General features: G+C 43.6%; 4 protein-coding genes and 1 non-coding gene across 5 annotated transcripts; 3 read left to right on the forward strand and 2 right to left on the reverse strand.

The window, feature by feature from the left end:
• Nucleotides 1–7,911: 7,911 nt before the first annotated feature.
• Nucleotides 7,912–11,341, forward strand: LOC115168239 (troponin C, slow skeletal and cardiac muscles). The gene is made up of 6 exons (XM_029723326.1): nucleotides 7,912–8,060; nucleotides 9,764–9,794; nucleotides 9,935–10,081; nucleotides 10,319–10,433; nucleotides 10,577–10,713; nucleotides 10,920–11,341. The coding sequence occupies exons 1-6, from the start codon at nucleotides 8,037–8,039 to the stop codon at nucleotides 10,949–10,951; spliced, it is 486 nt and encodes a 161-aa protein (XP_029579186.1). The 5' UTR covers nucleotides 7,912–8,036; the 3' UTR covers nucleotides 10,952–11,341.
• A 10,358-nt stretch (nucleotides 11,342–21,699) lies between these two features.
• LOC115168240 (rho-related GTP-binding protein RhoA-C) lies at nucleotides 21,700–31,990 on the reverse strand. The gene is made up of 5 exons (XM_029723327.1): nucleotides 31,890–31,990; nucleotides 24,048–24,203; nucleotides 23,749–23,869; nucleotides 23,511–23,641; nucleotides 21,700–23,159 (listed from the first exon to the last, which is right to left on the reverse strand). The coding sequence occupies exons 2-5, from the start codon at nucleotides 24,201–24,203 to the stop codon at nucleotides 22,986–22,988; spliced, it is 582 nt and encodes a 193-aa protein (XP_029579187.1). The 5' UTR covers nucleotides 31,890–31,990; the 3' UTR covers nucleotides 21,700–22,985.
• A 1,433-nt stretch (nucleotides 31,991–33,423) lies between these two features.
• On the reverse strand, nucleotides 33,424–39,368 carry LOC115168241 (NADH dehydrogenase [ubiquinone] 1 beta subcomplex subunit 11, mitochondrial). Its single transcript, XM_029723328.1, has 3 exons — nucleotides 39,118–39,368; nucleotides 38,752–38,882; nucleotides 33,424–33,644 (listed from the first exon to the last, which is right to left on the reverse strand). The coding sequence occupies exons 1-3, from the start codon at nucleotides 39,301–39,303 to the stop codon at nucleotides 33,515–33,517; spliced, it is 447 nt and encodes a 148-aa protein (XP_029579188.1). The 5' UTR covers nucleotides 39,304–39,368; the 3' UTR covers nucleotides 33,424–33,514.
• Nucleotides 39,369–40,792: 1,424 nt separating this feature from the next.
• On the forward strand, nucleotides 40,793–44,412 carry LOC115168242 (properdin). Its single transcript, XM_029723329.1, has 10 exons — nucleotides 40,793–40,980; nucleotides 41,188–41,326; nucleotides 41,408–41,589; nucleotides 41,689–41,859; nucleotides 41,975–42,169; nucleotides 42,315–42,488; nucleotides 43,256–43,444; nucleotides 43,624–43,735; nucleotides 43,971–44,097; nucleotides 44,199–44,412. Exons 1-9 carry the CDS (start codon nucleotides 40,926–40,928, stop codon nucleotides 44,095–44,097), a joined length of 1,344 nt encoding a protein of 447 aa, XP_029579189.1. The 5' UTR covers nucleotides 40,793–40,925; the 3' UTR covers nucleotides 44,199–44,412.
• Nucleotides 44,413–55,624: 11,212 nt separating this feature from the next.
• On the forward strand, nucleotides 55,625–55,697 carry trnaf-gaa (transfer RNA phenylalanine (anticodon GAA)). Its single transcript has one exon. It is a non-coding gene; the product is annotated as a tRNA-Phe (tRNA).
• The last annotated feature ends 5,251 nt before the right edge of the window (nucleotides 55,698–60,948 follow it).

Below are 60,948 nucleotides of genomic sequence, written 5' to 3' on the forward strand. Positions count from 1 at the left end.
GACCAAGGCGCAGCGTGATTGGAGTTCCACATCTTTTATTACTGTGAAACTTAAACAAACCAAGAAACAAACAACGACCGTGAAGTACCGTAGTGCTACATGCACTCACTCAAAACAATATCCCACAAAACACAGGTGGGAAAAAGGCTACCTAAATATGATCCCCAATTAGAGGCAACAATTACCAGCTGCCTCTAATTGGGAACCATACAACTCACCAACATAGAAATACAATGACTAGAACACCCCCCTAGTCACGCTCTGACCTAAACACCATAGAGAACCAAGGGCTCTCTATGGTCAGGGCGTGACAGTACCCCCCCAAAGGTGCGGACTCCGGCCGCAAAACCTGAAAACAAATGGGGAAGGTAGGGGGGGTGCCTAGTGTCGGTGGCGGCTCCGGTGTGAGTCGTAGCCCCCGCCCAGACCCCGGATCCGGACATGGCGCCGGGCTGAACGCCGTGCCTGGACTGGGCATCGGCGCAGAGGAAGGCTCCGGCCTTGGAGCGGTACTGGATGCCGTGCCTGGACTGGGCACCGGCGCAGAGGAAGGCTCCGGCCTTGGAGCGGGACTGGACGCTCTGGACTGTGAACCATCGCTGGAAGCTCTGGACTGTGAACCGTCGCTGGAAGCTCTGGATTGTAAACCTTCACCGGAAGTTCTGGGCTGTAGAGGTGCACTGGAGGCCTAGTGCGGGAGCCGGCACAGGACGTACCGGGCTGGGGAGGCGCACTGGAGGCCTGGTGCGTGGAGCCGGCACAGGTGGCACCGGACTGGTGACACGCACTTCAGGGTGAGTGCGGGGAGCAGGCACAGGATGTACCAGACTGGGGAGGTGCACTGGAGGCCTGGTGGTGTGTGGAGCCGGCACAGGTGTCACCGGACTGGTGACACGCACTTCCGGGAGGGTGCGGGGAGCTGGCCCATGACGCACCAGACTGCTGACAGGATCTTCAGGTCGAATGTTGTGCAGAACACACCTGACCAACATCTCTCTCATCTCTCTCTCTCCCAACTTATCCATTTCCTCCCTGGCGGTCTCTGGCTCTTCAGGACAAGTGTGGGGATCTGGCACAGGACGTACCGGACTGGGGAGGCGCACTGGAGGACTGGTGCGTGGAGCCGGCACAGGTTTCACCAAACTGATGACACACTCCTCCTAACGCCTGCGTTGCCGCATACTCCTTGCTAACCCCTCTCTCCGGTATCCTTCCTCACACTGTTCGACTCCCAGGAGGGCTCTGGCACTTCCCGCTGCTCAGTCGACCACCCCTCGTGCCCCCCCCCAAAAAAAAATATCTTGGAGTTTCTGTGGCCGCGGTCCCCGGCATCGTCGCTGTCCTTCCTGCGTCCTCTGCGACTCCCGCCAAGGAAGGGTCTCGTGTCCTCCCATGATCTCCTCCCATGTCCAAAACTCCTTTACCTCATGAATACACTGCTTGATCCTTGCTTGGTGGCATATTCTGTCACGGACGTGATGAGAGACGGACTAAGGTGCAGCGTGATTGGAGTTCCACATCTTTTATTACTGTGAAACTTAAACAAACCAAGAAACAAACAACAACCGTGAAGTACCATAGTGCTACATGCACTCACTCAAAACAATATCCCACAAAACACAGGTGGGAAAAAGGCTACCTAAATATGATCCCCAATTAGAGGCAACGATTACCAGCTGCCTCTAATTGGGAACCATAAAACTCACCAACATAGAAATACAATGATTCTAAACATGTATATTATTATTTCTAAAATATTGTAGACTAAATACTCACAGTTAAAATGAAGACTTGTTCCCTTTTAAAAATGTGTTAAGTTTTTTTCACGCTCTGACCTAAACACCATAGAGAACCAAGGGCTCTCTATGGTCAGGGCGTGACACATGGACTTACTCTGTATGCAATAATAATATTTAACATGATTATTGAATGACTACCTCATCTCTGTACCCCACATATACAATTATCTGTAAGGTCCCTGTAAGAACCAACGCTGGAGATGAGAAGCAGGTACAGGGAGTTGAACATTTAATGAAGTGACAGAACAGGAACAGCGTCAGAACAGGGGGAACAAAACGACAATAATACTGAAGCGGGGAACAACCTCGGGAAGAAACAGATATAGGGGAGGTAATGAAAGCAGGTGATTGAGTCCAGTTGAGTCCAATGAATCGCTGATGCACGTGACGAGGGAAACAGGTGTGCGTAATGATGGTGGAAGGAGTGCGTAGTGCAGGGCAGCCTGGCACCCTCGAGTGCCAGGGCGGGAGAGCTGGAGTAGGCGTGACAGTACCCCCCCTCTAGGGGCGCCACCCGGTGTCCCACCTTAGCGAGCATGAGGGGCCTGCCGAAGCATGGGCGCTGGAAAGCCGGCTGGGGCGTAGAAGCCAGACGAACCGGCAGACGCGTGGAAGCCTGGCGAACTGGCTGAGGTGTGGGAGCCTGACGATCCGGTTGAGGTGTGAAGCCTGATGATCCCGTTGGGATGTGGGAGCTTGATGAGCAGGCTGAGATGTGGGAGCCTGATGATCTGGCTGAGGCGTAAAACCCTGACAATCCGGGTGAGGCATGACGTGGGATGGGAGCCTGCTGAGCCAACCGGGACAAGGAAACCTCTCAAGCCAGCTAGGGCGTGGAAGCCCGACAAACCAGCTGAGGCACCCCACTGGTTCCATCGGCGGCGGCCCCGGACCCAACTTCACCACCAAGACCAAAAAGCCAGCACTCCCCGATGCTTGAAATGATGGCTTCAGCATTCTGTAAGAACCAAGGCTGGAGATGAGAAGCAGGTACAGGGAGTTGAACATTTAATGAACGGACAAGTTACAGAACAGGAACAGAGTCAGAACACGGGGAACAAAAAGACAATAATGCTGAAGCGGGGAACAACCTTGGGAACAGACAGATAAAGGGGAGGTAATGAAAGCAGGTGATTGAGTCCAGGTGAGTCAAATAAATCGCTGATGCGCGTGACGCAGGAAACAGGTGTGTGTAATGATGGTGGCAGGAGTGCGTAGTGCAGGGCAGCCAGGCGCCTTCGAGCGCCAGGGAGGGAGAGCGGGAGCAGGCGTGACAATCTCTCCGTCGAGGAGTGAATTTCAAACACAGATTCAACCACAAAGACCAGGGAGGTTTTCCATGAGCATGGTGAAGTTATTAATTACACTTTGGATGGTGTAATTAATCCAGTCACGACAAAGACACAGGTGTCCTTCCTAACTCAGTTGCCGGAGAGGAAGGAAACCGCTCAGGGATTTCCCCATCAGGGAAATAGTGACTTTAAAACAGTTTCAGAGGTTAATGACTGTGACAGGAGAAAACTGAAGATGGATCAACAACATTGTAGTTACAGTGAGGGAAAAAAGTAATTGATCCCCTGCTGATTTTGTACATTTGCCCACTGACAAAGAAATGATCAGTCTATAATTTTAATGGTAGGTTTATTTGAACAGTGAGAGACAGAAGAAGAACAAAAAAACGCATGTGAAAAATTTTATAAATTGATTTGCAATTTAAGGAGGGAAATAAGTATTTGACCCCCTCTCAATCAGAAAGATTTCTGGCTCCCAGGTGTCTTTTATACAGGCAACGAGCTGAGATTAGGAACACACTCTTAAAAGGAGTGCTCCTAATCTCAGTTTGTTACCTGTATAAAAGACACCTGTCCACAGAAGCAATAAATCAATCAGATTCCAAACTCTCCACCATGGCCAAGACCAAAGAGCTCTCCAAGGATGTCAGGGACAAGATTGTAGACCTACACAAGGCTGGAATGGGCTACAAGACCATCGCCAAGCAGCTTGGTGAGAAGGTGACAACAGTTAGTGCGATTATTCGCAAATGGAAGAAACACAAAAGAACTGTCAATCTCCCTCGGCCTGGGGCTCCATGCAAGATCTCACCTCATGAAGTTGCAATGATCATGAGAACGGTGAGGAATCAGCTCAGAACTACATGGGAGGATCTTGTCAATGATCTCAAGGCAGCTCGGACCATAGTCACCAAGAAAACAATTGGTAACACACTACGCCGTGAAGGACTGAAATCCTGCAGCGCCCGCAAGGTCACCCTGCTCAAGAAAGCACATATACATGACCGTCTGAAGTTTGCCATTGAACATCTGAATGATTCAGAGGACAACTGGGTGAAAGTGTTGTGGTCAACAGACCAAAATGGAGCTCTTCGGCATCAACTCAACTCACCGTGTTTGGAGGAGGAGGAATGCTGCCTATGACCCCAAGAACACCATCCCCACCGTCAAACATGGAGGTGGAAACATTATACTTTGGGGGTGTTTTACTGCTAAGGGGACAGGACAACTTCACCGCATCAAAGGGACGATGGACGGGGCCATGTACCGTCAAATCTTGGGTGAGAACCTCCTTCCCTCAGCCAGGGCATTGAAAATGGGTCATGGATGGGTATTCCAGCATGACAATGACCTAAAACACGCGGCCAAGGCAACAAAGGAGTAGCTCAAGAAGAAGCACATTAAGGTCCTGGAGTGGCCTAGCCAGTCTCCAGACCTTAATCCCATAGAAAATCTGTGGAGGGAGCTGAAGGTTTGAGTTGCCAAACATCAGCCTCAAAACCTTAATGACTTGGAGAAGATCTGCAAAGAGGAGTGGGACAAAATCCCTCCTGAGATGTGTGCAAATGTAACAGTATAGCTTCCGTCCCTCTCCTCGCCCCAACCTGGGCTTGAACCAGGGACCCTCTGCACACATCAAAAACTGACACCCACGAAGCATCGTTACCCATCGCGCCACAAAAGCCCAACTACAAGAAACGTCTGACCTCTGTGATTGCCAACAAGGGTTTTGCCACCAAGTACTAAGTCATGTTTTGCAGAGGGGTCAAATACTTATTTCCCTCATTAAAATGCAAATCAATTTATAAAATTTTTGACATGCGTTTTTCTGGATTTTTTTGTTGTTATTCTGTCTCTCACTGTTCAAATAAACCTACCATTAAAATTATAGACTGATCATTTCTTTGTCAGTGGGCAAACGTACAAAATCAGCAGGGGATCAAACACTTTTTCCCCTCACTGTACTCCACAATACTAACCTAATTGACAGAGTGAAAAGAAGAAAGCCTGTACAGAATAAAAATATTCCAAAACATGCCTCCTCTTTGCAACAAGGACCTAAAGTAACACTGCAAAAAAATTGGCCAATCCAATACAACACATTATTGAGTACCACTCTCCATATTTTCAAGCATAGTGGTGGCTGCATCATGTTATGAGTATGCTGGTAATCGTTAAGTACTGGGGAATTTTCAGGATAAAAAACAAATGGAATGGAGCTAAGCACAGGCAAAATCCTAGAGGAAAACCTGGTTCAGTCTGCTTTCCAACAGACACTGGGAGATGAAATAAGGATAATAACCTAAAACCTAAAACACAAGACCAAATCTTCTTACCAGAAGACAGTGATTGTTCCTGAGTGGCCAAGTTACAGTTTTGATTTAAATCTACTTGGCAATATATGGCAAGACCTGAATATGGTTGTCTAGCAATGATAAACAACAATTTTGACAGAGCTTTAAGAATTTTGAAAAGAATAATGGGCAAATGTTGCACAATCCAGGCATGGACAGCTCTTAGAGACTTACCCAGAAAGACTCACAGATGTAATTGCTGCCAAAGGTGCTTCTACAAAGTATTGACTTAGGGGTGTGAATACTTATGTAAATTAGATATTCCTGTATTTCATTTTCTAAAAATGTGCTACATTTCCAAAAAACATGTTTTACTTTGCTCTTATGGGGTATTGTTTGTAGATGGCTGAGAAAAAATATATAATTTATTCCATTTTGAATTCAGGCTACAACACAACAAAATGTGGAATACGTCAAGGGGTATGAATTCTTTGTAAAGGCACTATGGGAACGCATTGAATAACACATTCATATATGGCTAAACAAACAGTAAAAAAATAAATCATTACGAATAAGGTTTTGAAGAAAATAAAAGAAAGCTCAGGAAATATATACAGTTGAAGTCGGAAGTTTACATACACCTTAGCCAAATACATTTCAATTCAGTTTTCACAATTCCTGACATTTAATCCGAGTAAAAATTCCCTGTCTTAGGTCAGTTAGGATCACCACTTTATTTTAAGAATGTGAAATGTCAGAATAATATTAGCGAGAATGATTTATTTCAGCTTCTATTTCTTTTATCACATTCCCAGTGGGTCAGAAGTGTACATACACTCAATTAGTATTTGGTACCATTGCCTTTAAATTGTTTAACTTGGGTCAAACGTTTCGGGTAGCCCTTCCACAAACTTCCCACAATACGTTGAGTGAATTTTGGCCCATTCCTCCTGACAGAGCTGGTGTAACTGAGTCAGGTTTGTAGGCTACCTTGCTCTCACACGCTTTTTCAGTTCTGCCCACAAATTTTCTATAGGATTGAGGTCAGGGCTTTGTGATGACCACTCCAATAATTTGACTTTGTTGTCCTTAAGCCATTTTGCCACAACTTTGGAAGTATGCTTGGGGTCATTGTCCATTTGGAAGACACATTTGCGACCAAGCTTTAACTTCCTGACTGATGTCTTGAGATGTTGCTTCAATTTATCCACGTAATTTTCCTTCCTCATGATGCCATCTATTTTGTGAAGTGCACCAGTCTCTCCTGCAGCAAAGCACCCCCACAACATGATGCTGCCACCCCCGTGCTTCACGGTTGGGATGGTGTTCTTCGGCTTGCAAGCGTCCCCTTTTTTCCTCCAAACATAATGATGGCCATTATGGCCAAACAGTTATATTTTTGTTTTATCAGACGAGAGGACATTTCTCCAAAAAGTACGATCTTTGTCCCAATGTGCAGTTGCAAACCGTAGTCTGGCTTTTTTATGGCGGTTTTGGAGCAGTGGCTTCATCCTTGCTGAGTGGTCTTTCAGGTTATGTCGAAATAGGATTTGTTTTACTGTGGATATAGATACTTTTGTACCTGTTTCCTCCAGCATCTTCACAAGGTCCTTTGCTGTTGTTCTGGGATTGATTTGCATTTTTCGCACCGAAGTAAGTTCATCTCTAGGAGACAGAACGCGTCTCTTTCCTGAGCGGTATGACGGCTGTGTGGTCCCATGGTGTTTATACTTGCATACTATTGTTTGTACAGATGAACGTGGTACCTTCAGTACCTTTGGAAATTGCTCCCAAGGATGAACCAGACTTGTGGAGGTCTACAATTTTTATTCTGAGGTCTTGGCTGATTTCTTTTGATTTTCTCATGATGTCAAGCAAAGAGGCACTGAGTTTGAAGGTAGGCCTTGAAATACATCCACAGGTACAACTCCAATTGACTCAAATGATATAAATTAGCCTATCAGAAGCTTCTAAAGCCATGACATAATTTTCATAAAGTGTATGTAAACTTTCGACTTCAACTGTATATTTTTATGACACATATTTAACCCCTTTTCTATTGGCACATCTTCATACACTATTATCTCCATAGCCGAATGAGAGATAAAGGTGCAAGTACAACACATAAGAAGTGCAGGATCCCTGCTGGAAGACACTGATTCTTTCCCCACAGACCAGTGTAGAAAGGCCACCAAATCCCCAACAAACACAAAATCTTGTCTGTGAAATATCATTATTTTTCACAAAACAAATGCTCTTATGTCCAGAACAACCACAGTGGGAAAAACAAACAAGTGTATTGATTTCACATCCTTAAAAAATGTGTTCCTACTTGGAATCCCGTTTGTCCCAGATCTAGCTGGGAGACAATAGATATCACCAATTTAGGTGCTGCGGCCTAGGCTCTCCTATTGTTGGAACATCTCGGTTCTTCCTCTATTTATAGTTCTCACTCTCTCTCTCTCTCTCTTCTGATGAGAACAGTGGGATGACGCAGAGAGGGGGTCAGAAGTTTTTTTAAACACCACACGCCCCTAACAATAAAGGCTGGGGCAGGTGTTGCTTCTATCCTTTGTCCCGTGTCTGAGGCGTTTGTGGGAGCGTCAGTGTGTTCCAGTGACTGAGACAGAGAGAAAGGCAGGCCAGCAGCCATGGATGATGTATACAAAGCAGCGGTGAGTACAGACACAGGGACAAAACCTGCAGGTTGGGGGTTAGTTGACACAGGAGGATGCCAGATAGTTTTTGTCTGAGATAATAGAGTCTTTTTCACCGCACATTCACATTACAGTTAGAATCGATTGACTGAGGTCAGCTAAGAGTCTTCATCTGATATACTAGGGAGGAAGGAGGGACTAATAATCTCAATATTCATTCATTGGCGTACCTGGGTGTACTGTGGCTGAGTAAAAATCAAGGCACTGTTATGAAATCACGTGCCTTTTCTTGGCGGTTTGTTGGCTCAGGTTGTGGACGGGGTATATCTGTTGAGGCACAAGGTCAACATGAATATGTGAAAATAACGGCCCGTCATGACTGTGGTGTTATGTTTAACACATTTCACACAATGGCTATATGCTCCAGCTCACATTATATTTAGAGTACACACTCTCTGGACACAAGCCAGAGGTGAATAGAGGTTAATGGGCCCTGAGGAAAGTCATCTCTAGTTGTTCAACTGAATTAGACGTTGATGACGTCAAAAAGCCCTAATCCGCTTTCAAGAGCTGTGAGAAGCGAGAAATGGTTTTACCAGTCAACCTCAATTCAAGATATATTTCACGAGAGCTACCGAGTTGTAAATTATGATTTCAAGTAAACCCAAGGTACCTTTGACAAACCAAGCACTCGTCAAAGGAAAGGGATTGGTAGTCACATAGACATGTTCCCACCTTGACGTTGATTGGTCAAAGTAAGTGCAGTAATATTGAGTGTCAAGACCCAACTAAACATGGTCATACGATGGGAAAGCACCTCATGTGAAAGTGTCATTCAACACCATCTTTTTATAGAGGAGAGTAATCAAGAAGGGCCAGCAGAACTTTTCTGAATGTGTTGACCATTATTGTCCCTCTGAGAATAGGTCATTGTCCTTCTAAAATAAGAGTTTACAGTGTATGAAATGATCTCACCAAAAGAGTTGTAAAGTCAATGGAAATTCAACATTGTATCTTTTGAATAAACAACTAACAAGTGCCAAGATTCATCAAGGTTAAACACAAAGTTAGTCATGTTTTATGAGGACAGCTATTCTGAAAAGGTCGATTAAATGTGAACTGCACAACAAAAAGCTCATTGCCATGACATTATGAACATTTGAGCTCAGCATTATCTTTTCTGAGTACCCAGATGACGTAATGTGAGGTTAGATGGGATTTCTGGCATTTCTCTGCCTGACAACATAGAACAAAGGACAGTTAGGAAGAGGAAGAGAGTAGACAGCTGTCGGCTCAAACAAATGTCTGTCAGCGGAATCTGTGCCAGAGCCCCCCTCGCCACAATACAAGAATAGTAGGTGAAGAAAGCAGCGTGACATTTTAGTCAGACTGCACCATGGGTAGGGGGCTGTACTCGACATGTTTTGGGCTGAGTTCAACAAGAGGGAGAAGGGGCTGGGGTACTGATGGAATATATTACACACTGTGAGGGCTCAGGGGTGACTGCATACCAAGGTGAAGAGAGACAAGACAATGAGGAAATGGCCACCAATGGTCCAACTATGAGTCGTCAATTTGTCAAACAAATGTCAAAGAGGCAAACCAATCTGCATAATTTAGGCACATAAAGTAGACTAAGATGAGTTCAAAAGTACGATACCATGTCTGTCAACGTAAGTAAATTGCATACAATATGTAACTTTCCCTACTGTTCCCTTCAGGTTGAGAACTTAACAGAAGAGCAGAAAAATGGTGAGTCTTGGTTTTTGGACACAATAATTGCTCTTACAAACCATGTCTTCTTTAATTTTGCACCATTCATGTCTGTGGAGAAGCACTAGTAATACCCATAAGCTCCATTTAATCTGCTTCTCACCACTATGTCCCCACAGAGTTTAAGGCAGCCTTTGACATTGCATGTCAGGGTGCAGAGGACGGCTGCATCAGCACCAAGGAGTTGGGGAAAGTGATGAGAATGCTGGGGCAGAACCCCACCCCAGAGGAGCTGCAGGAGATGATAGATGAAGTGGATGAGGATGGTGCGTCACCATGGATACAAATATATCAACACTCAATACTACACAATACTACATCCCCTCACTTCAATATGAATTAACCTTTGGCAAAGTCATTAGGTCAGGTAGCCTGAGGGGTGGTTCATACATAGTTTTCAGACTGGTCCGAAATGTTAATTTCGAAGTCATGACATTACTATGTTTCAGCATTAAGACACCGTGTGTGTGTGTGTGTGTTGGGGGGGGGGGGGGGGGTTACAGGCAGCGGGACAGTAGACTTTGATGAGTTCCTGGTGATGATGGTGCGCTGCATGAAGGAGGAGAGCAAAGGAAAATCAGAGGAAGAGTTGGCTGAACTTTTCCGCATGTTTGACAAGTAAGGCTAATATCAAGCAAAGTACCTGCCAAAAAACATTTGTGCTTACTCTGCCAAGAACCTATAAAGACAAAAATATAGAAAACCAAAAAAGTAAGGTCAATGTTATCAGGGATATGTGTACTCATTGATGCTGCTTACAGAAACGGAGATGGCTACATTGATTTGGAGGAGCTGAAAACCATGCTGGAGTCAACTGGAGAGGCCATCACTGAGGATGACATCGAAGAGCTCATGAAGGATGGAGACAAAAATAATGATGGAAAAATTGATTATGATGGTAAGACAAGAGGTCCAACAGTAATCATTTTAGACAAAAGATCAGGCTGGGACTTCCAGAATGTGTAATTGTTCGTTTGTTTTTGTCAGCTACATGTACCAATGACACTCGTCTAGGTAATCCATTCAAAACATTTCACAGTTCAAATCCAGGCAGTCAAAAATAAATTGTCCATCATGAGCTGTGGGTGTCATTCTCTTCCACAGAGTTCCTGGAATTCATGAAGGGGGTTGAGTAAAGGACTCCAAAGATTCATGGACTCTCAGCCCGGGAAAATACTCATACCTCCTCTTAGCTCTGACCGTCACATTATTGCCTGAATACATTGGACAACATTGAAATAAAAACCTCTTTCTGCTTGGCTCCATCTACCACTAAACATGTGTTATATCCTCAATGTGTATCGGCCTTGGTTGACATCTTGTATGTGGCCTAGTTTTTATCCATAGCATTATTAAGGGACCTTAAAGACAATAGGTCTTGTTATGTCCATAAAGTGAATTTCTAAATTACAAATTGATTTAACCCCCCATAATCCTATAATATTTTATTTGAAATTTTAACCTAGGGGAGGAAACACTCTTCTCCACAATACTGTATATTTTCAATAAAGAAAGATTTTCAGTAATCCAGATGAGTCTTCAATTCAATCAAATTGATAACTACAGGATTGCTTATCACCATTGTATTGTATGTTATTGTATTGAATTGCATTGTATTGTAGAACAAAGGAATAGCACAATGGGTCATTGCTGTATAAAGGGCACAATGTAGGCCTGGTAAGGCTCTTGAGATAAGTGACAAATTCCAAGATTTGCAGGGGTTAACACCAGGTATCACTTTATCATTGTGTGAAACCCCCCCACACACACAGATTAAATATCTCACATTAGTACGAGCCCTGAATGCTGATTGGCTGACAGCCGTGGTATATCAGACAGTATACCACTGGTATGAGAAAACATTTATTTTTACTGTTCTAATTACGTTGGTAACCAGTTTATAATAGCAATAAGGCACCTCGGGGGTTTCTGGTATATGGCCAATATACACTCCGCGATGCGTCATGCATATGAACAGCCCTTAGCCGTGCTATATTGGCCCTATACCAAACCCCTCGTGCCTTATTGCTTAAATATATTATGGAAAATGTTTAGGTATCTTCATTTCTTGGGTGGGTTTACAGGACAGAGCCTATGTGAAAAAGTCAAAATAAAAGAGGGCATCCGAGAACGCGTCTGCTACAGAAGCTGGTTTCAACCAATGGAGATGTATCAATCATGTGTGTCTTTTACACAATGATGTTTATATGCGTCACTGGTTTTGTGCCAAGTCAACGCGCTGATGAGATAAATATGACGTAGGCAACATCAGATTCACCACACTGAAAATATTACTAGCTAATGAAATCCTAACATATTGTTGTCTAAATTGTACCCTTCGTAATAGCATTGGACTCGTGGCAGCAACCAAGGTAAAAAGAAATCATGACTACCTGGAATGATCAAATGCTCCAGGTGCTTCGCGGAATGAATAACCTTTATTCGCCAGGTTAGAGTGAAACTATTGTGATATATGGGAGGTAATGACAAGCTGGTGCTAACTATGTGTGTTTAATAGCGAAATTACTACTAGTTATCATTCTAGCCTATACTACAACGCATCTCTCTGGAAGGCAACATTTGTTTGTGTTACCCAAGCTCCAGTCGCACCACTTTCCTTCGGTTTGTGGTGGGAGGAGAGCAAGTTGGTCGGGTGCCTTGCAAAGTGGCGTCCATTTTGAGTAAATTTCCAACCTCTTCAATCCACCACACGGCGGCGCTATTCGTCTGTGCCAAAATTTTGACTCCTATAGGAGGTCAGAGGCTGTAGATTCTGTTCTTAAGTCACTTAGGAGGGAAGGCTCACTGAGTAAAAGTGCAATATGTGCCATGTAAGAAAGCTAACGTTTAAGTTCCTTGCTCAGAACATGAGAACATATGAAAGCTGGTGGTTCCTTTTAACATGAGTCTTCAATATTCCCAGGTAAGAAGTTTTAGGTTGTAGTTATTATAGGAATTATAGGACTATTTCTCTCTATATACGATTTCTATTTCATATACCTTTTGACTATTGGATGTTCTTATAGGCACTTTAGTATTGCCAGTGTAACAGTATTGCTCACGATAAACGTTCACAAAAAGCATAACAATTATTTTAAGAATTATAGATACAGAACTCCTCTATGCACTCGATATGTCTGATTTTAAAATAGCTTTTTGGTGAAAGCACATTTTGCAATATTCTAAGTAGATAGCCCGGCATCACAGGGCTAGCTATTTACACACCCACCAAGTTTAGTCTTCACCAAACTCCGATTTACTATTAGAAAAGTTTGATTACCTTTGGTGTTCTTCGTCAGAATGCACTCCCAGGACTTCTACTTCAATAACAAATGTTGGTTTGGTCCCAAATAATCCATAGTTATATCCAAACAGCGGCGTTTTGTTCGTGCATTCAAGACACTATCCGAAAGGGTAAATAAGGGTTACGAGCACGGCGCATTTCGTGACCAAAAAATTCTAAATATTCCATTACCGTACTTCGAAGCATGTCAACCGCTGTTTAAAATCCATTTTTATGCCATTTTTCTCGTAAAAAAGCGATAATATTCCAACCGGGAATCTGCGTTTAGGTAAATAGACGAAAGAAAATAAAGCACTGGGTCGACTCGTGCACGCGCCTAAGCCCATTATCCTCTGATCGGCCACTTGCCAAAAGCGCAAATGTGTTTCAGCCTGGGGCTGCCTCGATATCATTCAGCTTTTTCCCGGGCTCTGAGAGCCTATGGGAGCCGTAGGAAGTGTCACGTTACAGCAAAGATCCTCAGTCTTCAATAAACAGAGACAAGAAGAACAAGATCTTGTCAGAGAGGGCACTTCCTGTAAGGAATCTTCTCAGGTTTTTGCCTGCCATATGAGTTCTGTTATACTCACAGACACCATTCAAACAGTTTTAGAAACTTTAGGGTGTTTTCTATCCAAAGCCAATAATTATATGCATATTCTAGTTACTGGGTAGGAGTAGTAACCAGATTAAATCGGGTACGTTTTTTATCCGGCCGTGTAAATACTGCCCCCTAGCCCTAACAGGTTAAATGGTGTATTTTACCTCACGTCCAGTCTCATTCCAAACGTCGTAAATTGTTGTATCTGCACGAATCCAGCCTTTACTAAAGTCATCCATACATCAATTGTCTTAAAATAATTTATTTACTAAACTAAGTAATTCACAGAAAGCATACAAACAGTAATTATCGTCACAAAGAATTGGTAGAGTAATGTGCCCTAGTGGGCTAAACAGCATGGCGGCCTGTTAAACAAAGGGTCATAAAAGGTCAGCTGAGGAGGCACACAGAGTTCATTAATATTAACAATTGATATGATAATCCTTTGCACATGAATGCTCACTCATTCGGGAACAATTGCAATCAATATATATTTACGCTCAGTGTGTCGTCGGGATCCTTGTTGGAGAATCGTTCTGTTGGAGAGTTCTCTCTCTCTCTCTCTCTCTCTCTCGGTTAGAATGGTCTTTCAAAGCGACATTCATTAATGTCGTTATAGAATGGATGTTTCGTTGGTCTTCGCGTTCAATGATATAATTTACTTAGCTGCAGACTAATAATTAAAATCAAAGACTTGTTCTTATTCTGTCGGTCTCGATAGTCTAAAAGTTTAACCACGTGGTATAGGTAACTTTCAGTAGAGGAATTGGGTGGTCAAACCTTGGCTCTCTCTTCTGAGGTAAGCTGGTCTAAAGAAAGTAAATCAGGGTGGGGTTTTATAGTGAACATAGAACAGGCTTGTCACATGACGCCTGGTCCTGTCTGTGTCCCTGGGGACGTGCCGATGACTGAGTTAAGCTTGGTACAGAAATACAATTCTATGACATTAACATCAGTACATAGCATCTCAATGTATTACAAATAGCTTTATCCTTATTAATACATTTTATACCACCATTTGGATGCAAGTCCCATAGCTGAGGCTATTATATAAACAGTTTTATGGTAATATGGCTATATTGTCTCTTCTGAGTATCACAAAATTGTACCAAGCGGACCAGTTCGTAGCTGGATTCTTCACCAATCTTTTATACCTTCTCCAGAACATAAATGTCGTTCGGTTCCCCAATTCTGTGAGTTGGAAGAATTTCCTGTGTCTCTCTATGAAACCCCTCTGTGTCTCAACTGGGCCATGTGGCAAGAGATTCTCCTCTAGAATTTTACAACCCCTTCACACAGGGCCTGGGTGGGGGGAGGTAGGTAGGGGGATGGTGCAAGGGGGAGGGGGTCAACTGTCCTCTCTACTCAAAGAGGGCAATGTCATGACACAGGTAATATTAGCTAAATATGCAGGTTTAAAAATATATATTTTTATGGTTAGGTACACGTTGGAGCAACGACAGTCCTTTTTCGCGAATGCGCATCGCATCGATTATATGCAACGCAGGACAGGCTAGATAAACTAGTAATATCATCAACCATGTGTAGTTAATTATGATTAGGATTGATTGATTGATTGATTGTTTTTTATAAGATAGGTTTAATGCTAGCTAGCAACTTACCATGGCTTCTTACTGCATTCGTGTAACAGGCAGACTCTTCGTGGAGTGCAATGTAAAGCAGGTGGTTAGAGCGTTGGACTAGTTAACCGTAAGGTTGCAAGATTGAATCCCCGAGCTGACAAGGTAAAAATCTGTCGTTCTGCCCCTGAACGAGGCAGTTAACCCACCGTTCCTAGGCCGTCATTGAAAATAAGAATGTGTTCTTAACTGACTTGCCTAGTTAAATAAAGGTGTACATTTTTTATTTATTTTTTAAGTCGGCAAATCGGTGTTAAAAAATACCGATTGTTATGAAAACTTGAAATCGGCCCTAATTAATCGTCCATTCCGATTTAATCGGTCGACCTCTAGTATGGAGAGATATCAAATCAAACTTTATTTGCCACATGCGCCAAATACAACAAGTGTAGACTTTACCATGAAATGCTTAATTACAAGCCCTTAACCAACAGTGCAGTTCAAGAAGAAGAAAATATTTACCAAGTAGACTAAGATAAAAAGTAACACAATAAGAATAACAATAACGAGGCTATTTACAGGGGGCACCGGTACCGAGTCAGTGTGCAGGGGTACAGGCTAGTTGAGGTAATCTGTACAGGTAGGTGGGGGTGAAGTGACTATGCATACGGTAACAAACAAACAGTGAGTAGCAGCAGTGTACAAGAGGGGGGGGGGGGGGGGGGGGTCAATGTAAATTGTCCAGTGGCGATTTTTATGAATTGTTCAGCAGTCTAATGGCTTGGGGGTAGAAGCTGTTGAGGAGCCTTTTGGTCCTAGACTTGGTGCTCCGGTACCGCTTGCCGTGCGGCAGCAGATAAAAGTCTATAACTTGGGTGATTGGAGTCTCTGACAATTTTATGGGCTTTCCTCTGACACCGCCTATTATATATGTCCTGGATGGCAGGAAGCTTGGCCCCAGTGATGTACTGGGCTGTTTGCACTACCCTCTGTGGCGCCTTACGGTCAAATGCCGAGCAGTTGCCATACCAGGCGGGGATGCAACCGGTCAGGATACCCTCGATTATGCAGCTGTAGAACCTTTTGAGGATCTGGGGGCCCATGCCAAATCTTTTCAGTCTGCTGAGGCTTGGAAAAGGTTTTGTCGTGCCCTCTTCATGACTGTCTTGGTATGTTTGGACCATGATAGTTTGTTGGTGATGTGGACACCAAGGAACATGAAACTCTCGACTCGCTCCACTGCAGCCCCGTCAATGTTAATGGGGGCCTGTTCGGCCCGCCTTTTCCTGTAGTCCACGATCAGCTCCTTTGTCTTGCTCACATTGAGGGAGAGGTTGTTGTCCTGGCACCACACTGCCAGTTCTCTGACCTCCTCCCTATAGGTCGTCTCATTGTTGTCGAGGATCAGGCCTATCACTGTTGTGTCATCAGCAAACTTAATGATGGTGTTGGAGTCATGTTTGGCCACGCAGTCGTGGGTGAACAGGGAATACAGGAGGGGACTAAGTACACACCCCTGAGGGGCCCCAGTGTTAAGGATCAGCTTGGCAGACGTATTGTTAACTACTCTTACCACCTGAGGGCGGCCTGTCAGGAAGTCCAGGACCCAGTTGCAGAGGGAGGTGTTTAGTCCCAGAGTCCTTAGCTTATATCGACATAACCTGAAAGGCTGCTCAGCAAGGAAGAAGCCACTGCTCCAAAACCGCCATAAAAAAGCCAGACTACAGTTTGCAACTGCACATGGGGACAAAGATTGTACTTTTTGGAGAAATGTCCTCTGGTCAGATGAAACAAAAATAGAACTGTTTGGCCATAATGACCGTTGTTATGTTTGGAGGAAAAAGGGGGATGCTTGCAAGCTGAAGAACACCATCCCAACCGTGAAGCACGGGGGTGGCAGCATCATGTTGTGGGGGTGCTTTGCTGCAGGAGGGACTGGTGCATTTCACAAAATATGCTGCTCAAAAAATAAAGGGAACACTTAAATAACACATCCTAGATCTGAATGAAAGAAATAATCTTATTAAATACTTTTTTCTTTACATAGTTGAATGTGCTGACAACAAAATCACACAAAAATAATCAATGGAAATCCAATTTATCAACCCATGGAGGTCTGGATTTGGAGTCACACTCAAAATTAAAGTGGAAAACCACACTACAGGCTGATCCAACTTTGATGTAATGTCCTTAAAACAAGTCAAAATGAGGCTCAGTAGTGTGTGTGGCCTCCACGTGCCTGTATGACTCCTGATGAGGTGGCAGATGGTCTCCTGAGGGATCTCCTCCCAGACCTGGACTAAAGCATCCGCCAACTCCTGGACAGTCTGTGGTGCAACGTGGCGTTGGTGGATGGAGCGAGACATGATGTCCCAGATGTGCTGAATTGGATTCAGGTCTGGGGAACGGGCGGGCCAGTCCATAGCATCAATGCCTTCCTCTTGCAGGAACTGCTGACACACTCCAGCCACATGAGGTCTAGCATTGTCTTGCATTAGGAGGAACCCAGGGCCAACCGCACCAGCATATGGTCTCACAAGGGGTCTGAGGATCTCATCTCGGTACCTAATGGCAGTCAGGCTACCTCTGGCGAGCACATGGAGGGCTGTGCGGCCCTCCAAAGAAACGCCACCCCACACCATGACTGACCCACCGCCAAACCAGTCATGCTGGAGGATGTTGCAGGCAGCAGAACGTTCTCCACGGCGTCTCCAGACTCTGTCATGTCTGTCACATGTGCTCAGTGTGAACCTGCTTTCATCTGTGAAGAGCACAGGGCGCCAGTGGCGAATTTGCCAATCTTGGTGTTCTCTGGCAAATGCCAAACGTCCTGCACGGTGTTGGGCTGTAAGCACAACCCCCACCTGTGGACATCGGGCCCTCATACCACCCTCATGGAGTCTGTTTCTGACCGTTTGAGCAGACACATGCACATTTGTGGCCTGCTGGAGGTCATTTTGCAGGGCTCTGGCAGTGCTTCTCCTGCTCCTCCTTGCACAAAGGCGGAGGTAGCGGTCCTGCTGCTGAGTTGTTGCCCTCCTACGGCCTCCTCCACGTCTCCTGATGTACTGGCCTGTCTCCTGGTAGCGCCTCCATGCTCTGGACACTACGCTGACAGACACAGCAAACCTTCTTGCCACAGCTCGCATTGATGTGCCATCCTGGATGAGCTGCACTACCTGAGCCACTTGTGTGGGTTGTAGACTCCGTCTCATGCTACCACTAGAGTGAAAGCACCGCCAGCATTCAAAAGTGACCAAAACATCAGCCAGGAAGCATAGGCACTGAGAAGTGGTCTGTGGTCCCCACTTGCAGAACCACTCCTTTATTGGGGGTGTCTTGCTAATTGCCTATAATTTCCACCTGTTGTCTATTCCATTTGCACAACAGCATGTGAAATTTATTGTCAATCAGTGTTGCTTCCTAAGTGGACAGTTTGATTTCACAGAAGTGTGATTGACTTGGAGTTACATTGTGTTGTTTAAGTGTTCCCTTTATTTTTTGAGCAGTGTCAATAGCATCATGAGGGAGGAAAATGATGTGGATATATTGAAGCAACATCTCAAGACATCAGTCAAAAAGTTAGAGCTTGGTCGCAAATGGGTCTATCAAATGGACAATGACCACAAGCATACTTCCAAAGTTGTGGCAAAATGGCTTAAGGGCAACAAAGTCAAGGTATTGGAGTGGCCATTACAAAGCCCTGACCTCAATCCTATAGAAAATTTGTGGGCAGAACTGAAAAAGTGTGTGCGAGCAAGGAGGCCTACAAACCTGACTCAGTTACACCAGTTCTGTCAGGAGGAATGGGTCAAAATTCACCCAACTTATTGTGGGAAGCTTGTGGAAGGCTACCCAAAACGTTTGACTCAAGTTAAACAATTTAAAGGCAGTGCTACCAAATACTAATTGAGTGTATGTCAAATTCTGACCCACTGGGAATGTGATGAAAGAAGTAAAAGCTGAAATAAATCAGTCTCTACTATTATTCTGACATTTCACATTCTTAAAATTAAGTGGTGATCCTAACTGACCTAAAGCAGGGAATTTTTACTCGGATTAAATGTCAGGAATTGTGAAAAACTGAGTTTAAATGTATTTGGCTAAGGTGTATGTAAACTTCCAACTTCAACTGTACGTACAGTCACTGTGGGGACAGTCACTGCGACACTCCATTAATGTGTATGTAGAGATTGGCCATAAGTAAGGCCTTGCCTCAGCAATAACAATGGAAAACAATCCCAGTGTTTTCCCTGCCATTGTATGCCCCATTAACATTGTCTTTGTATGCCTTTTTGGAGTGAAACGGTATGGAGTCCATATTAATGGGTACTGTCAGGATGAAAATGGGGAACTTAGGAGGTGGGTGGGATGATCATCCATGACCAAGCATACCTACCCTGTAAAACTGGACATCCTGGTCAGCACTTGTTGATTTGATCTTTTACATATTTTCAGTGAATGGCAAACTGTGGTTTGATAATGCTCTTCCACCATATTTTCATGCAGCTGGGGGTCTAGTAGCAGGTATCGGTGTGAAAACACCCTGATCAAGGAGTGTGAACAGGAGGCCTGCATCCCAGCAGACATACCAGAAACTGCATGCCATGTGAGCAGTGAGGTGATTGATGCCTCAACAGGAGTGGCCAGCACTCTGCAGTGTCTCATTGAGAATGCTGTCTCTTTGCATGCTTTTACATAGGCCTACATTCTAATCCACTGTATTTCAGTCTTCCCTGTGTCTTCTCTCATAGCTATACTTATGAGGATGAGGGGGTGTTTCCAGAAAGCCAGTTTGTGTTCGACTAGGCCACTACCTCCTGAGTTCAAGCTTAGGATAGGGGATGGGGAGGTACAAGAGTTCTACCTCTACTCCATGGACAAGGTCAGCCACTACTTTTGAGCACCTCCAGTCCTGCATGATGGTTCTTATGTCTGGCCCTTAAAGAAGGATTTCAAGTAGGCCTACAATGTGTTGTTTTCAGGTGAAATAAGTGCTGGTCAGTAATGACTTCAAGTAATGACTTCATCGGACACTCCTTCATACAACCCGGCACAGGTTTGTATTAGTACATAAATGACACAGGATAACATACACTGAACAAAAATATAAACACAACATGTAAAGTGTTGGTCCCATGTTTCATGAGCTGAAATAAAATATTCCAGAAATGTTCCATATGCTCAAAGCTGATTTCTTTCAAATTCTGTGCACAAATTTGTTTACATCCCTGTTAGTAAGGGTTTCTCCTTTGTTGGGGAGAATAAAAGGCCACACAACACAATGCCACAGATGTCTTAAGTGTTTAGGGAGCGTGCAGTTGGCATGCTGACTGCAGGAATGTCCACCAGAGCGGTTGCCAGATAATTTAATGTTAATTCCTCTACCATAAGACCCCTTCAAAGTTGTTTTAGAGAATTTGGCAGTATATCCAACCGGCCTCACAAACGCAGGCCATGTGTATGGCGTCGTGTGGGCGAGCGGTTTGCTGATGTCATCATTGTGAACAGAGTGCCCCATGGTGGCGGTGGGGTTATGGTATGGGCAGGCATAAGCTACGAACAAACACAATCGATGGCAATTTGAATGTGCAGAGATACCATGACGAGATCCTGAGGTCCATTCATCCGCAGCCATCACCTCATGTTTCAGCATGATAATGGACAGCCCCATGTCGCAAGGATCTGTACACAATTCCTGGAAGGTGAAAATGTCCCAGTTCATCCATGGCTTGCATACTCACCAGATATGTCACCTGTTGAGCATGTTTGGGATGCTCTGGATGTAAGTGTATGACAGCTTGTGTCAATTTCGCCAATATCCAGCAACTTCGCACAGCCATTAAAGGTGACAACATTCAACAGGCCACAAACAAAAGCCTGATCAACTCTATGCGAAGGAGATGTGTCACGCTGCTTGAGTCAAATGGTCACACCAGATACTGACTGGTTTTCTGATCCACGGCCCTACTTTTTTAAGGTATCTGTGACCAGCAGATGCATATGTGTTCCCAGACATTTGAAATCCATAGATTAGGGCCTAATACATTTATTTAAATTGACTGATTGCCTTATATGAACTGTTACTCAGTGAAATATTTTGCTGCATGTTGCGTTTATATTTTTGTTCAGTATAGTTCTAAAGATTAACAGTAGTACAATTGTCAATTCTTTAAACACCAACAAGAACAGCTGAGGATTCAAGACAAATGTCATTTTTTTCAGAGCCCTATTAAGAGTTCGTTACTGGACTACACCACACTTTGTAAATACTGAAGTGAAAACTATGCAATGGTGACATGGTCAGAAAACCCACTTTTCCTAGATGCCTTGATCTATTCTGTGAAATGTTTTGTAAGTCTTACATTTTCTTGTGATTGTGTTGAGGCATGAAACATGAAAGAACGATACAACCAATCATTCCCTATAACAATTTATTTTCTTAGAGTACATTTGAAATGTGAGTATGCATTTGTATACAAGACCCCTCCCCCCTCACAAATGACCAAGATATTTATTAAAGTTACTTGTATTTAATAGTTTGACATCTTGTTATTCTTATTCATTAATTACTTTAAGCATTTTATTTTTAAACTTTCATTCTAAAGTTACTAGATTTGCTAAATATGCATAACTGATATAGGATAAGCCATAAGCCATCATCAACAGTTGTTAGAAAGACATGGAGTGAGGGGTGGACTGGAGGGAGTAAGAAATAGGTCAACATTAAAAACTCTCCCAATAACAGCCTGGCATGCAGGCAAAAACAATCTGCAAGCAGAAAATACAAAATTTGCAAAACCCCAAATTTGCTAAACTTAGTATCACTTACTACAAAAGTCATACTCCCCTTTCAAACCCGTGTCTGACAGTCCACATCAAATGTACATCTTTATTTGACTTGAGCCTAACTTATGACAAAACCAAATTCTAAAATTATTTTTCATTACAATTTATGAACAGGCTTACAAAACTAACAAAAATCAGTTGGTATCATTATTATTGGATGCATTTTAATATGAATTCTATAGTCAAAGGCAAATAAAAACATTTAGCTATTTAAATAAATCAAAATTGCTTGTATCAAGTGAACAATGTGATTGGACCAATAATATCATAGGTGCTGGTCCACACAAGGATAGGGTTAGTCTATCCATAGGGAGAACAAAGAAAATAAACACCTATGGTATGGCTGGACAGAAATGAAAGACAAGCACAGACACACTGCAAGCCAAGGTCACCGAGAGTCAGGAGAACATACATTCATTCTGATGTAATGAATCCCCCCTTTTCTCTGATGATGCTCTGCTCTATGAACCAGGCCAATAGCGCTGGGGTTTCTGACCTGATCAAGAACACCAATCTTATCCCGTCCCTCAGAGATCACTACCATGCTCAGACATAAGTTTACCAGAGAGATAGTGTTTTTTGCTTTACCCTTCTAGTCATCCAAGACCCAATAAAAAATCTTAACCATACGATAATCTTCTACTGAAAGCCGTTGACGACCACCTTGGCCTTAAAAATGTAAACTCCCCTTTTCATTACATTTGACCTTCTCCATTTCCTTAGGCCTTGTTAATGATCTTTTTCTCCCTTGCCCACCTCGAACCTCCCCCCACCCTTCCACAGATGGAGACAGAGGGGTGCAGCATTTTCCTTGGCCTGATTTATTTCCCCCTCCCCTCCCGTCTTTCCCCAGCTCTCTATAGCAGGAGACAGGCATTCTTCTTGCCACGTTTCTTGGCCTGCAGCGCCGCCCTGGTGGCCATCTCAAACACCTCCCTCACGCCGTCTTTCGTCTTGGCTGAGCACTCCAAGTAGCCAAACGCGTTGATGCGGTTAGCCATGTCCCGGCCCTCCTCTGGCTTCACTGGTTCCTGTTCATGTGTCAGAGTTGGAAACGTGTTCAGAGGCATTCTGTGGTTGGCATCCCTTGTGACATACTAAACCACCAATCATTACAACAAGTCAAACAAAAACGTAACTAGCATGTTGGATAAACCAACTGAACAAAACAAAAACCTCTGAACCGGTGTATAATTAGACAACAGCAAACAGTACACTAAGTACACTAAGTGAAGGCAGCTTATAAGGCAACAACCACTTTAAAACAAATGTGCATGGTTTGTTCAATTTCAATGTTAAATAAAAAAAATATCCTCAATGCATCAGGGCAATGAGTCTACTTGATGAAATTCCATAATAAGAATTCATAATGCATCCTGTACCTGCTTCATTTTTGCTAACTCCCGACGTGTGTGTTCGTCATTCCGCAAGTCCTTCTTATTACCCACAAGAATGATGGGCACATTTGGACAGAAGTGCTTTACTTCAGGGGTCCACTTCTCTGGGATATTCTCTGTTTCAGACACAGGATTGTTTTAGGAAACTGCTGCAAGTGATACGATAATTTGTTGCATTTACCATGTATGATAAATATGAATATTACAGTCACCAAGGTCTTACCCAAGCTGTCAGGACTATCTATGGAAAAGCACATGAGGATGACGTCAGTGTCAGGGTAGGAGAGAGGCCTTAATCTGTCGTAGTCCTCCTGTCCGGCTGTGTCCCAGAGGGCCAGTTCCACCTAGAACTCACAGGGAGAGCAGATATTCACAGTTACACTGCTGTTTGGCCAAACACTGCAATTGTCTCTGAATAAATGATTACCTATCAAAATGTGTAAACCACAAGACATCCACATGAAAAGGATGCTTCAAAGTATGTCTTGATGGCAAACTGTGTTACTAAACGTACAATCTCACCTGCTTACTGTCCACCTCAATATCTGCCACATAGTTCTCAAACACTGTAGGTACGTAGACCTCAGGGAACTGGTCTTTACTGAAGACTATCAACAGACAGGTCTTTCCACAAGCACCATCACCAACGATCACCAGTTTCTTACGGATCGCAGCCATCTGCAAAACAATGTCTGTTAAAGTAAAAATCCAGCAAAAAAAGTGGCAAAAATGTTATTGAAAAACTATTGCGTTTCACAGTGATAATATAGAAACAACCAAGCAAATCCAAATTTGTAGGGGGGGGGGAAATGACAGTAATATATTACTGAACAAAAATACAAAGTAATACAATATCCCAGACATGTTCCAGAAGCACAACAAGCTTATTTCTCTAAAATGCAGTGCACAAATTGGTTTACATGCCTAGTTTAAATAAAGGTTACATAAATAAATAAAAACAGGTAAGTCAGTTAAGAACAAATGATTATTTACAATGACAGCCTACCGGGGAACAGTGGGTTAACTGCCTTGTTTAGGGGCAGAATGACAAATTTTTTACCTTGTCAGCTCGGGATTCAATCCAGCAACCTTCCAGTTACTGGCCCAACGCTCTAACCACTAGGCTACCTGCCACGCCTGTTAGTGAGCATTTATCCACCTGACAGGTGTAGCATATCAAGAAGCTGATTAAACAGCATGATTACACAGGTGCACCTTATGCTGGGAACAATAAAAGGCCACTCTAAAATGTGCACTTTTGTCACAACGCCACAGATGTCTCAAGTTTTGATGAAGCGTGCAATTGGCATGCTGACTGCAGGCCAGAGCTGTTGCCAGAGGATTATATGTTAATTTCTCTACCATAAGCCGCCTCCAACGTCATTTCAAAGAATTTGACAGTACGTCCAACCGGCCTCACACCCGCAGACCACGTGTAACCATGTGCCCAGGACTTCCACATCTGGCTTTTTCACCTGTGGGATCGTCTGAGGGAGGGGGTGCTGAGGAGCATTTCTGTTTGTAATAAAGTCCTTTTGTGGGAAAGAAACTCATTCTGATTGGCTGGGCCAGGCTCCCAAGTGAGTGGGCCTATGCCCACCCATGGCTGCACAACTGCCTAGTCATGTGAAATCCATAGACCAGGGCCTAAGGAATTCATTTCAATTGACTGATTTCGTTCTATGAACTGTAACTCAGTAAAACCTTTGAAATTGTTGCATGTTTCGTATATATATATATATATATATAAAATAAACATACACAACCAGTCAAACCCCTCAAACTTTTACAGATGCACAATTGAGAGCATTCTGTCGGGCTGCATCACCGCCTGGTGCGGAAACTGCACCGCCCACAACCGCAGGGCTCTCCAGAGGGTGGTGCGGTCTGCACAAAGCATCACCGGGGGCAAAAAAGATAATCAAGTACAACAACCACCCGAGCCACTGCCTGTTCACCCCGCTACCGTCCAGAAGGCAAGGTCAGTACAGGTGCATCAAAGCTGTGACCGAGAGACTGAAAAACAGCTTCTATCTCAAGGCCATCAGACTGTTAAACAGCCATCACTAACATTGAGTGGCTGCTGCCAACATGGACTTGAAATCATTGGCCACTTTAATAAATGGAACACTAGTCACTTTTAATAATGTTTACATATCTTACATTACTCATCTCATATGTATATACTGTATTCTATACTATCTATTGCATCTTAGCCTATGCCACTCTGACATTGCTCATCCATACATTTATATATTCTTATTCCATTCCTTTACTTAGATGTGTGTATTAGGTATTTGTTGTGGAATTGTTACATATTACTTGTTAGATATTGCTGCACTGTCGGAACTAAAAGCACAAGCATTTCGCTACACTCGCAATAACATCTGCTAATCATGTGTATGTGACCAATACAATTTGATGTTTGGACACACTTAATCATTCCAGGGTTTTTCTTTATTTGTACTATTTTCTACATTGTAGAATAATAGTGAAGACATCAAAACTATAAAATAACACATATGGAATCATGTTGTAACCAAAAAAGTGTTATGGAAATCAAAATGTATTTTATATTTGAGATTCTTCAAAGTAGCCACCCTTTGCCTCTGACAGCTTTGCACACTCTTGGCTTTCTCTCAACCAGCTTCATGAGGTAGTCACCTGGAATGCATTTTAATTAACAGGTGTGCCTTGTTAATAGTTTATTTGTGGAACTTCTTTCCTTCTTAATGCGTTTGAGCCAATGTCCATATTATGGCAAGAACAGCTCAAATAAGCAAAGAGAAAAGACATTACTTTAAGACATGAAGGTCAATCAATCTGGAACATTAAGAATTTGTGCAGTCGCAAAAACGAATAAGTGCTATGATGAAACTGGCTCTCATGAGGACCACCACAGGAAAGGAAGCCCCAGAGTTACCTCTGCAACAGAGGATAAATTCATTAGTGTTACCAGCCTCAGATTGCAGCCAAAATAAATGCTTCAGAGTTCAAGTAACAGACATCTCAACATTAACTGTTAAGAGGAGAATGTGTGAATCAGGCCTTCATGGTCAATTTTTTTTATTTATTATGGATCCCCATTAGCCCTTCCTGGGATCAGGCAAAATTAAGGCAGTTTATATAATTTTAAAAACATAATACATTCACAGACCATGTCCCCTCAGGCCCCTACTCCACCACATATATACAGTACAAAATCCATGTATAGTGCATATGCTATCTTGTGTGTGTGTTTGTGTTGCTTCACAGTCCCCGCTGTTCCATAAGGTGTTTTTTTTGTAATCTAATATTACTGCTTGCATGAGCTACTTGATGTGGAATAGAGTTCCTTGTAGTCACGGCTCTATTTAGTACTGTGCGCCTTCCATAGTCTGTTCTGGACTTGGGGACTGTGAAGAGGCCTCGTGGCATGTCTTGTGGGGTATGCATGGGTGTCCGTGCGTTCAACATGTCAATACCTCTCATAAATACAAGCAGTGATGAAGTCAATCTCTCCTCCACTTGGAGCCAGGAGAGATTGACATGCATATTATTAATATTAGCTCTCTGTGTACATCCAAGGGCCAGCTGTGCTGCCCTGTTCTGAACCAATTGCAAAAAAAAGTTTGTGGCACCTGATCACACGACTGAACAGTAGACAAAACTAGGGCCTATAGGACCTGCCTTGTTGACAGTGCTGTCAAGAACGTAGAGCAGCACCTTATCATGGACAGACTTCTCCCCATCAGCTACTTTTGTATCAACATGTTTTAACCATGACAGTTTACAATTCAGGGTTACTCCAAGCAGTTTAGTCACCTCAACTTGCTCAATTTCCACATGTATTATTGCAAGATTTAGTTGAGGTTTAGAGTTTAGTGAATGATTTGTCCCAAATACAATGCTTTTAGTTTTAGAAATATTTAGGACTAACTTATTCCTTGCCACCCACTCTGAAACTAACTGCAGCTCTTTGTTAAGTGTTGCAGTCATTTCAGTCGCTGTAGTAGCTGACATGTATAGTGTTGAGTCATCCGAATTGCTGCAAAGAAACCACTACTAAAGGACAACAATAAGAAAAAGATACTTGCTTGGGTCAAGAAACACGAGCAATGGACATTAGACCGGTGTAAATCTGTCCTTTGGTCCGATGAGTCCAAATTTGAGATTTTTGGTTCCAACGGTTGTGTCTTTGAGACGCAGAGTAAGTGAACGGATTATCTCTGCATGTGTGGTTCCCACCGTGAAGCATGGAGGAGTTGTGATGATGCTTTGCTGGTGACACTATGATTTATTTAGAATTCAAGGCACACTAAACCAGCATAGCTACCACTGCATTCTGTAGCGATACACCATCCCATCAGGTTTGCGCTTAGTGTGACTATCATTTGTTTTTCAACAGGACAATGACCCAAACCACACCTCCAGGATCTGTAAGGTCTATTTGACCAAGGAGAGTGATTGTGCTGCATCAGATGACCTGGCCTCCACAATTACCCGACCTCAACCCAATTGAGATGGTGTGGGATGAGTTGCACCACAGAGTGAAGGAAAATCAGCCAACAAGTCCTCAGCATATGTGGGAACTCCTTCAAGACTGTTGGAAAAGCATTCCTCATGAAGCTGGTTGAGAGAATGCCAAGATTGCGCAAAGCTGTCATGAAGGCAAAGGGGTGGCTACTTTGAAGAATCTCAAATATAACATATTTTGATTTGTTTAACACGTTTTTGGTTACATGATTCCATGTGTTATTTCATAGTTTTGATGTCTTCACTACTATTCTACAATGTAGAAAATAGTATAAATAAAGAAAAACCATTGAATGAGTAGGTGTTTCCAAACTTTTGACCGGTACTGACTGACTGACTGTATGAATGTATATATTATTTATTTTTTCACTTTCAAAAAGTGTTAAAGGAAAACTCTACCCCAAAACGATCTTTTGGTATTGTTTCATCAGTCCATTGTTGATATAGTCCCAAAATGTTTTGCATGTCAGCATCAAGTTTTCAACATACACTACAGGGCCAAAAGTATGTGGACTCCCCTTCAAATGAGTGGATTCGGCTATTTTAGCCATTGCTGACAGGTGTATAAAATCGAGCACACAGCCATGCAATCTCCAAAGACAACATTGTCAGTAGAATGGCCCGTACCCGAAGAGCTCAACATGGCACCGTCATAAGATACCACCTTTCCAACAAGTCAGTTGGTAAAATTTCTGCCCTGCTAAAGTACTGTTATTGTAAAGTGGAAACGTCTAGGAGCAACAACGGATCAGCCGCAAAGTGGTCGGCCAGACAATCTCACAGAATGGGACCACCGAGGGCTGAAGCGCAGAAAAATAGTCTGCAACACTCACTACCAAGCTCCAAACTGCCTCTGGAAGCAACGTCAGCACAAGAACTGTTTGTTGGGCGCTTCATGAAATGGGTTTCCATGGCCGAGCAGTCGCACACAAGGCTAAGATCACCATCAGCAATGCCAAGTGTCGGCTGAAGTGGTGTAAAGCTCTCCGCCATTGGACTCTGGAGCAGTGGAAACGCGTTCTCTGGAGTGATGAATCACCCTGCACCATCAAGCAGTCCGATGAACGGATCTGGGTTTGGCGGATGCAAGGAAAACGCTACCTGCCCCAATGCATAATGGCAACTGTGGAGTTTTTCATAGTTCGGGCTAGGTCCCTTAGTTCCAGTGAAGGGAAATCTTAATGCTTTCAGCATACAATGATATTCTAGATGATTCTGTGCTTCCAACTTTGTGGCAACAGTTTGGGGAAGGCTCTATCCTGTTTCAGCATGACAATGCCCTGTGCACAAAGCGAGGTCCATACAGAAATGGTTTGTCGAGATCGGTGTGGAAGAACTTCACTGGCCTGCACAGAGGCCTGACCTCAACCCCATCGAACACCTCTGGGATGAATTGGAACGCCGATTGCGAGCCAGGCCTAATCGCTGAACATCAGTGCCCGACCTCACTAATGCTCTTGTGGCTGAATGAAAGCAATTCCCCGCAGCAATGTTCCAAATCTAGTGGAAAGCCTTCCTAGAAGAGTGAAGGCTGTTATAGCAGCAAATGGGGGGGACCAACTCCATATTAACACCCATGATTTTAGAATGAGATGTTCGACGAGCAGTCCCATTTTGGCCCCAAAGGACACATGAAAGCCAGCCACCAACTTCAGCTCCAGTGACTACAGACTGTGTTAGGCTACATAATGAAACATTTCCATAGTGCCAGTTTCCCCCCACACAGATTTAGCTTAATCCTCCTGGACTAAGAACATCATCCAATGGAGAATTTCCATTGCACATATCCCCTTTGCTCCAGGAGACCTGTACACAGTGGGCTACTGTCACTGAAGGCTACATCCCATATCCCCCAAAACATATTTACCAGTCCTCTGGGTTGACCTATTTCCAAAAAAAAAAATTGAGTCACTGAAGTAAAATCTATAAGCCGGAATACCTTACCAGTCGGTATGGGTTATACAATGTGTTTACTACTTCGGTAAAATACGTTTAAATCCACATTTTCCGAAGCTCAAGATCCCAGCGTGATCCCATTGCACCTTTAGGGAAATATGGAATGAATTTGGTAAGCTCTGGAAACAATGGTTATACAACGTTTATATCCAAGTTAAGGCATTCCGAATTAGGCTAGATTTGCCTTTGGTGACGAGAAATTTCTTGGAAATAGGTAAAGGGCTGGTGAATATGTTTTCGGGGATAAGGGATGTAGCCTTCAGCGATGGGAGCCCAATGTGTACAAGTCTCCTGGAGCGAAGAGGCTACATCGTCTCGACGAATCAGAGTGTAGAAGCTTCCACTCAATACCAAACAGTCCCTTTACAAGTCAGAATGTTGAATAATCTTCATTTGAACTTACTCTACCCACTGTGCGCTGATTTTGTTCTTCTGCCTTTAAAATTGACAAATTATTCACAGGAAAGTATTATTAAACCGACATCAAAATGTGGATCTGGATTGTTTGCTCTTCACCTGAAGCATGGGCACAAGACGGAAGGACATGCCCGCAATGCATGCATACTAACTTAAGTCTTGCAGGTGTTTATGTAACCAATGTGAAATGGCTAGTTAGTTAGCGGTCGTGCGCGCTAATAGTGTTTCAATCGGTGGCGTCACTCGCTCTGAGACCTGAAGTAGTTGTTCCCCTTGCTCTGCAAGGGCTGTGGCTTTTGTGGCGCGATGGGTAACGATGCTTTGTGGGTGTCCGTTGTTGATGTGTGCAGAGGGTCCCTGTTTCAAGCCCAGGTTGGGGCGAGGAGAGGGAGGGACGCTATACTGTTACATGGTTGTCGATTTAATTATACCTCCCTGTAGATATTTTTTCTCAAATTCCTATCCGCAAAAGGACAAACCACACTGACAACCGGTAGACTTAATTCAAATTAAATTGTATTCAACATTCTGGCATGTAGACATTTCGCAAACAAATGTATGGCATTAATCCCAGACTGTGTAACCAGGGGTATCAGTCTGATTCGTTAGGCAACATTGCACAGTGCTTTTCAGTCAATTACTGTTGGAGGCCTGTAAACCCAGACGTTTATGATAACCAACAACCAATACTCAAATTCTGATAAAAACGCCAATACTGGCCATGTCAGCCATCTTTCTAGGCCTAACTACTGCATTTCAGTAAAATACATGTATGGACTTTTTTGTTCCATGTTCACATGAAATTACCCATAATACCTAGTGACACTATCACAACTAGCCAAGAGAAGTCTACCTGCAGAAGACACTGCTTGCCACCACCTGGATGCATGGCCTCAACAACAAAACGCCGCACCCAAACCACTAACTAGCTAATTCCCCCCCTTCACGTCAACTCAGTCAGTGTTAGCTAGTTAGACAAACAAATAACTAGTTACAACGATTTTCCCATTTAAAACGCTTAAGTGTAACATGTGCTGGGTCGGTGGACAACGGTTATGAAAATTAAGTCACTTGTCAGTGGTGGCTAGCAAGTTAGCTAGAAAGCTAGATATCTTGCCCAGGCACTGGCAAGTGCGAAGAGTTGCTAGCTTACAGACCAGTGTGTTGCTAACTTCACAATGGTGATGACGGCACTGTATACATGATGACCTGCTAGCTTTTCCTGTCCAGCTCTGGCTGATGGTGTCTGAAACAAGGAGTCTTTTCACTTCAATTGTTCGCTCGTTTCCGTCATTAATGCTAGCTAGTTTAGCTATCTAATGTTAGCTAATAGCGGTCTCTCGTATTATAGCCTCATGTCATCTTGCCTACAGAAAACAAGTTTAAAGCCTCATTCAAATATTTACTAAATACATTATATATTTTCAAGGTGAGCAACCAAAATTATAAATAGGTTACATTTCCTCGTTTTAGTACCGTTTTCGTTATAGATGTCCTCGCCTTCCTTCTCTTTTCCTGTCCGACCCTTCAATCCGGCCCCAAAGTTGTGCCACGCCGATAACATCCGCCTAAGCCCGCGACCTCCAGCCAATAGGAAACCTCAAATTAATGAGTGACAGATATTTAAGCCAACAACTCGATAAACGTATACCGGTGCATGGAACAAACGGAAGTGAAGAGTTAATATTTTTCCCCCTACCATATGGTTTCAACAATAAGTAAGGATATTTTGGGGTCAAAGAAAACTTGTATACGGCAGTAAATCAATAATAGGCGTTGTAACGTTGAGTGATTGTAGTATAAACGTTATTGCTTGCTTATGCTCTGTAGAGACAGCATCATGAAGGTCAATGGCAATATTATGGTTGAAATGGAGATAGAGATGTTTCTCATGCTAATTGAAAAGCCTTCAACATTGCACACGCATGCCAGATCTTACAACGCCTGGATAGGTATTGAACAAATCAGCTAACCACATGATGGTCGTGTTCCCCTGCTCAGACGTTGCATGCATCAACCAATGGTTGCGTGTCACGTCATCGACTGTGCCGTCGTGCACCAGATTGCTATAACATATGTGGTTAGTTGATACGTAAAACACCTAATCAGGCATTGTAAGATCTGGCATGCATCAGCAATGTCAGAACATAGGAACATGACCATAGCTATCTGATGCAGGACTGCACAGTCGATGACATGGAACACAAACATTGGTTGCAATGCAACACCTGAACATCTAGTTGGGCAGGAACTCGACCAATGGGATGCCTTGACCCCAATCTCCCTAACAGGGGTAGAGAACTCTTGCGCTGAGTCATATGACGAACATCTTTCAAATGTATTTTATGAGACGCTTTTATCCAAAGCGACTTAGTCATGCGTGCACATATTTAAATAGTATTGTAACACAATCTTTACAAATTGTAATGGCTATCTCTTAATCTACTAAATGTTAAACCAGCAACATGAAAATATGTTGTGGATTGGATTTGGTCCCGGTCCCCTATTTGAGAATCAGGGGCGGAACTTTGACGTTTTAGGTAAAGTTTCATAATAGAGCTTAACTGATGCCTATTCCTGAATGTATTGTGATAAGGTGCTGTGGACAAATTGAGCATCCTTGAAGACTGACAATCAGGTTTAATACAGAATGCTCCAAGCGCAGACATACTGCTGGAGCAGAAGTCACGACAGCTGTCAGTGAGGCTTTGATTCATCAGACAGTTACATGCATCATCTTGCTTAGTTACCAGTAGGTACTTAAAGCCATATCTTTTTCTTTCAGAATGGTCATTAGACCAAATTCAAGTTGGTCAGTAACCAGCACATTGCTGATGACTATTGTGCACACTTGTGCAGCCGTGTTGTCAAAGTATTCCAGACTTTCTGGAGATGGTGTCTCCTACTGTAATATTCTTTGCAGGTGGTGCATGCTGACTATCGTACTATTTCATTGTCATCAATAGTCAGTTGCTACCAAGGGCTATTCAGTTTGACCACAAAAGAATGATCAATGGTGTGGTAGACATTTATTACATTTTACTGACAAGAAAAACAGTCAGAAATAAACATTATCAGTGAACAGCTCCTTATAGTACATCCTACTCCTCTCCGGCTCCTGGTAGCACAATCTTGCTTGGGTCATAGTAGTTCTCCTCCATAAGAGGAAGACCTGCAGCCTCCCTCTGTGTGATCAACCTTTCTGCTTCCCTCCTGGCCCACTGCCTCATACTGGTGAGAAAAAGACAGGTCAAATAGTGTTTGATGATCAATTCAATATAGCACATAGGTGTTTGTCTTGGATGCTTGTTTAGAGATGCAGAGATGGATACAACCAAACAGTAACAACAGAGGTGCATTAACATTTTGGCCCCCATGCATGTACCACAAATGCATTGTTGGCTAAGTTCGCCGTAGTGCACATTGCTCTCCATTATACACAAAAAATGAATCCCATTAGCACAGTATACATGATCCCCATTTTAGCTCCAAGATGCCGTCAATTTGAAAAAATTAAAAAGTAGACGGTGCTGATTTATCAGTGCATTGAACCATGTTGCGAGCCATTGTTTTAAAAACTCAGTAGATTGTTTTAAGCACTAAGACATCATATCTGAATTCCGACATCTATATGCACCGTTGTCATTTTTGGAGTCCAGGAACGCAGCATTTAGTCATTTAGTCAACTGTACCGGGTAGATGGCAGACCAAGTATATGGCATCGTGTGGGTGAGTGGTTTGCTGATGTCAACGTTGTAAAGAGTGCCCCATGGTGGCGGTGGGGTTATGGTATGGTTAGGCATAAGCTACGGACAATGAACACAATTGCATTTTATCGATGGCAATTTGAATCCACAGAGATACCGTGACGAGATCCTGGCCCATTGTCGTGCTATTCATCTGCCGCAATCACCTCATGTTTCAGCATGATAATGCACTGACCCATGTCTCTAAGATCTGCACACAATTCCTGGAAGCAGAAAATGTTCCAGTTCTTCCATGGCCTGCATACTCACCAGACACGTCACCCATTGAGCATGTTCGGGAAGCTCTGTTCCAGTTCCCACCAATATCTAGCAACTTCACACAGACATTGAAGAGGAGTGGGACAACATTCCACAGGCCACAATCAACAACCTGATCAACTCTATGCGAAGGAGATGTGTTGCGCTGCATGAGGCAAATGGTGGTTACACCAGATGCCAACTGGTTCTCTCCAACTGATTCCTTTAAAAAAAAAATAATTTAAAAGGTGACCAACAGATGCATATCTGTATTCCCAGTTATGTGACGTGCATAGATTAGGGCCTAATTCATTTCAATTAACTGATTTCCTTAGATGAACTGTAACTCAGTAAAACCTAGAGGTACATCGCGCTTGTGGAGTGGTACATTGCGCTTTAATTTTGTTCAGTGTACAAAAATAAAAGCGGATTGCCTAGATCGACCCATTTCTTCCAAACAACATGTGTCAAAGCTATCTTGTAAGAATCCCCCCCACTGGGTATCGCGCAGCGACATCTGATGATTTGCATAAAGCTGGGCCTCTGTGCACATCGCCAACTGTCGTATGGTAAGTCTCCTCACATCGGGAAAGGACTTTTTTTAAAGTGTCAGCTTCATATTCATCTCCAGCACCACCCCGACATCAACATACAGTTGAAGTCGTAAGTTTACATACACCTTAGCCAAATACATTTAATCTCAGTTTTTCAGAATTCCTGACATTTAATCCCCCCAAAAATTCCCTGTCTTAGGTCAGATAGGATCACCACTTTATTTTAAGAATGTGAAATGTCAGAATAATAGTAGAGAGAACAATTTATTTCAGCTTTTATTCTTTCATCACATTCCCAGTGGGTCAGAAGTTTACATACAATCAATTAGTATTTGGTAGCATTGCCTTTCAATTGTCTAACTTGGGTCAAACATTTCGGGTAGCCTTCCACAAGCTTCCAACAATAAGTTGGGTTAATTTTGGCCCATTCTTCCTGACAGAGCTGGTGTAACTGAGTCAGGTTTGTAGGCCTCCTTTCTCGCACACGCTTTTTCAGTTCTGCCCACACATTTTCTATAGGATTGAGGTCAGGGCTTTGTGATGGCCACTCCAATAATTTGACTTTGCCGTCCTTAAGCCATTTTGTCACAATTTTGGAAGTATGCTTGGAGTCATTGTCCATTTGGAAGACCCATTTGCGACCAAGCTTTAACTTCCTGACTGATGTCTTGAGATGTTGCTTCAATATATCCACATAATTTTCCTTCCTCACGATGCCATCTATTTTGTGAAGTGCAGCAAAGCACCCCCACAACAGGATGCTGCCACCCCGTGCTTCACAGTTGGGATGGTGTTCTTAGGCTTGCAAGCCTCCCCCTTTTTCCTCCAAACATATCAATGGTCATTGAGGCCAAACAGTTATATTTTTGTTTCATCATACGAGGGGACATTTCTCCAAAAAGTATGATCTTTGTCTCCATGTGCAGTTGCAAACCGTAGTCTGGCTTTTTTATGGCGGTTTTGGAGCCGTGGCTTCTTCCTTGCTGAGCGGCCTTTCAGGTCATGTCGATATAGGACTCGTTTTACTGTGGATATAGATACTTTTGTACCTGTTTCCTCCAGCATCTTCACAAGGTCCTTTGCTGTTGTTCTGGGATTCATTTGCACTTTTCGCACCAAAGTATGTTCATCTCGAGACAGAACGTGTCTCCTTCCTGAGCGGTATGACAGCTGTGTGGTCCCATGGTGTTTATACTTGAGTACTATTGTTTGTACAGATGAACGTGGTACCTTCAGGCGTTTGGAAATTGCTCCCAAGGATGAACCAGACTTGTGGAGGTCTACACATTTTTTTCCTGAGGTCTTGGCTGATTTCCCCATGATGTCAAGCAAAGAGGCACCGAGTTTGAAGGTAGGCCTTGAAATACATCCACAGGTAAACCTCCAATTGACTGAAATGATGTCAATTAGCCTATCAGAAGCTTCTAAAGCCATGACATCACTTTCTGGAATTTTCCAAGCTGTTTAAAGGCCCAGTCAACTAGTGTATGTAAACTTCTGACCCACTGGAATTGTGATACAGTGAAATAATCTGTCTGTAAACAATTGTTGGAAAAATTACTTTTCTCATGCACAAAGTAGATGTCCTAACCGACTTGCCAAAACTATAGAAATTTGTGGAGTGGTTGTGGAGTGGTTGAAAAAATTAGTTTTAATGACTCCAACATACAGTGGGGGAAAAAGTATTTGATCCCCTGCTGATTTTGTACGTTTGCCCACTGATAAAGAAAGGATCAGTCTATAATTTTAATGGTAGGTTTATTTGAACAGTGAGAGACAGAATAACAACAAAAATATATGTCAAAAATGTTATAAATTGATTTGCATTTTAATGAGGGAAATAAGTATTTGACCCCCTCTCAATCAGAAAGATTTCTGGCTCCCAGGTGTCTTTTATACAGGTAACAAGCTGAGGTTAGGAGCACACTCTTAAAGGGAGTGCTCCTAACCGCAGCTTGTTACCTGTAAAAAAAGACACCTGTCCACAAAAGCAATCAATCAGATTCCAAACTCTCCACCATGGCCAAGACCAAAGAGCTCTCCAAGGATGTCAGGGACAAGATTGTAGACCTACACAAGGCTGGAATGGGCTACAAGACCATCGCCAAGCAGCTTGAAGAAGGTGACAACATTTGGTGCGATTATTCGCAAATGGAAGAAACACAAAAGAACTGTCAATGTCCCTCGGCCTGGGGCTCCATGCAAGATCTCACCTCGTGGGGTTGTAATGATCATGAGAACGGTGAGGAATCAGCCCAGGACTACACGGGAGGATCTTGTCAATGATCTCAAGGCAGCTGGGACCATAGGCACCAAGAAAACAATTGGTAACACACTACGCCGTGAAGGACTGAAATCCTGCAGCGCCCGCAAGGTCCCCCTGCTCAAGAATACATATACATGCCCGTCTGAAGTTTGCCAATGAACATCTGAATGATTCAGAGGACAACTGGTGAAAGTGTTGTGGTCAGATGAGACCAAAATGGAGCTCTTTGGCATCAACTCAACTCACCGTGTTTGGAGGAGGAGGAATGCTGCCTATGACCCCAAGAACACCATCTCCACCGTCAAACATGGAGGTGGAAACATTATGCTTTGGGGGTGTTTTTCTGCTAAGGGATCAGGACAACTTCACCGCATCAAAGGGACGATGGACGGGGCCATGTACCGTCAAATCTTGGGTGAGAACCTCCTTCTCTCAGCCTGGGCATTGAAAATGGGTCGTGGCTGGGTATTCCAGCATGACAATGACCCAAAACACACAGCCAAGGCAACAAAGGAGTGGCTCAAGAAGAAACACATTAAGGTCCTGGAGTGGCCTAGCCAGTCTCCAGACCTTAATCCCATAGAAAATCTGTGGAGGGAGCTGAAGGTTCGAGTTGCCAAACGTCAGCCTCGAAACCTTAATGACTTGGAGAAGATCTGCAAAGAGGAGTGGGACAAAATTCCTCCTGAGATGTGTGCAAACCTGGTGGCCAACTACAAGAAACGTCTGACCTCTGTGATTGCCAACAAGGGTTTTGCCACCAAGTACTAAGTCATGTTTTGCAGAGGGGTGAAATACTTATTTCCCACATTAAAATGCAAAGAATTTCATAACATTTTTGACATGGGTTTTTCTGGATTTTTTTGTTGTTATTCTGTCTCTCACTGTTCAAATAAACCTACCATTAAAATTATAGACTGATAATTTCTTTGTAAGTGGGTAAACGTACAAAATCAGCAGGGGATCAAATACTTTTTTCCCCCACTGTAAGTATATGTAAACTTCTGACTTCAACTATATGTGAAAACTGCAAATGTCTATGTTTTGTAGTAACATCAGTGTGCATTGCATACTAATTGGTTGATGACTACAAAACATAGAAATGTGCAGTTTTCACATATGTTGAGGTTGTGCTGGAGATGATAAATATGAAGCTGACACTTAAAAAAAAGTCCCTAGACTTAGCTTCCTCTCTTTTTTTTACTACAAAAAATAGAAACGTGCAATTTTCACATGTTTATGTGGTGGTGGTGGTGGTGATGATGATGATGAATATGAAGTAGAGCAATTTTGGAATGTCCCTTTAACTGAAAATATCTGTTTCAAAACATTCATCAGTGTAGTTTGGTTGCATTCATCTAGCTCGTTTTTTGTGGGGTCCTCCTAGCAATGTTATATTTCTACTGTAGCTCGGCTTTTCAGTTGTCACTTACTCATTGTGCACCTGCTCCAGCAAGTGATGAAGATCAAACCACAAAGTAACAAAGAGGGATGTGCATTGTGCTTAAACATACCCATGGTCTGGTAAATAGTGGATGAAGGTACCTCCAACCACAATAGCCATAGAGATGCCAAAGAAGAAGGCCATCCTCATGTTCCACTCGTCAACGACAGGATCCTGAGAGAACCCATGATAATCTCGATTCTGTAGAGATTTGAGATAGATTGTTATTATGGTTTCATGCTACACTGGATTGTTAGCTAGCTAGTATTTGCTACACCTGAGTGCAGATAGTAAAGTATTTAGGCACTATGTTTGACTGAAGGAATGTGTATCGTTATGTCAAACTACATTGAATGTGAAATATTGTAAATAATACCAGATATGAGCTGTCAAAGCTAGAGTAAGGTATTTCCGTTTCGACTCAGAACCAACTCACTTTCTCGAACGCGCTGACCTCTGCGTGTCCATGACTTTCCTTGGCACGTGAGGGCTGCAAATCCGACACAGTGGCCGAACCAGAAGCACTAGAGGGTGGAGATTGCGATACGAACCGAGCCCCAAACGCCGGATTTGTGCGAAAACGGGTCAAAGCAGGCCCAAACCGTGACAACCGGGCGAGCATTTTGACAGGGCAACACTATCGTGTCGACCCGGCACCGGAATTGTTTGACCTTTTCTTCAGCTTGTGGGACAGAAGCAGATCATTTCAAGAGAGGTTATTGATCGCCGCCTACTGGGCGGGGTGTGTCTGCTGTCAGTGGATGTCACCTACCACGAGCACAGCCTACTGGAAATAATGGGATAAGGCAGTTAGTTGCGAAAATATATTTCTTATGAGGTGCAATGTTTGTTGAGCAAATATTGAATCAAATTCAAGATTTCAAAGAATTGAAAAAATACGGGAAAAAACGAGCACCCTTGCCTTTCTAGCACTAACACCTGCACTTTTCTTTTCTTACTAGCACTGACTTTGCTGATAGAGGCTTTGAGAAGTTTTACTTAATATGACTATGATTTCTGGTTGTCTCAACTAGCTACCTTTTAGATGATCTATTGGGCAAATTGCCAAAATTGCTTCATATATTCATTCATACAGTGATTCGAATGACTGTCTTCAAAATGTATGGTAATCAGGCATTCAAAATCTTAAACTGTATCTCTAATACACTACCTGTCATTTTTATACTATTTGATTACATGGTTTTTATTTCACTTTCATCTTTTATATTGCCTAAAGTCTGTAAGTCTTCTATGTTTAAAACCTCTACAGGATCGATGGGACGGTTGACGGTTGAGCTAACGTAGGCTAATGCGATTAGCATGAGGTTGTAAGTAACAAGAAGTAACAAGAAAATTTCCCAGAACATAGACATATCTGATATTGGCAGAAAGCTTAAATTATTGTTAATCTAACTGTACTCTCCAATTTACAGTAGCTATGACAGTGAAATAATACCATGTTTGAGAGTGCACAGTTTTAAACTTGAAAAGTTATTAATAAACCAATTAGGCATATTTGGGCAGTCTTGATACATTTTGAACAGAAATGCAATGGTTCATTGGATCAGTCTAAAACTTTGCACATGCACTGCTGTCATCTAGTGGCCAAAATCTAAATTGCGCCTGGGCTGGAATAATACATTATGGCCTTTCTCTTGCTTTTCAAAGAGGATTGTACAAAAAAAATGCATGTTTTTTCTTTGTATTATCTTTTACTAGATCTAATGTGTTAGATTCTCCTACATTCATTTCACATTTCCACAAACTTCAAAGGGTTTCCTTTCAAACGTTATCAAGAATATGCATGTCCTGAGCTACAGGCAGTTAGATTTGGGTGGATTCTTAAACATAGCTAGCTAGTGCATTTGGCATTTTGTGCAACATTTGCGTAACAATGCTGCAAAAAGGTCAAGATGGTCAGGGGGCGGTATGAGTTTATTAACCTTACAGGAATAGGATGCATGCCTTTCCTATTTGTTTCCAAATTCCAATAAAGTGAAACATAAACCAGAGAGGAAGAGGTGAAGTGAGAGAGCCCACTCCCGCGAGAATACAGCAATAAGTAGACCAATCATAGAGAGACTGATAAGCAGAGCAGATCACCTGCCTTCCTTTGGGACGACTCCCATTGTTAGGGCTGGGACAATACCACTCGTCATTATATACAGTATCTCTGGAGAAGCCTGCTAGTGAGAGCGGACAGAGAGCTAGAGTAAGAAGTACTAGGCATAGACCGACAGAGAAATGGTCCAGGTGATGTGGACTTCATTGGTTTTGCTGATCACCTTCAGGGAATCAGGTCAGTGACTTTATTATTGTTGTTTAAAAATAAATATTTATTTTGAACCTCATAACAACAGTAAACTAAATGTGATATTTAGTATATTGATTTGTGAACACAACACTTCACTATTATGCTAGACACATCACGTTACTTTTTAATAATATGGTAAAATGCTAGAAAAAATTATTGAAGCAGTGACTAGAACAATCTATATGTTTCCAGTATCACAAGAGGTGAAATGTTACAGCAGGTTTGATAATGGGGATTGTGGCGATCTCCTGGGAGAAGTGACAATTGAAGACTGTTGTCTTAACCCTCACTATGGCTACATTGGAGCAGATAGAAAATGCAAGTTTTGTGGGTGAGTCTCAATTGGTTTCAGATTTGGACATCCAATGTCCCAGTGCAGGATGTGATATGGTGTGTTTTATGTCACCTATAGCCCAGCTTCGTGGTCTGAATGGACTACTTGGGGCCGCTGCTCTGTCCCCTGTAAGGAGGGAGTTTCGCAGAGACGACGAGAATGCCAGGGACAGGGAAAATGTACTCCGAAGAGTAGCCTTAAAGAGCTTCAGAAACTAACGTTAGAGACCAAAGTCTGCATTGAGCCAGACTGTTGTCCAGGTACAGACCCTTTCTAACAGTCAGGGAACATAAATTCAGTAATATCTGAAGTCAAGGTATTTCGTGCCTCTTTTGATGATCTTGCTGAAAATTGTTCAGAACATGGACAATGGAGCAAGTGGGGTGAGTGGCAGCCCTGCTCAGCAACTTGTGAGAAGGGCATGAGAAAAAGAGTGAGGACATGCACCGAACCACCACCTACATGTGGAAGCAGCTGCGAAGGTCCAAGTGAAGAGGAGGAACACTGCGTGGTTGATCGCGTCTGTCCAAGTAAAGATCATTATGATTTAGACACACTCTATTCCTTCACATAATGCAATAACCATCACCATACATGATACAAGTTTGACATGTTTTCACCACTCACCTCCTATTTCAACTGTAGCCCATGGTGGTTGGTCAAACTGGGAGATTTGGCAGCCATGCTCAGGCACTTGTGCAAGGGAGGATTTACCCAGACCTACACAGCGGCGCTGCAGATCATGCTCCAATCCACCACCGTCCTCAGTGCCCCCTGGTGATGAATGCACTGGGTTAGGGAGTGAAACTAGGACCTGTGATGAGCTTCCTTCATGTCCTGGTAAATGGCATGGCAAAGCAATCACATTTTCCTCTGAGGTTCTGATTGATATCCTAAAGCTATTGCTTGTATTCATACACAGAATGTAGCAATAACATGTACTCATAGTGTATGTAAAACAAACCTCCTTCTTTATCCTCAACAGTGAATGGTAACTGGGGGCCGTGGGGCCCCCCCAGCTCCTGCTCCGTTACCTGTGGGGTGGGGGTTAATGAAATGCTCAGACAGTGTGACAACCCAGCCGCTAAACATGGAGGTCTGCCCTGCTCTGGATCTAATAAAGACACAAAAATCTGCAATACCAAAAACCCTTGCCCAGGTAACATACTGACAGCCAGAGAATAACCCATTCCCTCTGCCCATTTCATCAGTTATTAACCTCTGAGCAAATGTTGTTTTTAGTGGATGAGTCATTTGATCAAACTTAGCCTCTCTTGAGAGGATTATAGCTTTCACACAACTGAGGTCAGATGTTTATATTTTAGTCACTGTAATTATAATATGATATACTTTAACAGTAATACTATTACTGTTGTTATGATATGGGGTGTAGTTTAGTGTTAGCAAAAGATAGACAGCACCCTTCCACACCACATTTCTAGGTGGCAGCAGTAACCGGGTCCAAGTGTTGTGCAAGGCCTTGATAAGCACACAGGTACGGCTTACCAGTGTATGGTTTGCATTACCTCTTTAATTTTGTATTTTTGTTTTTTCCATTTTGGAAAAAAAAAAAATTAATCACTATGAACTGAACAAATGATAATCCCGTTGGGCTGGCCAACCAGGGGTTCAAGACGGTGCTGGCTCTGGACCGAGTTAAGGTTGCTGTCCCCTGGGGGCACATGCATACAACACTGTCCGCATACTTTGCCTTTTCACATAAATGCACAGATTAAATCAGGTTACAGACCATTTAGCTAGGCCTAGGACCCCTAGACATAGCGAGTGTATCAACATCTGTAGGCTAGCTAGTTGGTTTCGTAACACTGTATATGATATTCAGTAGTGAAACCATTGTATCCTTCAAGTCCTCCTAAGAACTGAAAGACTTCCCATGGGGATAATAGTTATTTCTTTGTTCCATAGTGGATGGTCAGTGGTCGCAGTGGGGGACATGGGAAGAATGTAAATCTAATAGAGGAAATATTAACTGTCGAAAAATTGGTGGACAGCAAAGACGCCAAAGATGGTGTGAACACACAGATTTTGGTGGGTTGACGTGTGAAGGAAAGATCACAGACTACAGGCCCTGCTTTGACATTAAATATTGCTACTGTGAGTTCAATTTTTTTTTCTCCATTGATTGAACTGTTTTTGTTTTGATGCCTCTTTCAACTTTAATTCAGTCCAAGTGTTGCATATTTTTTCAGTGATAGTTGAATAATACAAATCAGATTTCATAACCAGTAGGCTAAGAAGTTATGTTCCTCACATAATGCTTCACTTGTGTTTAGTTGATGGTAAGTGGAGTGAATGGAGTGAGTGGAGTCATTGTGAGCCCCCCTGTGGAGAAGGAGCCAAAAGGACCAGAGAACGCAAGTGCATACCTAATCTCTCAGAATACCCGTAAGGAGACTGTATAGTATACTATTATTACACACTGATTAACCAAGTCATTTGTGTGTATCTACTCCTATGCCTCTCAATAAGTAGGCTACATGCGATTTAGGCATTGCTTGGGCTCAGTGGCACGTTCAATATAATCTGGTGTGGTGTGAAATCTCTGCACTCTGCTATTGTTTGGTGTGTCAGGTGTAAATTGTGTGAATCTAACCTTATTTGCTATTTGTTTCCATGCCAGGGAGGCAATAGGGTATCCTATTAAGGCTAAAGCATATTTTGAAGGGAAGCCAGATGCGAACTGCACACAGTTGAAGGACACAAAAGAGACTCGGGCTTGTATAAAGGTTCCTCTATGTGACACATAGGTAATACCTTATCGTTAACATTGATTTCACAGTTGCAAAATCAATTTTAAATGGACTTTGGTCAGCTCTAATGCTATCTCTAAATGTCTGACTTTTTTCAGAGTCTTTTGATCAAAACACAAGCCTGAAGGGGAATGAGGATTGTCAACTTAGAAAATGACACATTTAATTGTCTAGCCATGTGATTTCACTGCCTTTGGTCACATATGTCTATGCAGACTTCATGAACCAGTAGTAACACAAAGTAATTTATTATGACTACACTTTTCATAATAATGTAATTTCCTAAAGAAATAAAAAACATTGTTCACTTCCTTTCATGGAATTGCTTTAGTCTATGAAGTCTTTTAATTTCAAATGCAGCATTGCATTAACTGTAGTGATTATTGAAAACTTCATTAATGCATAACAAATTGTGTGGTGCCAGGACAACAACCTCACCCTTAATGTGAGCAAGACAAAGGAGCAGATCGTGGACCACAGGAAAAGGTGGGCCGAACAGGCCCCCATTAATATCGATGGGGCTGTCGTGGAGCGGGTTGAGTTTCAAGTTCCTTGTTGTCCACATCACCAATTAACTATCATGGTCCAAACACACCAAGACAGTCGTGAAGAGGCCTCAAGAAAACATTTTCCCCCTCAGGAGACTGAAAAGATTTGGCATGGGTCCCCAGATCCTCAAAGTCCTACAGCTGCACCATCGGGAGCATCCTTATCGGTTGCATCACCGCCTAGTATGGCAACTGCTCGGCATCTGATCGTAAGGCGCTACAGAGGGTAGTGCGCACGGCCCAGAACATCCCTGGCCCCAAGCTTCCTGCCATCCAGGACCTACACTATCGTATAAAAGTTTGGGGTCACTTAGAAATGTCCTTGTTTTTGAAAGAAAAGCACATTTTTAGTCCATTAAATAACATAAAATTGATCAGAAATACAGTGTAGACATTGTTAATGTTGTCTATGACTACTGTCGCTGGAAACGGCAGATTTCTTTTAATGGAATATCTACATAAGCGTACAGAGGCCCATTATCAGCAACCATCACTCCTGTGTTCCAATGGCACGTTGTGTTAGCTAATCCAAGTTTATAATTTTAAAAGGCTAATTGATCATTTGAAAACCCTTTTGCAATTATATTAGCACAGCTGAAAATTGTTGTTCCGATTTAAAGAAGCAATAAAACTGGTCTTCTGTAGACTAGTTGAGTATCTAGAGCTTCAACATTTGTGGGTTTGATTACAGGCTCAAAATGGCTAGAAACAAATAACTTTCTGAAACTCGTCAGTCAATTCTTGTTCTGAGAAATGAAGGCTATTCCATGCGAGAAATTGCCAAGAAACTGAAGATCTCGTACAACGCTGTGTACTACTCCCTTCACAGTACAGCGCAAACTGGCCTAACCAAAATAGCAAGAGGAGTGGGAGGCCCCGGTGCACAACTGAGCAAGAGGACAAATACATTAGAGTGTCTAGTTTGAGAAACAGACGGCTCACAAGTTCTCAACTGGCAGCTTCATTAAATAGTACATAGTACCCGCAAAACACCAGTCTCAATGTCAACAGTGACTCCGGGATGCTGGCCTTCTGAATACTTATGTAAATAAGGTATTTCTGTTTTTTATTTTTATTACATTTCAAACATTTCTAAAAACCTTATTTTGCTTTGTCATGATAGAATATTGTGTGTTGTCACTTTGGTATGAGGGTCGGGAGACAGGCGCAGGAATGCGCAATAGGGTTTTTTATTCCACCCAAATTACGGCGTGCCGTGTAAAGGCACGGGGACGAAGACCAAACAAACACTATACAAAACACAGGGTTGAAACCCAAACAAAAGCGAGGAGTACCTCGAATAAATAACACAAGCGCACAATGCCGTAATCATCTGTGAAATCCACAATGGCACGAATGCCAAAACACACAGCACAGGTACTCACACGAACCAACGGACATAGTAACAATAATCGACAGGACAATGGTAAACCAAGGACACACTTATACAATTACTAATCACTGGGAATAGGGGCCAGGTGTGCGTAATGAAAGTTCCGGAGGGATCCGTGACGTGTAGATTGATGAGGAACATGTTTTATTTAATCAATTTTAGAATAATAACAAAATGTGGAAAAAGTCACTGGGTTTGAATACTTTCCGAATGCACTGTATGCAAATACATGCTAGAATGCGCCAATAGGATCATGCTTGGTTCTGCCCACCTCCTTGCTTGTTCTGCCCACAATTATTCATTTGCTCCCATTGGAAATTACAGGCTGTGGTCTATCTTGGGTTAGTTCTAAAAATATTTAGTTGTGAGTGCTAATCCCACATGGGGAAGATATATTTTTTCTAAATACTTTATTTACAATATTCATCCCATGCCCACACACTTCTAATTCTGAAAAATGAAAGTATACCTGTGAGAGGGGTTGCCCTGTGTAACGGCTGTCGTCTGAAGAAGTAGACCAAGGTGCAGCGGAGTTAGTGTTCATTATTAGAATTTAATGTAAACAACATGAACACTATACAAAACAAGAAAGAGTAAACCGACAGCAAACAGTCCTGTCTGGTACAAAATACTGACAGAAACAATTACCCACAAACCCAAAGGAAAAACATGCTCCTTATGTGTGACTCCCAATCAGCAGCAACGAGCTTCAGCTGTGACTGATTGGGAGCCACACACGGCCCAAAACAAAGAAATACAAAAACATAGAAAAAGGAACATAGAACGCCCACCCAATGTAACACCCTGGCCTAACCAAAATAAAGAACAAAAACCCCTCTCTATGGCCAGGGCGTTACAGTACCCCCCCCCAAAGGTGCGGACTCCGGCCGCAAAACCTGACTCTGAAGGGGAGGGTCCGGGTGGGCCTTCTTACGGCGGCGGCTCAGGTGCGGGACGTGGCCTCTGCTCCACCCTTGACGTCGCCCTCTTCGGTGGCGCACCTGGCCGCGCCGAAGGTCTGGTGGGCGACACTGACTGCGCCCGGCTGGCGGCCGGCGATGGTTGCGCCCGGCTGGCGGGCGGCGATGGTTGCGCCCGGCTGGCGGGCGACCCTTGTTGCGCCCGGCTGGCGGGCGACCCTGGCTGCGCCCGGCTGGCGGGCGGCGATGGTTGCGCCTGGCTGGCGGGCGACCCTGGCTGCTCTGACGGCACTGACCCAGGATTCACCAGGCTGGGGAGACATGACAGAGGCCTGGCCCTAGGCGTAGGCACAGGACTCACCGGGCTGGCGGGCGTCCCTGGCCACTCCGGCAGGTCGGGGCAGCCTGGCCACTCCGGCAGGTCGGGGCAGCCTGGCCACTCCGGCAGGTCGGGGCAGCCTGGCCACTCCGGCAGGTCGGGGCAGCCTGGCCACTCCGGCAGGTCGGGGCAGCCTGGCCACTCCGGCAGGTCGGGGCAGCCTGGCCACTCCGGCAGGTCGGGGCAGCCTGGCCACTCCGGCAGGTCGGGGCAGCCTGGCCACTCCGGCAGGTCGGGGCAGCCTGGCCACTCCGGCAGGTCGGGGCAGCCTGGCCACTCCGGCAGGTCGGCGCAGCCTGGCCACTCCGGCAGGTCGGCGCAGTCTGGCCACTCCGGCAGTTCGGCGCAGTCTGACCACTCCGGCGACTGGCGGGCAGCTCCGACGACTGTTGACTGACGGGCAGCTCCGACGACTGTTGACTGACGGGCAGCTCCGACGACTGTTGACTGACGGGCAGCTCCGACGACTGTTGACTGACGGGCAGCTCCGACGACTGTTGACTGACGGGCAGCTCCGACGACTGTTGACTGACGGGCAGCTCCGACGACTGTTGACTGGCGGGCAGCTCCGACGACTGTTGACTGGCGGGGCTGGGGACACGCACCTTGGGCTTGGTGCGGGGTGCTGGTACTGGGCGTACCAGATTGGAGACACGTACCTCAGGGCTAGTGCGGGGAGCTGGCCTGGGGCTCCATCCTTGCCCCTCTTCACAGCCCTTGTGCCCCCCAAAAAAAAATTCTTGGGGCTGCCTCTCGGGTTCCCTTAACTCTTCCATAGCCCTGGACACGAACATCCTTAAATCCACCCACGTCCATCCTTCCATGCTGTTCTCCTGCTGCTTGGTCCTTTGGTGGTGGGTAATTCTGTAACGCTTGTCGTCTTCGTCTTCCGACGATATAACGAAATCGTCGTCTGAAAATGTAGACCAATACGCAGCAGGTACGTGTATGCTCATTTTGACTTTTATTTAAATTATCCAAAAGAGCACTCCAAAACAACAAAACACGAAAACGAACGAACAACTAAACAGTCTGGCAAAGCCTAGGGCTGAACACAGAACAATCACCCACAAAACACAAACACACCCTCATTTATGAGACTCTCAATCAAAGGCAGATAGACAACACCTGCCTTCAACTGAGAGCCCCAATCAACCAAACATAGAAACACACACACTAGATTCCACATAGAACTACCTAGACATAAACCAAAACCCGGACATACTAAATCAAACACCCTTTACACAAACACACCACCCCGAACCACATAAAACAAATACCCTCTGTCACGCCCTGACCAAACTACAAAACAATTAACCTTATATACTGGCCAGGACGTGACACCCTGGTAGTAGTTGGAGGTTTTATACACTACCCAAAACCAATCTGAGTTAATTTGACCATTGGAAAAAGAGCTACTTCGTAAATACTGCAACGCGTGGTGGATTGAATTGAGCCACTAATTTTAATTTTCAAGGTGATGATTGCACTTTTCATCTTAAATGTGAGCACACTTTTTTTCTTGCACCCCATGGGGGATTCAAACTTATACCGCAAGTGGCAATAGATGTCAGGAACTCTGAGCTTTACCACTGTGAGATAAAGGTTATTTTATTATCAGAGCATGCCGGTGGACTTCTGGTAAAAATGCTTTAATGATAAAATGTTGGGATCAGGTACAACTACGTTAATTTATAAATATTTATGAGCAATTCCCCCTACCCACAACTTCTCACCTGAGGTGTGATCAGTTTGCTTGAATGTTTGCTACGTTGTGAAACGGTTTGTACTGAACGACACGTTTCCCAAAATCGTTCTTGTATGTGCTTGAAGACATTGAGGTACATTTCCTCCTGTTTGGTGGGGGTGGCGAGGTGTGGCTTGAAGCAATGAGTGACGTATTTAAAGGGCAGTAGCCATGCTGACAATCCACAACCCAACCCCTTCCCGTTTTTCAACTGGTCGTTCAGTACAGCACCGTTTCCGTTCAATTGAAGATTCTAGAACGTAAAAGCTTACTGAACGCAGCCCAGAATGGATTTTTTGCAAATTTGAAGGGGTTAGGCAAAGGCTGAAATTGGGGTTGAGAGTTAACCTTTAAGGCAGGCGTGTCATACTCATTCCACGGAGGGCTTTTCAATTAAAACCTAAACACTCACGTGAGGGGAGTTCCTTACTAATTACACCGGACCTTCGCAGCTAGCTAGTTGCTACCAAGTGGCTATTGGGGCTAACACCCTTGTCCAGAAGCATGCACCAGTTAGCCTCGAGCTAGGCCCATCTCCCGGCTAGCAAACGAAGTACACCACCTACAATACCTCTCTTGCCAATTGGCCTGGAACCTTTGTCGACACAGAGCCACGCCGATCCATCACGACTGGTCTGCTGGTCTGCTGGCTTAATTTGGCTGATGTGCTCTCAACCGGCCTCTGCATAACAGATGTTGGTGATGATCCTTCTGCTAGACCCGGCCTGCTAGCTTCCTGAACGCCGTGTCTCCCGCTCTCCTATCGTGGTAATCTGCTACCGAACGGCTCCCTGTTTCATCTATTGCTGCTCATTGGACCCTATGATCACTCGGCTACACAGCTGATGCCTGCTGGACTGTTCATTAACACGGTACTTCATTTTGTTTAGCTGTCGGCCCCAGCCTCGAACTCAGGCCCTGTGTGTAGCTAACTGACCCTCTCTGCCCATTCATTTACCCGTTGTTGTTGTTGTCCTAGCTGTTTACCGTTGTTGTCTTACCAGTTGTTGTCTTAGCTCTCCCAATCAACACCTGTGATTGCTTTATGCCTTTCTCTAATGTCAATATGCCTTGTTTAGGGCAGCTCTCATTGTTTTATTTTACTGCGGAACCACTAGTCCTGCTCAACATAGCCCCCTTGTCCCACCCCCCACACATGTAGCGACCACACTTAGCTTAACTGGCGCCTCCAGAGTTGCAACCTCTCTCATCGTCACTCAATGCCTAGGTTTACCCCCACTGTACTCGCACCCTACCATACCCTTGTCTGTACACTATGCCTTGAATCTACCTTACCACGCCCATAAATCTGCTCCTTTTATTTTCTGTTCCCAAAGCTTCTAGATGACCAGTTCTTATAGCCTTTAGCCGTATCCTCATTCTACTCCTCCTCTGTTCCTCTGGTGATGTAGAGGTTAACCCAGGCCCTGTGTGTCCCCGGGTACTCTCATTTGTTGACTTCTGCAACCGTAAAAGCTTTGGGTTCATGCATGTTAACATCAGAAGCCTCCTCCCTAAGTTTGCTTTATTCACTGCTTTAGCACACTCTGTCAACCCTGATGTCCTAGCCGTGTCTGAATCCTGGCTTAGGAATGCCACCAAAAATGCTGGAATTTCCATCCCCAATTACAACATTTTCCATCAAGACAGAACTGCTAAAGGGGGTGGAATTGCAATCTACTGTAGAGATAGCCTGCAGAGTGCTGTCATACTATCCAGGTCTATGCCTGAAGCCCAGTTCGTGCTTCTACTTTTAAAGATCCATCTCTCCAGAAATAAGTCCCTCACTGTTGCCGCTTGTCATAGACCCCCCTCAGCTCAGCTGTGCCCTGGACACCATATGTGAATTGACTGCCCCCCATCTATCATCAGAGTTCGTACTGCTAAGTGACCTAAATTGGGACATGCTTAACACCCCGACCGTCCTACAATCTAAGATAGATGCCCTCAGTCTCACACAAATTATCAAGGAACCTACCAGGTACAACCCCAAATCTGAAAATATGGGCACCCTCATAGATATCATCCTGACCAGCTTGACCTCTAAATACACCTCTGCTGTTTTCAGCCAGGATCTCAGCAAATCACTGCCTCATTGCCTGCGCCCGTTATGGGTCCGCGGTCAAACGACCACCTCTCATCACTGTCAAATACTCCCTAAAACACTTCTGCGAGCAGGCCTTTCTAATTGACCTGGCCTGGGTATCCTGGAAGGATATTGACCTCATCTCGTCAGTAGAGGATGCAAGGTTGTTCTTTAAAAGTGTTTTCCTCGCCATCTTAAATAAGCATGCCCCTTTCAAAAAATGTAGAACTAAGAACAGATATAGCCCTTGGTTCACTCCAGACTTGACTGCCCTTGAACAGCACAAAAACACCCTGTGGCGTACAGCACTAGCTTCGAATAGTCCCCGCGATATGCAACTTTTCAGGGAAATCAGGAACCAATACACACAGTCAGTTAGGAAAGCAAAGGCTAGCTTTTTCAAACAGAAATTTGCATCCTGCAGCACTAATTCCAAAAAGTTTTGGGACACCATAAAGTCCATGGAGAATAAGAGTACCTCTTCCCAGCTGCCCACTGCACTGAGACTAGGAAACACTGTTACCACTGATAAATCCACAATAATCGAGAATTTCAATAAGCATTTCTCTACGGCTGGCCATGCTTTCCACCTGGCTACCCCAAGCCCGGCCAACAGCTCTGTGCCCCCCGCAGCAACTGGCCCAAGCCCCCCCCGCTTCTCCTTCACCCAAATCCAGAAGGCTGATGTCCTGAAAGAGCTGCAAAATCTGGATCCCTACAAATCAGCTGGGCTAGACAATCTTGACCCTCTCTTCCTAACATTATCCGCCGCCATTGTTGCAACCCCTATTACTAGTCTGTTCAAACTCTCTTTCGTATCGTCTGAGATTCCCAAAGATTGGAAAGTGGCCGCGGTCATCCCCCTCTTCAAAGGGGGAGACACTCTAGACCCAAACTGTTACAGGCCTATATCCATCCTGCCCTGCCTTTCTAACGTCGTTGAAAGCCAAGTGAACCAACATATCACCGAACATTTCGAATCCCACCGTACCTTCTCCGCTATGCAATCTGGTTTCCAAGCTGTTCACGGGTGCACCTCAGCCACGCTCAAGGTCCTAAACAATATCATAACCGCCATTGATAAAAGACAGTACTGTGCAGCCGTCTTCATCAACCTGGCCAAGGCTTTCAAATCTGTCAATCACCGTATTCTTATTGGCATACTCAACAGCCTTGGTTTCTCTAATGACTGCCTCGCCTGGTTCACTAACTACTTCTCAGATAGAGTTCAGTGTGTCAAATCGGAGGGCCTGTTGTCCAGACCCCTGGCTGTCTCTATGGGGGTGCAACAGGGTTCAATTCTCGGGCCGACTCTTTTCTCTGCATATATCAATGATGTCGCTCTTGCTGAGGGTGATTCTTTGATCCACCTCTACGCAGACGACACCATTCTGTATACATCTGGCCATTCTTTGGACACTGTGTTAATAAACCTCCAAATGAGCTTCAACGCCATACAACTGTCCTTCCGTGACCTCCAACTGCTCTTAAATGCTCGTAAAACGAAATGCATGCTCTTCAACCGATCGCTGCCCGCACCCTCCCGCCCGACTAGCATCACTACTCTGGACAGTTCTGACCTAGAATATGTGGACAACTATAAATACCTAGGTGTCTGGCTAGACTGTAAACTCTCCTTCCAGACTCACATTAAGCATCTCCAATCCAAAGTTACATTTAGAATCGGCTTCCTTTTTCGCAATAAAGCCTCCTTCACTCATGCTGCCAAACATACCCTCGTAAAACTGACTACCCTACTGATCCTTGACTTCGGCAATGTCATTTACAAAATAGCCTCCAACACTCTACTCAGCAAATTGGATGCAGTCTATCCCATTGCCATCCGTTTTGTCACCAAAGCCCCATATACTACCCACCACTGCGACCTGTACGCTCTCGTTGGCTGGTCCTCGCTAGATATTCGTCACCAAACCCACTGGTTCCAGGTCATCTACAAATCTTTGCTAGGTATATATAGCTCCACATTATCTCAGCTTACTGGTCACCATAGCAACACCCACGCGTAGCACTCGCTCCAGTAGGTATATTTCACTGGTCATCCCCAAAGCCAACACCTCCTTTTGCTGCCAATGACTGGAACAAATTGCAAAAATAACTGAAGTTGGAGACTTATATCTCCCTCGGTAACTTTAAGCATCAGCTGTCAGAGCAGCTTACCGATCGCTGCAGCTGTACACAGCCCATCTGTAAATAGCCCACCCAACCAACTACCTAGCTCATCCCCATATTTTTTGTTTGTTTTTCTTCTCTTTTGCACACCAGTATTTCTGCTTGCACATCCTCATTTGCACATATATCACTCCAGTGTAAATTGCTGAATTGTAATTACTTCGCCACTGTTGGCCTATTTTTTGCCTTACCTCCTTCGTTTGCACACACTGTGTACACATTTTTCTATTGTGTTATTGACTGTACGTTTGTTTATCCCATGTGTAACTCTGTGTTGTTTTTGTCGCACTGCTTTGCTTTATCTTGGCCAGGTCGCAGTTGTAAATGAGAACTTGTTCTCAACTGGCCTACCTGTTTAAATAAAGGTGAAATAAAAATAAATAAATTATTGACCTTAATTACAGTGGTGTGTATTCATGGATGCCAAGGGAAGCCAGGCTTCTCCCCAAAATATGTTATCTTTCGTCTCTCTATGTTTCATAATCTTCCTTCAATTCGCAAGAGGATGAGTGTATCTCACCGAAGAAAGCATCCGAGTTAGCGAAACAGCGTCCCTCTGTATGAGTAGACCCAGGGCCGGTCCTTAGCGTTCTGCCGCCATAGGCAAAACCAAAAAATTACGGCACTTAAAAAAAAATAGAACAGTCCCAGTGAGCAAAATTAAGTTGAAAAGATGTCTAAAATATGTATTTTCCAGACGTTGAAGTTAGATTCAATTTAGGTTCTGAATGAAAGGTGAAAAGGTATTTTCCGTATGTTAAAATTACATATTTTCAAGAATGTTGAAAAGGCATCTTTTCCGGGTGTAAAAAACCCACATATTTTCCGGATGTTGAAATCAAGTACATTTTTGGTTCTGAACGAAAGTTGAAAATACTTATTTTCCAGATTTTGAAAATCCGTATTTTACAGACGCTGAAAATATGTATTTTCTGGATGTTGAAATCAGGCTCATTTTTGGTTCTCAATGAAAGTAGAAAATAAGTAATTTATAGATGTCTATGTTTGGTCCAAATCAAGGCTGCTCCGAATCGGACCAAAAACCAATGTCCATGGCTGTGGAAATCAAGGCCGGTCCGGAATTGCACCAAAAAAAGACCTCCAAAAGGCGTCGGTCCGTGCTTACTGAGGTGTAGCCCACAGTGTTGCCTGAAATTACATTTTATGAATGCCCATCCATGTGGTAGGCCCACCTTTTGTAAAACAGGCCATTGCATTGGCTTTATTAGTCCTGATTCCTGTGACTAATCAATTTGGCTATTTAAGCTCTGAATATCATCTACCCAACTTCATCAGGAGTTATCGCGAGCCTATTTGTAGTCCCGAACGGCTGGTGCTCTCATGCATGCTTCAGTGTTGCTTGCCTTGAAGCGCGCATATAAGTAATTTAACTTGTCTGGTAGGCTCGTGTCACTGGGCAGCTTGCGGCCAGGCTTCCCTTTGTAGTCCATAATAGTTTGCAAGACCTGGCACATCCGATGAGCCTCAGAGCCAGTGTAATAGGATTCAATCTTAGTCCTGTATTGACACTTTGCCTGTTTGATGGTTCGTCGGAGGGCGTTACTGGATTTCTTATAAGCGTCCGGGTTAGAGTCCCTCTCCTTGAAAGTGGCAGCTCTACCCTTTAGCCCGGTGCAGATGTTGTCTGTAATCCATGGCTTCTGGTTGGGGTATGTACGTACGGTCACTTTTGGGAAGACATCATCGATGTACTTATTGACAAAGCTGGTGACTGATGTGGTGTACTCAATCTATCTGCAATATTAACGCTGATCTACCCCTTAAAAAATACATGTTATAATTTTGTATTATTTTATTATGGCCCCGCACTTCTAAAACCAAAGTTGCGTCCCTGGGTACATTACCAAACCTATTTTCGATGTTTAAGGGGAACTCTGCCATTCAAAAAATATCAGAGCGATGACCCTTCCACTGTTTTGGTTAAACCCTTCCATTGTTTTGGTAAAAAGCTGATGCATGGGACTGGAGAAATGTATTCACTCTAAAATTCATAGCCAGAGCCATGACATCAACATAAACCATGTTTTGAGGCTTTACACTGCTTGTTTACAATGACATTGTGTACAAACAATTAAGTAAAACAAGCTTATATTCTGGGTTCTGATGGGGTACGACAGTTGAACTAAGCTCATGAGGCACTTATAACGTATACTCTTCCAGAATCCGTGGGAATGTAACGTTAATGTAAAATATCCAAAAGTGGACTTAGTGATCGCAGTTGTCTGTTTTTTTTAATTGTGGCCGAAATAGCTCAGTTGGGAGAGCGTTAGACTGAAGATCTAAAGGTCCCTGGTTCGATCCCGGGTTTCGGCAGTTAGTTTTTCCTGTGTAGCAGAGTCTCGCGGAACTGTCCTTTTAATGCTTGCAAAACACCGGTACGATATCTGATAGGTGTTTTGCCTTTATTTTGCACTACCTGCGTTGATGCCAGCTACATAGAAAGACTGCCTCTCTCTTTCTGTTCTCACTTTATATTCACAACACCCGGCCCGTATATGGATGGAACAATTACGTTTTAAACACAGAGTTTCTAAACCGAGACGCAACATCGCGAGATTTATGGGAACGCTTGGAAGCAAACTAAATAGGTCAATCCAATATTTGTATTTTTAATTTTTTTGGTATATATATTTTTTTAAAATAATTATTATAATCTTTTTTTTATTAACAACAAATCCATACAGGAAGTACATGTGGGAACACAAGTATATATAAATAGTATACAAAGGACAATTGGGCTTGGGGGTACAATATCACATTACACAAGGACCTTAAGGGACATACATACACTTATAATTCTGACAGCTTTTTTGTTAGTAGAGTATTTAATTGTCTTAAAATATAGTTACATTTCTTTTTGTAAGGTAATAAAATGTGGTGTTTTGTTTGTAAATTTACATTTGTGAATATGAAATTTGGCCAAATGAATAATGAAATTAATTACATAAAATTGTTTCAGCTTATTTCTATCGTAGGTAAAGAATCCAAGCAGTACATCTCCCCACAATAGTGTAAAATCTTCATAAATGTGTTCACTTATAAATCTACTGATGTCTTGCCACAGTTTCCTTACATGAATACAATGCCCAAAAAGATGCAACACCGTTTCTGGGTGGTCATTACAAAAGGTACAATTTGAGTTGATGTTTTCCTTAAACTTCTTCATTTTGTGGTTGGCAGGATAATATTTATGAACAATTTTAAAGGAAACTTCCTTAATTTTGTTAATAAATAAGCAACATCCACACTTTTTTCCAACAGATATTATCAATCAAACCATTCCAATAAGGCATGACATAAGGTATAGATACAACATCCTGCTGAAACAAGGTTCAAGGTTCGCTCTGTTGTTGAATGGACCAAAAGATAAACAAATCTTTCCTACTGATGAGTCAACAGTGTTAATGGAAGGTAGGCTCTGAGGGTCAGGTCTTGACACGTTCCTGAATAATAAAGCAACACCTGAGGGAATGGCATCTAAAACAATTTCAAAATCTTTAGGTGTTACCGAGACCTTGTAAAGTGATAAGAATTCCGTATAACTAAGTAAAAAAACCTCTGTATTTACAAGTTGGCTCACCAATAGGATATTATTTCAGAACCAATATTCTAAAAACAAAGTAATTTTATACAATATATCCTGATTATTCCATATAAAATATCTGTGTGGAGAAAAATTATGCTTAGAAATTAAGGACTATGACAAGAAAACCTACCAATGAAAAGCAGAAAGCTTCACTGGAACTTTGTCAATATTATAATTGCAATCCAACATGAAGTTAAGGCCACCAAAAATAGAGAAGACATGATGAGGAATACAATTCCACATAGAAGTGGGTCTTCTTAGGAATTGTTTTATCCAAAGGATCATAAAAGTATTATTTAAGGTAGTAAAGTCCAGAAAATTCAGCCCACCATACTCATAAGTGTTCATTACAACAGTTTTCCTAATGTAATGGGTACGGTTTTTCCACAGAAAGTTGAAAACCATCTGGTCTATCTCCTTGCTTATTTTACCGTCAAGATAGAGCGCCATATGTTAGCCTAGAGATACCTTTAGCCTTGGTTATAAGGACTCTTCCTCTTAAAGATAAGTCCCTCTGTAGCCATCGATTTAGCTTCTTCTGGGTTTTTTTAATAAGAGGGTTAAAATTTAGTAAGCCTCTAGACTTCTGATCCTTAGTAAAGGTTATGCCTAAATATATATTTTTTTTAATAAAAATAAATAAATAATTTCACATTTATTTAACCAGGTAGGCAAGTTGAGAACAAGTTCTCATTTACAACTGCGACCTGGCCAAGATAAAGCAAAGCAGTGTGACACAGACAACAACACAGAGTTACACATGGAGTAAACAAACAAGCCAATAACACAATAAACAAGTCAATGATACAGTAGAAAACAGAAAGTCTATATACAGTGTGTGCAAAAGGCATGAGGAGGTAGGCAATAAATAGGCCATAGGAGCAAATAATTACAATTTAGCAGATTAACACTGGAGTGATAAATGAGCATATGAAGATGTGCATGTAGAGATACTGGTGTGCAAAAAGAGCAGAAAAGTAAATAAAATAAAAACAGTAAGGGGATGAGGTAGGTAGATAGGGTGGGCAATGTACAGCTGCAGCGATCGGTTAGCTGCTCAGATAGCTGATGTTTAAAGTTGGTGAGGGAAATAAAAGTCTCCAACTTCAGTGATTTTTGCAATTCGTTCCAGTCACTGACAGCAGAGAACTGGAATGAAAGTCGACCAAATGAGGTGTTGGCTTTGGGGATGATCAGTGAGATATACCTGCTGGAACGTGTGCTACGGGTGAGTGTTGTTATTGTGACCAGTGAACTGAGATAAGGTGGAGCTTTACCAAGCATAGTCTTATAGATGACCTGGAGCCAGTGGGTCTGGCGACGAATATGTAGCGAGGGCCAGCCGACTAGAGCATACAGGTCGCAGTGATGGGTGGTACAAGGTGATTTGGTAACAAAACGGATGGCACTGTGATAGACTGCATCCAGTTTGCTGAGTAGAGTATTGGAATCTATTTTGTAGATGACATCGTCGAAGTCGAGGATCGGTAGGATAGTCAGTTTTACTAGGGTAAGTTTGGCTGTGTGAGTGAAGGAGGCTTTGTTGCGAAATAGAAAGTCGATTCTAGATTTGATTTTGGATTGGAGATGTTTAATGTGAGTCTGGAAGGAGAGTTTACAGTCTAGCCAGACACCTAGGTATTTGTAGTGGTCCACATATTCTAGGTCGGAACCGTCCAGGGTGGAAATGCTAGTCGGCGGGCGGGTGCGGGCAGCGAACGGTTGAAAAGCATGCATTTGGTTTTACTAGTGTTTAAGAGCAGTTGGAGGCCACGGAAGGAGTGTTGTATGGCATTGAAGCTCGTTTGGAGGTTAGTTAGCACAGTGTCCAAGGAAGGGCCAGAAGTATACAGAATGGCGTCGTCTGCGTAGAGGTGGATCAGGGAATCGCCCGCAGCAAGAGCGACATCATTGGTATATACAGAGAAAAGAGTCGGCCCAAGAATTGAACCCTGTGGTACCCCATAGAGACTGCCAGAGGTCCGGACAACATGCCCTCCGATTTGACACACTGAACTCTGTCTGCAAAGTAGTTGGTGAACCAGGCGAGGCAGTCGTTAGAAAAACCAAGGCTATTGAGTCTGCCGATAAGAATACGGTGATTGACTGAGTCGAAGGCCTTGGCCAGGTCGATGAAGACGGCTGCACAGTACTGTCTTTTATCGATGGCGGTTATGATATCATTTAGTACCTTGAGCGTGGCTGAGGTGCACCCGTGACCGGCTCGGAAACCGGATTGCACAGCGGAGAAGGTACGGTGGGATTCGAAATGGTCAGTGATCTGTTTATTAACTTGGCTTTCGAAGACTTTGGATAGGCAGGGCAGGATGGAAATAGGTCTGTAACAGTTTGGGTCTAGGGTGTCACCCCCTTTGAAGAGGGGGATGACCGCGGCAGCTTTCCAATCTTTAGGGATCTCGGATGATACAAAAGAGAGGTTGAACAGACTGGTAATAGGGGTTGCAACAATGGCAGCGGATAGTTTTAGAAAGAGAGGGTCCAGATTGTCTTACCCAGCTGATTAGTACAGGTCCAGGTTTTGCAGCTCTTTCAGAACATCTGCTATCTGGATTTGGGTGAAGGAGAAGCTGGGGAGGCTTGGGCGAGTAGCTGCAGGGGGGCGGAGCTGTTGGCCGGGGTTGGAGTAGCCAGGAGGAAGGCATGGCCAGCCGTTGAGAAATGCTTATTGAAATTTTTGATTATCATGGATTTATCGGTGGTGATCGTGTTACCTAGCCTCAGTGCAGTGGGCAGCTGGGAGGAGGTGCTCTTGTTCTCCATGGACTTTACAGTGTCCCAAAACCTTTTGGAGTTAGAGCTACAGGATGCAAATTTCTGCTTGAAAAAGCTAGCCTTTGCTTTCCTGACTGACTACGTGTATTGGTTCCTGACTTCCCTGAACAGTTGCATATCACGGGGACTATTCGATGCTATTGCAGTCCGCCACAGGATGTTTTTGTGCTGGTCAAGGGCAGTCAGGTCTGGAGTGAACCAAGGGCTATATCTGTTCTTAGTTCTGCATTTTTTGAACGGGGCATGCTTATTTAAGATGGTGAGGAAATTACTTTTAAAGAATGACCAGGCATCCTCGACTGACGGGATGAGGTCAATATCCTTCCAGGATACACGGGCCAGGTCGATTAGAAAGGCCTGCTCGCAGAAGTGTTTTAGGGAGCGTTTGACAGTGATGAGGGGTGGTCGTTTGACCGCGGACCCATAGCGGATACAGGAAACAGTGGTGAAAACAGTGGTGTATTTGGAGGGCAAGTTGGTCAGGATAGCGTCTACGAGGGTGCCCATGTTTACGGATTTGGGGTTGTACCTGGTGGGTTCCTTGATGATTTGTGTGAGATTGAGGGCATCTAGGTTAAATTGTAGGACTGCCGGGGTGTTAAGCATATCCCAGTTTAGGTCACCTAACAGAACGAACTCTGAGGCTAGATGGGGGGCGATCAATTCACAAATGGTGTCCAGGGCACAGCTGGGAGCGCAGGGGGGTCAATAGCAGGCGGCAAAAGTGAGAGACTTATTTCTGGAGAGATTAATTTTTAAAATTAGAAGTTCGAACTGTTTGGGTATAGACCTGGATAGTATGACAGAACTTTGCAGGCTATCTCTGCAGTAGATTGCAACTCGTCCCCCTTTGGCAGTTCTATCTTGATGAAAAATGTTGTAGTTGGGTATGGAAATCTCAGAATTTTTGGTGGCCTTCCTAAGCCAGGATTCAGACACGGCAAGGACATCAGGGTTGGCGGAGTGTGCTCAAGCAGTGAGTAAAACAAACTTAGGGAGGAGGCTTCTGATGTTGACATGCATGAAACCAAGGCTTTTGCGATCACAGAAGTCAACAAATGAGGGTGCCTGGGGACATGCAGGGCCTGGGTTTACCTCCACATCACCCGAGGAAAAGAGGAGGAGTAGGATGAGGGTACGGCTAAAGGCTATCAAAACTGGTCGCCTAGAGCGTTGGGGACAAAG

The sequence above is a fragment of the Salmo trutta genome, chromosome 30 (genome assembly GCF_901001165.1).
Source record: "Salmo trutta chromosome 30, fSalTru1.1, whole genome shotgun sequence".
NCBI classification, from domain to species: Eukaryota; Metazoa; Chordata; class Actinopteri; order Salmoniformes; family Salmonidae; genus Salmo; species Salmo trutta.

What these genes read in the sequence shown, in the direction of transcription:
- LOC115168242 (XM_029723329.1), top strand. Translation starts at nt 40,926, where the DNA reads ATGGTCCAGGTGATGTGGACTTCATTGGTTTTGCTGATCACCTTCAGG. An exon ending in TACCAAAAACCCTTGCCCAG is followed by an intron (nt 42,489 to 43,255) that starts GTAACATACTGA and finishes TTTGTTCCATAG; the next exon opens with TGGATGGTCAGTGGTCGCAG. An exon ending in TGACATTAAATATTGCTACT is followed by an intron (nt 43,445 to 43,623) that starts GTGAGTTCAATT and finishes ACTTGTGTTTAG; the next exon opens with TTGATGGTAAGTGGAGTGAA.
- LOC115168241 (XM_029723328.1), bottom strand. Translation starts at nt 39,303, where the DNA reads ATGCTCGCCCGGTTGTCACGGTTTGGGCCTGCTTTGACCCGTTTTCGC. An exon ending in AGGTCAGCGCGTTCGAGAAA is followed by an intron (nt 38,883 to 39,117) that starts GTGAGTTGGTTC and finishes AAATCTCTACAG; the next exon opens with AATCGAGATTATCATGGGTT. An exon ending in CACTATTTACCAGACCATGG is followed by an intron (nt 33,645 to 38,751) that starts GTATGTTTAAGC and finishes TTTTCTCACCAG; the next exon opens with TATGAGGCAGTGGGCCAGGA.
- LOC115168239 (XM_029723326.1), top strand. Translation starts at nt 8,037, where the DNA reads ATGGATGATGTATACAAAGCAGCG. An exon ending in ATGATGTATACAAAGCAGCG is followed by an intron (nt 8,061 to 9,763) that starts GTGAGTACAGAC and finishes TGTTCCCTTCAG; the next exon opens with GTTGAGAACTTAACAGAAGA. An exon ending in CTTTTCCGCATGTTTGACAA is followed by an intron (nt 10,434 to 10,576) that starts GTAAGGCTAATA and finishes TGCTGCTTACAG; the next exon opens with AAACGGAGATGGCTACATTG.
- LOC115168240 (XM_029723327.1), bottom strand. Translation starts at nt 24,203, where the DNA reads ATGGCTGCGATCCGTAAGAAACTGGTGATCGTTGGTGATGGTGCTTGT. An exon ending in TTGAGGTGGACAGTAAGCAG is followed by an intron (nt 23,870 to 24,047) that starts GTGAGATTGTAC and finishes TGTGAGTTCTAG; the next exon opens with GTGGAACTGGCCCTCTGGGA. An exon ending in AGATAGTCCTGACAGCTTGG is followed by an intron (nt 23,642 to 23,748) that starts GTAAGACCTTGG and finishes TGTCTGAAACAG; the next exon opens with AGAATATCCCAGAGAAGTGG.